The 60,948-nt window shown below is 30.8% G+C and overlaps 3 protein-coding genes across 5 annotated transcripts; 2 read left to right on the top strand and 1 right to left on the bottom strand.

The window, feature by feature from the left end:
• The first annotated feature begins 283 nt into the window (after positions 1–283).
• On the top strand, positions 284–15,948 carry LOC129920523 (cilia- and flagella-associated protein 251-like). The gene is made up of 3 exons (XM_056001817.1): positions 284–408; positions 5,678–5,773; positions 13,316–15,948. The coding sequence occupies exon 3, from the start codon at positions 13,702–13,704 to the stop codon at positions 15,946–15,948; it is 2,247 nt and encodes a 748-aa protein (XP_055857792.1). The 5' UTR covers positions 284–408; positions 5,678–5,773; positions 13,316–13,701.
• A 4,915-nt stretch (positions 15,949–20,863) lies between these two features.
• LOC129920612 (vacuolar protein sorting-associated protein 53 homolog) lies at positions 20,864–33,588 on the bottom strand. Its single transcript, XM_056002030.1, has 7 exons — positions 33,331–33,588; positions 32,746–33,252; positions 22,864–23,612; positions 22,460–22,632; positions 22,032–22,287; positions 21,881–21,959; positions 20,864–21,826 (listed from the first exon to the last, which is right to left on the bottom strand). The coding sequence occupies exons 1-7, from the start codon at positions 33,439–33,441 to the stop codon at positions 20,939–20,941; spliced, it is 2,763 nt and encodes a 920-aa protein (XP_055858005.1). The 5' UTR covers positions 33,442–33,588; the 3' UTR covers positions 20,864–20,938.
• Positions 33,589–39,270: 5,682 nt separating this feature from the next.
• On the top strand, positions 39,271–60,416 carry LOC129920486 (probable protein phosphatase DDB_G0282105). Of its 3 annotated transcripts, XM_056001720.1 has the most exons (10): positions 39,271–39,544; positions 45,308–46,467; positions 46,660–46,815; positions 55,595–55,704; positions 55,766–55,900; positions 55,964–56,753; positions 56,976–57,189; positions 57,262–58,416; positions 58,480–58,950; positions 59,974–60,402. In XM_056001720.1, exons 2-9 carry the CDS (start codon positions 45,885–45,887, stop codon positions 58,937–58,939), a joined length of 3,603 nt encoding a protein of 1,200 aa, XP_055857695.1. In that variant the 5' UTR covers positions 39,271–39,544; positions 45,308–45,884; the 3' UTR covers positions 58,940–58,950; positions 59,974–60,402. The 3 variants fall into 3 exon arrangements, with proteins under 3 accessions (XP_055857695.1, XP_055857696.1, XP_055857694.1); XM_056001719.1 differs by lacking the exons at positions 39,271–39,544; positions 45,308–46,467; positions 46,660–46,815 and having other exon boundaries at positions 53,224–55,704; positions 59,974–60,416; XM_056001721.1 differs by lacking the exons at positions 39,271–39,544; positions 45,308–46,467; positions 46,660–46,815; ... (2 more) ...; positions 58,480–58,950; positions 59,974–60,402 and adding an exon at positions 56,825–56,959 and having other exon boundaries at positions 51,724–55,704.
• Positions 60,417–60,948: the final 532 nt, after the last annotated feature.

Raw genomic sequence — 60,948 nt, 5'->3', positions numbered from 1 at the left:
TGTGAAAAGTCCTTAAGTCCACTAAGACCGTTATAAGAGTTCAAAGGTCACAATTGTTTTTATTTATTAAAAACAATAAAAAAAACACTCATCTCTCATTACTTTTGATAAAAGTCGATGTTTTTACATTATTTAAAATGAATACTCTTGGGACGAAGTAAAAGCCAAATTCCGTTTATTTTTTTTTTAAATTCGCCAGGTGGCAACCCACAATAAATTTTTCCACATCTTGTGAATCTCTATTTTAACAAATCAATTCCTTTTTAGCTTTCAGACGGTGAAGTTGTGTTTTTAAAATTTATAAAATTTGTGCAAAAATTACTAAAGTTTTTCATAATCTAAGAAGTAAGCAAAAACAAAAAAATTAGTAAAAAAAAAAATCAAAAATACAAAATAAAACAGAAATAGGTAAGTACCAAATTATTTAAAGACGTTTTTTATTGGTGCCTATACTTTTTTTCTTAGCTAACATTGTATTCTTTAAAGAACATAAAACGACTAAGATTATTCATTATATAATCCTTTACTGTTAAAGAGTAAAAAATGTATAAATTTTACCAATAAAACAAGGCTTCTATTTAAAATAGTTTAATAAAATAAGGTGGGGGAGATATTTTTATTAAGTAGGTATGTACCTACAGGTACACATCTTTTCGCGCTGTATACATACATTTGTGCGGCCATTTTTTTTTTCAAGCCTTCGCATATACATACATATTTCAAAAATAAAAAATTATAACTTCTTTCGCGTCTACATAAGTAAACCCAAGATAAAACTAAATAAAAATTATATTAGCTGTAAAGTGATACCTACATTTTACATTTAAAAGAAGATAGTAAATTTATCATTTGTTCTTTCATAGGAAAATTCAAATTTATAAGACATTTCAAATTTCTTATTGAAGTCAATAATTTCAGTTGAACTATTAAATGTTGTTTTTTTGTTACAATTTCGTCATTATAAAGAATGATAATAGTTACCAATTCATAACACCCGAGAGCAAAGATCTGAGTTCTGTTTTCTCTGCGCGAAAACGAAAATCAAACAGAGCTATTGTTGTTGACAACCGATGTCAACACAACAGGAACATTGAATAAGAAGTACAGGAAGGGGTGTTTATCCAAATAAGTGAATCCGCTTTTTATTAGTGTGAGTTGTACAGATGCACAAGTATTGGTAAAGGGTCGGAGTGCAGATATATTGTTCACTCAAGGGGGCGCCAACAGAAATGTAACTGGTCTCGTGAGAGACTTCCGTATAAGTGCTATTTTTCATCATAATTATACAGGGTGTCTCACAGTCACCGCCCCAAATGAAAACCATGGATTCCTGAGGTCATTTTAAGTCGTAAAACTTAAGTGGCAATTTTCTCGTTTTTGTCCCGTTTTCGAGTTATGACGGTTTTTATAATTTTTGATCTCTTTTCCTTTAACTGACCTTCTCTTTGCCAAAGTACGTCTCCAATCAAGAATTTATTACAATTTTAGTTTGTCGCATAACTTTTTTCTTCTGCGGATAACCGTTTCTCCGCAATTTTACATCAAACACAATTTTCTTCGTTTTTTAAGTTGTATTTTATACTTTTATATCATTTAAGTAAAAAAAACACGTAAATAAGCATTAATTTTTTGCACATATTATTAAAGCCCAGTTTATTTTCTTAAAAAAAATAAGTTTTTTTTCATAAAAAAGACTACTGAAAGTAATTAAAATAAAAATAAACAAATTGAGTGAATTAAAAAAAAAATAATTTTTAAATAGAAAATTAACTTAAATGAATTATAACTTTTTCTGAAATTTATCTATTTGCTCTTTTCTTAACCACAATAGCTCAGAAAATATTTTTAGTTCATTTAAATTAATTTTGTATCTAAAAATTATTATTATTTTTTTTAATTCACTCAGTTTGTTCATTTTTTTTAATTACTTTCAGTAGTCTTTTTATGAAAAAAAAACTTATTTTTTTTTTAAGAAAATAAACTGGGCTTTAATAATATGTGCAAAAAATTAAATTTTTCGAATCAGACGTAGTTTGGCAAAGATAAGGCCAGTTAAAGGAAAAGAGATCAAAAATCATAAAAAACCGTCATAACTCGAAAACGGGACGAAAACGAAAAAATTGCCACTTAAGTTTTTAGGAATCCATGGTTTTCATTTGGGGCTGTGACTGTGAGACACCCTGTATACGAATTTTAAACTGTTTTTTTTTTTTTTTTTCAACTAAAAACAGACTAAGGGTATTCACGTAACGAGATAATTTTCTACTTTGCAGAAAAATAGAAAATTCCGCAAAAGGTTTAAATGAACACCCCATCAGAAAATAATTGCGTAAACAAGGGAAACAAACAGCTGTTTGTTAAACGTCAAATTGAACTTATAAAATTTGTTTAATTAAAAAATTTAAGTCAAGCTAATTTTGCAAATACTATGCAACAATAAAAAAAATGTAATTTGCTGAAATAAAATAATATTCTCTTTTCAATATTAACATATTTTATTTGTGGTTATCTGAATAATAAAACATAAATCGCGTTCAAAAAGATATTCCAGATACGGGGATCCCAGATAGCCTATATCCGATAGGTGATTGAACACACCCAAAGTTTATCAGATTTTATTTTCTACGGTTTCTGCTTCAAATTTGTGAGATAAAATTCTATGATTTGCGGAATATTTTTCCCATACAAATTTTGACAGCTCATTTCTACCGATAGAAAATTCTACGGTTTCTATGGGTTTTCCGCGTTTACGTGAATACCCCTACTGAAAATTGTTTTAAAATTATCAAGATTAGCTGAAACATTGGCGGTCAATGATTGCTTCGCCTTGTCATCACCAATAAGAGTGTGTTTGCCCCTGGAAAACTAGCTCGAAATTTGACAGATTATATATTATTTTTGACAGATTATATATTATTATTTTTTTTTTTTGAATTTTTTTGTGGCTTCACTCACCAACTCTATAGGTGTGATATATACACCAATTCCTGTACTTCTTATTCAATGAACAGGAATGGATATTTGAAGATAAAATTGCGGCATTTCACAAAGTGTCAGGGACACAACAACAGATTGAATATGGAAACAGGGTCCTGCTTACAGCTTTATCCCAATAAGAATGTTGAATGTTTTTTATAGCCTGTTTTCACTAGAGCCAAAATGAGATAATTTCACAAATTCATTTCGAATGTCAGAGTAGTATAGAAAAAAAAAAAAAATTAATTTCAAATTTGAACTGACTTAGCTAATTTGCGAAATTATCTCATCTACCTTTTACTTTACTACTCCACGCTTGCCGTTTTGGTAGAATCCTTGGTAGGTTTTTTTTGGCTTTGACTTGATTTGGTAGGTTTTTTTAAATGAGGCAATTTTCTTAAACCGAAATTATTTCCTATTGCACAAAATTATTTTATAGTTTTTTTTTTAATGACTATTCGTTATTTTCAAATCAGTCAATTACCTTCATTTATTTATTTTCGTTTATTTATTTATTTTCTTTCTTATAGAATTTAGAATCTGTTTTCTAAAAGTTGCAATTTCAATGCATTAGTTAGAAAAATAAAGAAATATAATGTCCTCTACTTTCAAAATGCATTACATTTAGATAACGTCGAAAATGGACCTTCGAAGGGTATGACAGCATCCCTTCAAGCAAACAGGTCCGACCTCGGTCCGAATCCGCTCCGCCTGAGGCGGAGCTGAGTCCGACTTCGGATCAGAAACTGGTCCGAAGGCGGCTCAAATTAGTATGGAAATTATAATCACCGCGAAGTCGATTGCATATGTATTGGTGTGGTGAAAATCTCCATTCCGAGAAAACGGAGCCGAAGGCGGACCTGAGCCGGAGCAGCGAAAACCTACCAGAAAGAGGAATAAGAAAGGGATGACATTTCGCATTTGCGACCAAAAAAAGAACAAGATTTATTTTTTTTTTCACTGAAACTGTTTTATTTTTTATTTTATTTTGGCAAACGAAATTTTCACAATAAATACAATATAAAATAAATACAATACATTTTTTTTCATTTTATTTCATTTGATGCTGCTGCTGTTGTTGGTGTTTTTTTAGATACCCAATTGCATGTTTCACCTTCTAGATTTTTCTTCATCATTAGAGATTACATCTACAACACAAGAAAAAACAACATTTTAACCCAAACACTTTGAGTGATATATAAAACATACCTTTTTTGTTTTCCATATTGTTTATAATTTAATAAAATTGTTTATAATTAATAAACTAACATTATACAAACAACGACACGAGACACGACGCGACCAAAGACTTCAACAAAAAATAACAAAATGACGCTTTTGCTGTTGTTGGCTATGTCTGTCTACTTTTTTTTTTCTTTTTCTCAGTTTTCACCACGATTCTCTTAGACTTTGTGTTCATACACAAAAAGTTGCAAGTGTGTGAGTGCAAGCCCGATTTTCGCGGTCTGAGGTCGGAGTTTCTTTGTTGAACTCAGTTTTCTTGCTTGAAGGGATCTAACTGATAAACTTCACTGTGGTAGGCCGTGTTTATTTAGGTGAATAAAAAATTTTCAGCTGTTTAAAATTTATTGGGCTCTGGGACCTGGTTAAATTTGAATTAAATTTTTTTTTGCAGATGGTTTTGTTTTGTTTTTTTTTTTTTTTTTATTAAAAAGGAGTATCATGGCAGAAAAAAGGCAGACAAAATTTTAAACAGTACATTTTTTTTTTGAAATATTTTTGTTCACCTCAATAGTGTCAAAAATTTTACACGGTGTTAACTATTTAACGACCTAAGGCCGTCTGTGAATTGAGTTAAATAGTTTACACCATGTAAAATTTTTGACACTATTGAGGTGAATAAAAAATTTTCAGCTGTTAAAAATTTATTGGGCTCTGGGACCTGGCTAAATTTGAATTAAATTTTTTTTGCAGATGGTTTTGTTTTTTTTTTTTTTATTAAGGCCGTGTGTGAATTGCGTTAAATAGTTAACACCGTGTAAAATTTTTGTCACTATTGGGGTGAATAAAAAATTTCAAATTGTTTAATATTTTTCTCTGCCTATTTTCTGCCTCTTTTCTGCCATGAAACTCCTTTTTAATAAAAAAAAAAACAAAACGAAACCGTCATCATTAACAGCTGAAAATTTTGTATTCACCTCAATAGTGTCAAAAATTTAACACGGATTTAACTATTTAACGCAATTCACACACGGCCTAAAAAGGAGTATCATGAAAGAAAAAAGGCAGACAAAAATTTTAAACAATACATTTTTTTTTTTTTAAATATTATTGTTCACCGCAATAGTGTCAAAAATTTTACACGGTGTTAATTATTTAACGCAATTCACACACGGCCTTAGACAAAACTCATTTAATTTAATTTCATTCAATCACTTCGCCTAAAACGTCATTTACTTAATACTTATTTACGTAGTACGTACTTATTTTTAGTTTTGAAATGTTGAAAGCAATGAAATTTTCTGAAGAGCATCCAAAAATCTTCGTTAAGTTTTTTTTTTGGATATCAAAAACTAGAATTTTACCTTTAGTTTTCTTCGTTTTACATCAGTAATAAATATCAAAATCATGTGCAATAAATAATGATACATACAAAATTCTAATAGATACGGTTGTTAGATTTTTATTTAGTTTTTTATCATGCTAAATTTTTTTTTAACTTATTTTTTCTTACTTACAGAAGAGATAGAGAGGAGAGGAATACACGAACTGTAAAAGTAGGCCATATCGCCAGACGCTCAACACATAATTTCTGGAATTTGGACCGCAGAGAAAGGTACGAAATAAAAACTTAATTTTCCACCATTTTTAAAATACAAAAGACACTAAAGTGTGTTCAGGTTTGAACACTTACAACCATATTATTCACTGGTTTAAAAATACATCTGGATGTAAAGAAATTTAAATCCAAAAAATAAATCCCCAAATCTATAATATTCACTACTTAAATCCTATCTTAAATCCAATTTTATTAAATCCAAATAAATTTAAACTGCTATCTGGAGGTCTGTTTAACTTTATAAATCCATGTTGTATTAAATTCATTTTCACAGTGTTCAGTTGTTTCGTCAAGTATTTTGAAAAGGAAAATTAAAGATAAATGGAAATTATAAAAATTTATTAAGCTATCACATAATTTATTTCGATTAAATAATATGATCGAAAAATTGGATTAAAAAATTAACTTTCATCGAATCTAAATCCAGAGGGAATAAAATATGGCCATAAACGTTCTTAACGCACTCTCAGATGATAATTTTGTCAACTCAATTTTTTGTTGCTATCTCTATGTGGCCGACATTTTTCTACATACAACATGTAAAAAGACAGTCTTTTAATCAGAGGACTAGACAGCGCTGATAATACTTCTTTAATTTTAGTTAAATTTTGACCACAAGCCGTTGGCACACGTAAATCCTTCAATACCCAATTGGGAAGTTCGAACATTTGTCCTTGTCTTCTCTTTCCTTTTACAGTTACCATTTTGACGTTTTAAACTCGGTGAAAATCAAAACAAACCAGCAAAAACAAACCAACTAAATAAAAACACAAAAAATATTGCATATTAATGTATTTTAAATTTAGTATTTATTTCGATTTTTAGACACTTGATTAAGTTTAAGTAGAAAGTAGTTACCATATAACACTTTAAATCGATTTGTATGAGTTTTTTTTTACAGACAAAAAATGCTTTGAAATTGCGCGCGTCCTTGAAAATTTGGTTTGTTTATGTTTTCATCCGGTTTACGAAACAATTTTTTTTATTTTTTTTTTTGTTCGTTTGATACTGACGGCTGAGCGAAATTCCGAATAAGAACTTGATATTTTTTATCGAGCTGTCAGTTGACAACGTCAACGTATGCCTGTTTTCACTTTAGCCCAGATTAGGTCAGTTCAAATTTCGAATAGATTTTTTTCTATACGATTTGACATTCGAAATGAGATAATTTACGAAATTATCTCATTTGGACTCTAGTGAAAACAGGCTATAAGTTGTGTGACGGATTCTATCCATTTGTTTCTTGTGATTTCTTATTATTTATTGGGGATTGTAGTAGTGCCGTAACAGTTGAACTGGGTTACTAATGCTGAAGAAACTTAGCACCGCTTTAACTTCCAAATATTAATAAAAATGCCATCCGTCTCAGAACATCAGATTTGTTAATCTTAAGACCTGCCATTTTAGCAATTTTCAGGCTATGTGGGATTGGCACACCCAAATGCTTATTATTTTTTCAAACCTGCCTGGATCGATTGCTCAAGGTTAGCCCAAGGTAGCCCAAAGTTTTTTTTCTTTAGCTCACCCTTTAGTTCTCAAATTATAACAGAATTATTTTTTTTTTTTTTTCATTTCAAAAATCACAAAAAAAAAATATTATTTTTTATTCAGTGTAAAAATTGTTAGTTTTTCAATGTGGTTCCTTTGCCCAACTTTAGCCCAGGATATCCCAACTTTTTTTTCCTTATTCCACTATTGTTTCAAAATATACATCAAAAAACTTTTTTCATATCAGAAACCTAAAAAATTGTCATTTTTTTCCTGTGGAAAAATCGTTCGTTTAAGTCGTGGTTTTTTTGCCAAGGTTCCCTTCAAGCAAGAAAACGGAGTTCAGAAAAGACACTCCGACCGAGAAAAGCGGGGTTACACTCACATACTTGCAACTTTTTGTGTAAGAACACAAAGTGGAAGGAGAAATCGTGGTGAAAAAACCAATACATATAAAATCGGCTCCGCGGTGATTATAATTTCCATACTAATTTGAGCCGACTTCGGACCCGTTTCTGAGCCGAAGTCGGACTCAGCTCCGCCCGAAGCGGAGCCGATTCGGGCCCAGGTCGGACTGGTTTGCTTGAAGGGTTAGCCCAGGATAGCCCAACTTTTAAAATGGAAACATTAGTTTTTATTCACCTTACGCATATGCCACAGTGACCTTTTTTAAATTTATAATTTAGAAAAACTAAATCCACTGGTGTGGGCATTACGTCTTATGTTATTTATTTGACTTAGAATTCTAACTTTATTCAATGTAGTTCATATAACAATCCTGTTAAAAAGCATAGGTTGACTTGTTTCATTTCACCTTAAAAACCACAAAATACAAATTTCAAATGTACAAAAAAAAAATTAAGATTTTTAAGAGGTTGGTAATTTGAAAAAAAGTTTTTTGTCATAATTTTTGAACGAAGGGTGGGCTAACGAAAAAAAGTGATGTCATTTGTTGTAATTACCATTGTTAATTGAAAAAAAAGTCTAAAAAGGACGAATGGTGCTTATATGGCAAACCAAAAAAATCAATGATTTGTACATTTCAAATTTGTATTTTGTGGTTTTTAAGGTGAAATGAAACAAATCAACCTAAGCTTTTAAATAGGATTGTTATATGGACTAAATTCAATAAAGTTAGAGTTCTAAGTCAAATAAATAACATTTGAGGCGTAATGCCTTTGTGAGGTGAATACACATAATTCTTCTATAATTTTTAAACTAAGAGTAGGATAGCGAAATAAAAGTTGGGCCAGTGTTGCCAAAAACTATGATTTATCATAGTTTTCATGAATTCTGAACTCAAATCATGAAATCATGATTTTTTTTTCTCAAATCATGATTTTTTAAAATTTTTTTTATATCCTAAGCAATTAACTTCGGAACATGCACATCTATTGCTCTTCCAGCTTTTTTCCATAGGAGCCTACGTTGTCTATGAAGATGATAAACCCCAGGGTTTGAACTACGGCATACGTTCGTTAACGTTTTGACTATTCTGCCGTGCTAAGCTAAAAGGGTGCATATCCATTTTTGTAGTTTTGAGATAAATGAATTTTAGTGTTTCTAGATTTCGCACCCTTAAATTAATTATTTTTCAAAATTTTAAAAAATGATATATTCTTTTAAAAAAATGTATTATTTTATGGCATTCATGATTTTATTATATGTTGTGTATTTTAAGAGAAAATGGACATACGCCCTTTTTGCTTAGTAAAACACATAAAATGTGCAATGCGCAAAGGGCGCATATCCACTTTTGTAGTTTTTAGTAAATTGAATTTTATTGTGTCTGGTTTTCGCACCTTTAAATTAAATATTTTAAAAAAATTTAAAAGACTATGGAAAAACCTGCGCCCTATTTTAATAAGTAAAACACATGAAGAGTGCAAATGTGCTCTTTTGGCTAAATGAAAAGATTCGGAAAAATTGCCATAATCTTGTAATTAACTTAAACCAATAAAATAAAAGATTTTTCATAACATTTCATAAGCAAAAATAGACATTAATTCATAATTAAAAAAATTAAATAACTTAAAAAAAGAAACAAACAAACATCAAAAATAATAATTCAACATGAAACATACTTAGTAATTTACTAAAAATGGTTTACCATTTTACTAAATAGTTTAAATTTTTTCGCTAATGTATCTCAGTCATTTTTCAAACAAAACGGAAAGTGTTTTCCAGATATTAAGCCGGTTTTCTGGTATTTTTTTGGATAAGATTTTTTTTCTGGTTAACGAGATACCTCGGGTGATTTGTTTCGCGACAGATATTTTGATCCCATTTTGTATGACATTTGCTTTCAGAAAACTTAATTCGGTATTACGCACATAATACTTGGGTTTTAGTACCAAGGGCATATTTTCTTTTTATGGGATGCTTCCAATTTTGACCGATTTTTTCTGCTTTAGTGTTACAGTCGCCAAATTTGTCATTAATCTGTTAAATCTCTTTTTTTTTTAAGCCAAGGAAAGCGTATTTTACTCAATTGCATTTCAGAATATTTATCACTTTCATTCGAGAAGTAAATATGTAATTTTAAATGGTTTAAGGAACTTGTCACTTCACTATCACTATCAATACTTGGCGAAACTCAGAAATTACACAATTGTAAAGTGTTTATTTACAAAATTGTCCCCTGAAACCTGTCGCATGTCTATGAAATAGGTACCTGATTGTAAAAAGAATCGGCCGATATAAATATTATTATATTTTATCGTTTATTTTACATATATTAAATCAAAAAAAAAGTATTCAAAGTTACTTTTGAAATAACAGATACTACTTTTTAAATGGTTTTTATATCCTTTTTTTGAAGATTGTTGAAGCCGTTTTTTTGATAATATTTTGCGAGTAGAAATTTTCAAAAAAATTTCAATAACGAATTAATCGACATATTTACAAAATTTGACCCCTTTTGAAAAATTTGATTTTCAAAAAAAAATTTAAATTAAAAAAAAAAAATCCGAAATTAATATTTTTGAAAATTTTTCTTAATTTTATCAAAGTTACTGATTTTAAGTAAAAAGGCGTAGCAAAAAAAGGACACATACGCAAAGAATTATGGCTTTTGTGCCTTTTTTGCTTAGTAAATGGTTCATACGCCCTTTTTGCTTAGTATCATGATAGAAAATGGATATGTGCCCTTTTTCATTTGCGGTTTTGGGCTATTTCAAGTTGGAAATACGATTTTTTTATCTCACCCAAAAATAAAGTGCTGCTTAACGTTTTAAAATATGCCACTAACTCATTTTTTGATTTTTGGCTCATGCGCCCTTTTTGCTTAGCGCGGCAGTATTGCTCTCTCTATTTAATCAGAAGAAAATGATAGAGACATAAAGCGTCAATACGTTAACGTACATATGCCGTAGTTCTACCCCAGGTTTTCTTAGAAGGGACAAAGTCACAGCTTATGAAAGATCTATTAATATGGCCCAATAGGTCGTATTTAGACCCCCGTTTATCATAGACTGGGGTAAATCCAATGTAATTTGAATAGGAAAAACTCCAGTCTTTCTTAGAACCAGCTTAGATGTTAAAAATAACACTTTTCAAAACTAAAATTAGAAATCGAAATTGTCAAAAATCACAATTGCTTTGACTTTAAAGTGGGAAAAATTATAAAATGTATTGGGTAATATTCATAGTTCTTTCATAAGCTGTTATTTTCTTGCTTCTAAGATAGACTGAGGTTTATCTTATTCATAGATAATTTAGACCCACTTCTATATCATTTTTCTTTGGAAAAGAGCTGCTGGCTAGTAACTTTAGACTCCAGACTAAGTTAGAATAGCTTTAAAAATATGACTTAATGACTATGAATATGGCCTATTATATTGTTCAGTACCAAGTACATTTACGTTAACATAAAAACTGAAAAGTACAAACTGAAAAAATATTTTTAAAATTCATTATTTTTTTCTCAAATCATGATTAAAAATCATGATTTTTTATTTTTTCATTCGGCAACACTGAGTTGGGCTAACCTTGGGCAAACAAACAACGGATTTAAACGAACGATTTTTCCACCGGAAAAAAAATCACAATTTTTTCGTTGTATCTTTTGAAAAAATAGTGGTATAGAGAAAAAAAAGTTGGGCTATCCTTGGCTAACTGTGGGAAAACGAACCACAGTGAAAAACTAACAATTACTATTACACTGAATTAAAAAAAATTATTTTTTGTGATTTTTTGAGGTGAAAAAAAAATGTATCGTTATAATTTTAGAACTAAGGGTGAGCTAACGAAGAAAAAAAAACCCTTGGGCTATCCTGGGCTAACCTTGGGCAACCGAACCAGGCAGGCTTAAAAAAAAATTAAGATTTGGGGGTGCCAATTTTCAAATGAATTTACAAAGTCACATTTTAAATAAGGGGCTATTTCGTAGGGTGTAATTTCACGCCAAGGTAAAAGGAACATGGTACACTGAGGGAAAAGCCACCATAAAACAACGTAAAATCAATGAAAACCACATTGATTTAACTATTATTCGGAATGATTTTGCGTTGAAGGTGAACATTTTAAAATCAACGTAGAAAAAAAGGTTGATTTTTGATGGTTTCGTTTCTTAAAGTCACATAAATCAAAGTAGTTCATCTTTCAAACAACGGCGTTTCAACTTCAATTTATTTTTTTCCTCAGTTTACGCATGTGCAAGTTGTCAAAAACGAGAATAATTGTCAGATGAAAGAATGTAAGATGGCTTCCTAAGTTTTAGACAGCTGCGTTATTGAAATTGTTTTTGTTCATTTTGGAAATTGTTGTTGCTTTTGACTTTGAAAATTCAAACGTAATAAGCTTACGACCCCATTTTGAAATTTTGCACAGATGCGCAAAAGGAAACAAAAATGAAAACCATTTGACCATTTCATCTGACAGTTCTCGATCTCGATACTGACTATCTGCGCATTGTATTACCTCCTATCCTTACCTATGCCATGCAGGGTTCCCAGGTTGAGGGGAAAATCACCATTATTGCCGATTTTCTTAGACGAAAGGGATAAAATAGGGGACGGGGATAAAAAAGGGGAAAAAATATATAAAAGGGGAAAAATTTACACTTACAAAAACGTTAGACACAATCTTTGAACACGCTAAGTGGATTTTTTAATTTGACAGCTCTACTAAAAACTAGGGTGCTTCCATTTTTTAATTCACTCCTCAAAATATTTCATTAAGGGAATCTGTACATTTTGGGTATATCAAACGAAATTTTCAGCCAGCAGCCGCGGCAGTAAAAAAAAATAAAAGTAAAAAAAAAACACTTATACATTTTTAAGACATCGTTGTTAAAAAAGCATGCCTTAATCGGCATAAATACTATATGATTTACAAAAAAACATAAAATATAGAAAATAATATCCATTTTTTATTAAATTAGCACTGTTTTTAGTTGGAAAATGAAATATGTATTTTGAGCTTCATTTTTGTTAATTTTTTTTTTATTTACTTATGTCCATTATAAAGTTTTTATTTTTATGAATAAATTAAATACAAAATTAATATGTTTAAAAAAAGATTTAAATAAAAAAATTTAAAAAAATAAATACTTGCATTTTTTCTGGAAAAAAGGGGAATTTTTTTACGAAAAAGGGGAAAAATAAACGTTTTGGTGTTAAGAAAAGATGATTTTTATTTTGAAAACCTGGGAACGCTGATGCCATGGGTTTGATATAGAAAAATGTTTATCAATTTTCTCAAAAACTAGAAGAGATAGAAATATTTTGGTTCTCTGTGTATGCTGTATGATAAATAAATTGATTGAGGCAGTTAACTTTCAGTTGATTTCGTATTGAAACCTGCAATCCATGAACAAAAATTGTTTTTTTTTTTTTAAGCCTTTATTTTTCTAAATTTTGACTTTGAAACCAATTATTTCAAAAACAATTTGTTCGAATAACTTAATTTAAAGATTTAAAAATATGCTTAAATTTGATATTTTCGAAACCGAATTTTGTAGGAGAATAAGAATATATTTTTTGTGTAGTATGTACCTATTTGATTTAATGTTTATACCTTAATAAGTTTTTTTTTTTTCAAATTTTTCAGAAGATTTAAAAATTACTTAAACAACCCGTACAATCACCAACAAACATTAAAATAAAATGGCAGACTCTGGAAGAAAAGGAACTAAAAGAAAAAATGATACTATGCCATATGATGATTTAGTTATAAATGAGATGTTTTTAAATAAAAAAACACGAAATATAATGTCAAATAATTCAGATATTGATTTATTTGACTTAAAAATAACGATCCCGGAATTCGGAATCATAAAAAAAGCACTAAAAAATGTCAAACGGGACCACCGCAGATAACTATTTCCAAATCTTTGCATTGAAAAAATAAACATTGAAAATGATAAAAATTCATCAGCCCATACAAAGTATAGATATGACTCAAAAGTATGGAACGGTATATTTGAAAAATGTCAAATGTCAGTACACCTTGGCACAGAGTTAAAGTCTGATGAAATTAAAAGGATTTCCCAAAAAAGACATGCATCAAACAGCAATGAACATAAATGTAAACGATCAAGAAATTGCACTAAAGATAAAATCAGAAAAAATAAAGTATTGCACAATTTTTTCAAGAAATACGAAGAGGAACTAATTTCTAAAATAACCTTACATCAAGCGTGTGTTCCGAAAAAAAAATTATACAAAATAAATCACGAATTAGTAATTGACGATATCTCATCAATAGACTTAAATGAAAATTCTGTCCAAAGCGTTTCATCGATTTCAAGTAAAAACGATAGATCAGACTTGAATATAATAGATGAAGAAATAATAATCATCGAGAGCGATGATGATTCTGACAGTGTTATATTTGTAGATGGGCCTGATAAAAATCAAAATCAAAAAATCGAAATCAACTCCCGTTCGAATACTGAGATATTGGAAGACATAGATCTGAGAGACTATTTCTCGGACATTAGCACCGAAGATGAAGATTTGGATATACCTGAAAAAATAATAACCGTTAGAAATGCGAAAGTGATTGAAAGCCATAACCAACCAGATTCGGGCAAAAATTCTCATACTAGATCGAAAAAGGTGGAAGATAAAGAAGTTAGGGTAAAGGTAGAGGCAAATGTTGAACAAGAATATGAGGAGGAGGAGGAGGAGGATGACCCTATACCCGAAATATTAATATGCGTTAAAAATGAAGGAATTTCAGATCAAGCAGAAGAAGCCAAGAATCGGGAGGGGGAGGGGGAGGGGGCTGCACAAGCAGAATCAAACGCTGTGCAGAATGAAGCAGAAAAAGCTAAGAATCGGGAGGAGGCTGCAAACGTTGAAAATCAAGATAATGAAAGCGCACAAGAGAAAGAAAAAGAAGATGAGGAAGAGGAGGAAGCGGAGGAAGCAATTTCAGTTCAAGCAGAAGAAGCCAAGAATCGGGAGGGGGAGGAGGCTGCACAAGCAGAATCAAACGCTGTGCAGAATGAAGCAGAAAAAGCTAAGAATCGGGAGGAGGCTGCAAACGTGGAAGATCAAGATAATGAAAGCGCACAAGAGAAAGAAAAAGAAGATGAGGAAGAGGAGGAAGCGGAGGAAGCAATTTCAGTTCAAGCAGAAGAAGCCAAGAATCGGGAGGGGGAGGAGGCTGCACAAGCAGAATCAAACGCTGTGCAGAATGAAGCAGAAAAAGCTAAGAATCGGGAGGAGGCTGCAAACGTGGAAGATCAAGATAATGAAAGCGCACAAGAGAAAGAAAAAGAAGATGAGGAAGAGGAGGAAGCAATTTCAGTTCAAGCAGAAGAAGCCAAGAATCGGGAGGGGGAGGAGGCTGCACAAGCAGAATCAAACGCTGTGCAGAATGAAGCAGAAAAAGCTAAGAATCGGGAGGAGGCTGCAAACGTGGAAGATCAAGATAATGAAAGCGCACAAGAGAAAGAAAAAGAAGATGAGGAAGAGGAGGAAGCGGAGGAAGCAATTTCAGTTCAAGCAGAAGAAGCCAAGAATCGGGAGGGGGAGGAGGCTGCACAAGCAGAATCAAACGCTGTGCAGAATGAAGCAGAAAAAGCTAAGAATCGGGAGGAGGCTGCAAACGTGGAAGATCAAGGTAATGAAAGCGCACAAGAGAAAGAAAAAGAAGATGAGGAAGAGGATGAAGAAGAGGAAGCAATTTCAGTTCAAGCAGAAGAAGCCAAGAATCGGGAGGAGGAGGAGGAGGCTGCACAAGCAGAATCAAACGCTGTGCAGAATGAAGCAGAAACAGCTAAGAATCGGGAGGAGGCTGCACAAGTTGCAGATCACGATAACGATGCAGAAGACGCGCAAGGAATAGTTGAGAGTTTAGACGACGACGAAGAAGACCAAGATGATGAAGACGAATACGATGCTGACGACGAAGAAGAAGAAGAAGCAAACGACAGAGAAACTATGTCGGTAGTAGCAGTACAAGAATATGAAGGTCAGCAACATCGTGGACAAAGTAGGCAAGTTTCACCGTATAATTATGAAACATTTGAAAATCAATTTCATGATTTTCAAGATGTCATGATTGGAGGAAGATCTAATGGAACCGATGGAACAATAAGAGTATTCGTTATCATTTATTCCCCAGCTCTAACAAGAGTTATTTATAGGGAGCAAACTATATTCGACCCCTCTTATTGGAACCATCGGACCCCATTCTATTGGCCTGGATATGGAAGTTATTACTTCTATTAAAAGCAAAGTTTAACGAATTTATCTTTTTTTGTTTACCGTAAATTGTCGCTATCTTAAGTGAGGCTGACTTCGGAAAACGTCGATAAATTTGTTAGACATGCAACTTTGTTCCACAGCTGTTTGCTACTGCCATTTAAACTGGACTGTCAGGACTTCTTCTTTGTATTAGCTAAGTCCGTCATCGAAAACATATATTCTTGCTTCATTCGATTAAGTATTGTTCATCTGCAACTGAGCTCTCATCAATTCACTTACTTCGTAACATATAAAACTGCTGTCTTTTTCGTGTTTATCCTTCAAAATATTCGACCATGCCTCTGTTCTCGATTCAAGCAGAAAATCTAGCACTGTAGTAATAACATCAAAGGACTTAACATGCTTCCCTGAAGAACACCAACTTTGATTGAAAACTCTTCTTCGTCGTCGTCGTCGTTGCGCGTCTTCTGCATCGTTATCGTGATCTACAACTTGTGCATCAATTCACTTACTTCGTAACATATAAAACTGCTGTCTTTTTCGTGTTTATCCTTCAAAATATTCGACCATGCCTCTTTTCTCGATTCAAGCAGAAAATCTAGCACTGTAGTAATAACATCAAAGGACTTAACATGCTTCCCTGAAGAACACCAACTTTGATTGAAAACTCTTCTTCGTCGTCGTCGTCGTTGGGCGTCTTCTGCATCGTTATCGTGATCTACAACTTGTGCAGCCTCCTCCCGATTCTTAGCTTTTCTCGATTCAAGCAGAAAATCTAGCACTGTAGTAATAACATCAATGGACTTAACATGCTTCCCTGAAGAACACCAACTTTGATTGAAAACTCTTCTTCGTCGTCGTCGTCGTTGCGCGTCTTCTGCATCGTTATTGTGATCTACAACTTGTGCAGCCTCCTCCCGATTCTTAGCTTTTCTCGATTCAAGCAGAAAATCTAGCACTGTAGTAATAACATCAAAGGACTTAACATGCTTCCCTGAAGAACACCAACTTTGATTGAAAACTCTTCTTCGTCGTCGTCGTCGTTGGGCGTCTTCTGCATCGTTATCGTGATCTACAACTTGTGCAGCCTCCTCCCGATTCTTAGCTTTTTCTGCTCGATGACAACAGCGAGACATCTTTGCTCTTTTTATATACATATTTACTAGAAATATTACAAGAATTAAGAAACAAAACAATTAGAAAATATAAACAAACTTTGAATTACGCCAAGAGTTTGATGAATTTTGTCGACTTCTTTTAAAGGCGTAATTTAAATACAATGTGGTTTCCAAACATACATATTATTGTCAATCTGTACAAAATAATATTAAATTTAAGCACAAAATGATGAAAATGATTTTGTTAAAAAATTAATAAATAAAATATTTAAAATACCACAGAATGGATCAAAAAGACAAAAAAAAAAAGCATAAAATATTTACATCCAAATATGCTCAGAACAACGTAAAAATTAATTTTTATGAAACAAAAACAAAATTTATAGAAAAAAAAATTAACTTTCGATTGGTTGTAAAAATATAAAAAAAATACTAAATATATTTGTGTACCTACCTTTATATGTACAACTAAAAAAATAAAGATAATAACTATTTATGTATTTTTTTTTTTTTAATATGCAAATTAGAACAAATATTTTCTAACAATATGTGTGTATATGTATTAGTATTAAGAACTAAATTGTGACCTTTAAACATATGTGTGATACTACTTCAAAAGTAAATTGAATCTAATTTTTTAAAATTGTGAAACGTTTAATATCATAGTTGTAATTTTCTATGTAAAAAAAAGCTTACACAAAACTAACGCAACATACGAACTGAACAAAAAAAAAAAATGATTTTATTTTATTTTTATGCCAGAAAACAAATGAAACTATAATCTGGTACTATCTATAGCATTTAAAGCCAAACGGCAGCAAAATAAATGTTGTAAATATTCTGTATATGTGTCATATATGTATGTGATAAATTAAAACCAATTAACAATAAAAAAAAATACTTAACAGCAAATGTTTCTATAAATAATTAACTGTTATAAATTATATAACGCATACTTTGTGAGTTTTTATTTAAAAATAAAATTTATATATTATTTATATATATTGAATATTTCTTATATGACTATGTGATATTTAATTTAAAATTTATTAATTCTTGGGTCAAAATTTTTGAAAGACTTTTTGTTTTAATTTAAACTATACATGAATACAATTTAATTAAGGACTGATTTTTAAAATATAATTCTTACTAAATTAAATATATTTCCGATGCATTTTTCGTATTTCGGTATATATAAGACTGTTAACTAACAAAACCTAAATTGATAATCTACATTATTTTAAAGTTTATTTAAATTGTTAAAATGATTGAAACAAGAAAAAAATCAATGGTTTCTTTTAATATCATCTACAACTGTGAGTAAAAAATAAATATATATATAAAACTAAAATAAAAATTGAAAAATGGATCAATGCTTTATAAGAACTTCGCTGTTTTTACTTTTTTTTTTTTTTTGTTTTCAAATTCGTCGGTTTCAACAGAAAAAATGAAAAACATTATAAACGAATTTACTTACTAATAAGATTAATGTTTATAGATAATAAAGCATAAATATAAAACACTGTTTTTGTCTATAAAAAAAAAAAAAAGAAATATTTTACTGAATATAAAATATGTATTTTGTCTAACTGTTTTGTAAATATTTATATTGAAGCAAAAAAAAAAAATAGATGTTTAATAAATGTTTACTATTTTTGTGTGAATACACTTTAACTACTTATATCTTTTAATTGTGGAAAAGTAATGTCTAGTCGGTAAGTTATTTCCTTGGGAATATTTCAAAACATTGGAACAAAAACACGATCGCCAAAAGTTTCCCTCTTAATTTGTTTGGTTAGCGTCAGTAAATTTTCAAGCGAAATTTAGTTCTTGGAGGGAGATTCACGATAGGGCCCATTGTGAATGTATTATTTAAAACCATTATTTGAAGGTAAGTTACGTCAAATGAGTTGTATAACAATGTTAGAAGCAGCTCTTTTCCATATAAAATCGGTTTAGAAGTCTTAACCACCTATGAATAATTACAAATATATTTGACATCACAAATTACTCATACGCCATCGGCACCGGCAGAAAGACAAACTTTATTAGGTATGTTCCATTGGAGTCGGTAGTTTACTCGTGAGTAGAAATTCAGTACAATAACTACAAAAAATCTCCTCGAGTAGAAGATCATATGTTAATTTTAGTATGTACTTGATCTACTCATGAGTAAACTTCAACCTGCAATGGAACGAGGATATTATAGGTTTGAGCATCAGCTAATCATTTTTTTTGAACCTTTAAAATTCCTTTTTGAACGAAGTTTCTAAAAAGGAATAAATGATATCCTTTGTTGGGATTTTATAAACATATTTACTTCTTATCATTGCATAATTACATCTAGTTTTCTAAATTCTTATAATCAATCAATGCAAAAAAATCAATAGCTTAACTCAATAAACCTAACAAACATAACTACAAAATCAAGAAACCATAATTATTGGCTATGAAAAAGACTTTTTTCTCGTTTTTGTTTCTATCTGCTCAACAATTTCACTTTGTACTGTACTCTTTCACTTTCAAAATTAACTGTATCCGGTCGGTGTCCGCACTGCCCCCTTATACCTGATACCTGAACCTCGAAAATGCCCTCGAAGGCTCCCATCCTTTTGCCTCTCGAAACCTTCTTTCCAGGAGGGGGCGCTTCATACTTCCGGTGGGTGCGTTCAGAAAATCTAAAGGCATGTTCACACTTATATTATTAAAGGTGCGGTTCAGATGTTTATCTTTACAGTTGTAGTAGACAGTGTGTTCAGATGTTTATCTTAAAAGTAGTTCATTAAAGCCTTTAGCACAATGACTTAAAAAGTGAAAAAGTTTAAAATTAACAAAAGAATTTTTTTTTGATTTTCATTGTTTTTGAAACCAAAAAAATAAGCTTTCTGCATCATTATTTTAAATTTTGCCATCGGAAAAACTATCACAAAATGCGTTTGAAAATTTTCACTTTTTGACTTGTTGCAAAGAGTGGCGGTTGTATACCTTAATTCGTTACAATATTTTCCTTTGGTTTGTTGGATTTTTTTTTTAATTCATTTACAAACCTAGGCACGCGACACTAGCGCAAATACAAACAGAAGGTGACACTCCACAACTTGAAGCGCCGTAGCAGCAAACGCAGCAAAAAAAACAAACGAAGGTAATGAAATAATACGAAAAGCATAATTTTGTCACCGGAGACCAATTGTAATTATTCAATGGTTATAGGGATGGCGGTTGTTAGCACAAAAACCGGTTTTTCTGTTTTTTCCTTTCGGTTAAACGGTTTTAAACTGGGCACAAAAAACCTGTTTTTGGAAACACCGGTTTTCGGTTTTTTTTGCTGACAGTAAAAAAAATAACCTAATTTTTCAACCAAAAAAAAAAAAGTTTACGAAGAAAATCTCTAAGTAAGTTTGATTTTGTTATAACAGTTCTTAACTCACTCTTAGTAGGAGTTATGAGGAATACCCGTCTTGGACGCGTTTCAGATGCGTTTTAGTTGCGTCCTGGACGCGTTTTGGACGGGTTTAGGACTTTTTTTGGTCGCGTTTTGGAAGCGTCATGGACACGGCATGGACGCGTCTCGAACGCGTATTGGATGCGTTTTGGACGCGTCTCAGACTTGTTTTTAACTCGTCTCAGACTTGTTTTGGACCCGTTTTGGAAGCATCTTGAACACGTTTTGGGCGTGTTTAGGACGCGTCTCGGACGTGTTTTAGACGCGTTTGAGACGTTTTCTTCTGTTTCATAGCAACAAAATATACTTACGCAATGATTGTTTTTTTTTCTTTTTTTTAATTAAAAAATAAATATTAATAAAATGAACATACTAAGACTTCTAAGATGTGTTATTTATTATAAACACAATCGTACAATACAAAATCAAATATATAAAACCCATCGTCGGACATTTAGGGTAATCGCTTCTTCAATAAACTTTCAAGCTTTCGAATTCTTCCCCGTTCTGCAGAAGTGGGTGTACTAATTGTTTGTACTGTTCCATGTGTATTTGCATCAGTGTTCTTTTCATTATTTGAACTACTACTGAATCCACTAAATAGAAAAGCCCGTTTATTCGGGGTTCCACTGTGCACACTCACAGAACTGCTACCACCTCCTACTGCTGTATGCTGAGCTCCACCAGCTAATTCTTCTTCAATTGGTTCAGATTTATTTCTATCGAGTGACACACTACTAACACCCTCACTTGCTCCAGTAGCACTTGTTATACCAGTAACAACAGTGGCAGAATTACTGATAGGTGGCGTTGCACGTTTGTACATTTCAATTAATTGCATTTGGTCCAATCTTTTTACAGATTTCATATCAAGGATTTTCTGATATTCCGCTATTGAGATATCTGGTAAGAGTTTTAAAACCTGAGCTGTAAATCCAGCAGCTGGTTGAATTTGTGTCATTACAATTTTGATTATCATTTCAGCACGACTCATATCTTTGACAACAACTTTTGTATAGCTTGTTGGTGCTTTGCGATTTACACTTGATCCAATGGATGGCAAATCAAGCAAAACTGTTTTCAAACTATGTGTATCGAGTAGTAATTGTTCACAACCCAAAATATTATTTGATCCATCGGAATTGGTTGGGCGACATTTATACAATGTATTGACAAATTTCGGAATGAAAGAACTCACAAATTTGTGTAAAAATTGTGTAAAATATTTACGAGATGTTGCCAAATTATCTCGAATAGTTGGAATGGATTGTTTGAAATGAGCAATAATAGTATTAATGAAGGGACTTTGATCACCAACATTACTGATATTTTGCCATTGCACCTAGAAAAAAAATGAGAATGAGATTGCAAATAAATTATGATTTTTTAAACATACTTTACTCATAACTGTCAATGATGTTTCACATCCATTTTCCAAATCTTGAACCAACAACTGTATACAATTCGAGATGGTACTTTAAAAAAAAAATTTCACAAAATACCATGAGTATAACAAATTCTTAGCAAGCAAAATTAAACTTACTCACCGATGGAATATATCCTTCTCCTCTGACATGTCAATCTTATTCACATAAGCAGGTGTTACTTTGTCTTTGAGTTTATCTTCGAGTTGTTGTACCGTTTCGAGACAATATTCAGCTGTTGTTAGAACACAACATATTCGAACCAAATCATTTTTAGTAAATCTCTGAGATTCACCCTCTTTTAGAAAATTATAAAATACCTGACCGGCAGCTGTTGAAAGATTCTGAAGGTCTTTTGTCAATAATGACATTGAATTTCCTGTGCAAAATTGATAATAATTATTAAATTTCATTAAGTTTAATTAACAAAAAAAAAAGACTAGTGATGAGAAATAAAACATGCAAAATTTTCTTTTAAACTTTTTAAGATTTTATATATTAGAGTATTATTTAGAAAAAAATTTTTTAACTTAAAAAAAAAAAAGACTCACCAATGGAATTTTGTACGTTCTGCATTTTTGGTGTGTTTGCTTCAAGAACCTTACTTGCATACTCCCGCAAGTATTTTTTAAATATCATCGCCAAATCGTACATTGGTTGGTCATTGCTGAGTTGTGTACATTGAACCATGCATTTTTTATAAAACACAAACAGATCCCCTGAGCTAGAAATGAAATTAAAAAAAAAAAAAAAAAACAATTAATACAACAATTTTTGTACTACATATTTTCTTGAAAATAAAAAAAAGAGTTCAAATAAGCGTCCATCAAAGCATTATCCATCAATCGCCATTTCTTTTTTGTATATCTCTGGCAGCATTTGGATACCAGATCTAAATACAACTAGATCCAACTTATTTGTACTCCTTTTGATTGAGCTAATAAAAAAACCAAACCTAGGAAAAACGGTAGTCTTGGATTCAGCAACTCTTAAAGGCTCCTTAGACATCTCAACAAAACGTTCCATTAATTCAGACAAATTTCTATCGATGCTGTTTATGTACACATTTAGATGAGCCTTAAAGCAAACCCCAATAATATCATGAAATATGCTTTGTTGTTGAACACTGCCACTAGTTGAGGCACTGGAAGTTGTTGAATTTGTCTCCACAACAGCAGTTAATGTTACACCAGTAAACCTTTTCGATAGCAATTGTTCGAAAGCTTGTGTTTTATTTATAGCAAATAACAAAAGCCTAACATCGATTTCATTCACACGTTTAGCCATTATCGAAGCGAGATCATCACGAGTCATATGACAAAACTGAACTGTAATTCGTTCAGAAACTTCCCAATCCAATGGAAATATCGAACCAAATTTCTGTTCGAAATCAAGCAAATGACGTTTAAGCCATGCATAGCGTTTATCAATTTTATCTAACCAAGCTATGTCTTGATTTTCATGAAATAAATGAGCATATTCTTCTAATTGTTGTTGAATAAACCATTTGAGGAGATCCTTTTTAACACGAGTATCTAAAACTGAGACAACTTTGCAAGCATCAGCCAATTGTGATAGGGGAAGACGTTGATGTCCACTTGATGTTGTCGAAGGCTTTTGGCTTGGTGAAAATGATTCTTTGAAATCTTCGGTAATTTGTTTAGCAAGCACAACTTGAATTTGTTCGACGCTTTGGGACAAGTTCTGGAATAAAATAAAAAAAATTCATACACATATATAAAACTCAAATTAAGAAAATTTCATTTCTTCAGGCCCGACAGATCCTGTTTAGTATGATTATAAAATGTGTGTACAGTTGAAAAATATGGAGCAGAAATTCACTTTATAAATACTTAATATTTTTTTTGAGTTGAATTCATTTAAAATTTTCTAATTCTGGTTTTGACTTTTACAATATTTTACAATATGGTGGCAGCAAACCGCCGAGCGATCGAAGGTCAAAAAAAGAGTGATATCACTTGAGAAATAGTTCAATTAATTTGGGAAAATTATTTTTTTTTTTGAAATACATTATGTATTTGATAAATATTCTGAAATGCAATTGAATGAAGAAAACTGTCCTTGGCTTGAAAAAAGATTTAACAGTAATTTTGCTGCATTAGAAAAATTTAATTTTAATGACAAATTTCGCGACTGTAAAAGTAGGTACAGCTGAAAAAAAATCGGTCATAATTTGAAGCATCCCATTAACAGAAATTATGTTCTTGATGCTAAAGCTCAAGTATGTGAGTAATACCGAATTAGATTTTCTGAAAGCTAATGTTATAAAATATGGGATCAAGTAGCCTGTCGCGAAACAAATACCCCGAGGTATTTCTTTAACAAAAAAAAAAACAGATCTTTTCCAGAAACTAAGAAAACTTTGACCAGAAAACCGGCTTAGTTTTTGGAAAACACTTCCCGAAAACCATATCGAAAATAGTTTGGAAAATGACTGAAATATGTAAGTTAGTATACATTTCCTATAATACATTTCATTTTTGCTTTTTTGTTTACTTGTTTTTTTTTTTTTTATTATAATAAACCTTATATTCGTTATGTTTCATGTTGAATTATTATTTTTGTTGTTTTTTTTTGTTTGTTTTTAAATAAGTTATTTTTTTTTTTAATATTAGTAAATGTCTGTTTTTGGTAATGAAATGTTAGCCGTGTTTTATTGGTAACTCAGTACTTAGTTTAGTAAAATTTTGCACGGGAAACAACAACAAATTATTGCTACGGATAAACAAAAGCTTTTTATTCGTTGGTTTAAAGAGACATTTTTTTTCTAAACTTATACATTTTTTACCCTTAAATAATAAGGATTATAATCAATTGTTGTTGTTAACAGCATAAAATGTTTACTCAGTAAAATACTGAGTACCAATAAGACACAGCTGTTACAAATTGTCTTTTAATTTATTGGTTTCAGTTAAATACAAAATTATTGGGAAATTTTTCAATCGCAGATTATTTCAACCATTTTGGTTTCTGTTTTATTTTGGTTACAAATTCAATGTGGAAATGTTGAAATATAAAGAAGAAATATGTATAAGAAAATATGTGTGACCAAAAGGGAAATGCTGTTAGTGCCAATGAATTTAATCAGTATATTTTACCTACTGTCATTTCTAGCTAAGTTCAACAGACACTAGAGTGACCGAAAGAAATCGATTTTCAAAATATTTTCATAAAATATTAAGCTTTTGCAGATTTTTAGATAGCCTAAATTTCAGCTCGATTGGTTAAGGCTAAATGGTGCCGACACTCGCTCAAAGTTTCAAAGATCTCTGAAACTATAACTCCTAGAGAAAAATGATATATTAGAGAAAGAAAGATAATTATATTTTCAATTCAAAAATACTTTGCAAGTTTTCTGTCTGTCCAGTCGTTTTCGAGATACTGAGACAAATGCGTTTTTCAAAAAAGCGGACGCCCCACAAGACCAAATAATACGCAAACTTTGATTTGTACTCAAGATAAACCCCTCTTCAATACTGCATTAATACTCAGCTGACGTAACAACTTTTTTTCGGATTTTTCCCCATTGACTGAACTATACTCTAATAGACACCCAAATTGAATTCGTTACTATGCGAAGCAATAGCGATTGATTTGTTACTATACGAACGAATCAATCGCGATTGACAGAGCTCTACGAGACTTACAGTGCTGCTAAAAACATTCCGGATTTTTTTTTGTCATTTTCATTAAATTAAATTTTATAACACAAAACTGAAACAAAATATTGTTTTAGTATTTTTAATAGGTCGTTCATATATCAGTTAAGCAATTTCAACAGAAAATAATGATCTTTAACACATACGAAAAAATTAAAAATTGAAAAATGAAGTAAAGCCAGAATTTCGGCTGTTAAAAACTAACCGGATTTTTTTAATGTTTATGTTCAAAGTTAATATTTTGTTCAGAAACCTTTGTTTTCGAAAACCAACGAGGCTTGGACTCGGCCAAATTAAATAAAATAGAACTAAGAATATGCTCCTAGTCATTTTTCAAAGCTCCAAGTACGTTAGTTGCTGAGGTCCGCTTTTTATTCTCTACCTGTCACTTAAAGATGGCCCACAAATTTTCAATCGCGTTTAAGTCGGATAATTGTTACGGCTATTCCAAGCCAGGAGTATTGTCTTCCCGGAACTACTGTTTTACGATCTTTTAAGAATTTTCAGCTTCATAACTTGCAGGGAGAGCCAATGTAAAGGCATTTCTTTCTCCTTTTATGAAGCCATTATCAACTACAACATCTCTCCATTCTGGAAATGATCCATAATTCCGTTGATTTGGTGTAATGGGGTAAAGTATGCAGCTAGAAAAACCCCAAACTATCAATGATCCTCTGCTTTGCTTCACGGTAGGGAGCATATTGTTTTGGTTTCAAACATGTCCATGTTTGAGCGCCTGGCTGCCATTTTACAATCGGAATACAACAAGTTAAAATTGCTTTTATCATTCAAAAACATATTCAGATGATTTATTGTAAAACAACCATGATGAAGTATTTTTATTTTAAAATTTAAAGTGTTTTTCAAGGAATGAATGAATGAGATTAAGACCAAATCTCTCAAAGCCTTCCTTACTGTACTTTATGTTGAAAGCAGATTAAACTCCTCACAAATCGTTTAAGAACTCGCAAACGGATCTTTTATCAAAGAACTCTTTATTCGCCTATCAGTTTTTAAGGATATTTTGTTATAGCATCCACGCAAGTGATCTGTTTCAACTGATTTTTCTCTTTTCTACTTTTTGACGATATCATACTCACTTGACGTTGCAATTTACAACATCCAAAAGGGATAACATTTTCTTTTATTTCAGTTTGAATGTGTTCTACGACTTAGTAACGAATTTAATGACTATAATGCGTTTTTTCCGTTATTCCATTAAATAATTTATACAATTCACAAAGCTAACAACTTTGTTTGTCACCACAAACAAAAATTTTACAGAAATGACCCTTAAAACCGTTAACTCAACACCGAGAATCGAAATCCTTGAAAAATCCGAAATCCTTCATTTTTCATTTTTTTAAAAATAATTTTTAAATGTTTTAAAGAACATTTTTTTATGTTCAAATTACTTAAATGATATATTAAGGATCTATAAAAAATATTTAAACAATATTTTGTTCCAGTGTTGTGTTATAAAATTTCATTTGATGAAAATGACAAGAAAATCCGGAATGTTTTTCACAGCACTGTAAATTGTGAGTGACTGCTAGGGTTGCCAACTTTTTTAACAAGGAATAGAGTATATTTGATATCAGAGACGAAAAAAAAAGAGTACATTTGAAAAATGAAGAGTACCATTTATTTCAAGTCCGGAAAATGTATTTTGTTGCTTCTTACAGTACATAACAATTTTTTGTTGTTTTTTAAAATATGTGTATCGTGTATGACTAAACGTTCAAATTCAAAATTCATATACATTAAGAGATCATTTTTGATCAATTTCAACGAAGCCCTATTTCTCTCCTCTCGCCATTTCATATTCAAGACCGAAAATACTCTCTCAGTGAATGCTAAAGTGGCAAGAACAGATAGAATATGGCTTACAATTTTTGCAGTTATCAATATAATTCATCGAAATAAAAATATATAAGAAAGTTAACTCAATTTTAAATACCTTGATATTTTACAAGAAAAAATCTAATATTTTGAGGTCTTAAACAAAACAAAGTAAAATAGAGAACAAAATTTGAATTAAAAAAAAAAATTAAAATTTTAGTAAAAAAATTAAATTATAAGTTTGACTAAACACAAAACAAATAGGTCGCACTAAAACAACGAAAAAAAATTAAAGTGTTTTGTACTCTCTAAATTACAATTGTTCAAATTTGGAAATTATAAGGTCGAATATTTTAAGCCTCGTTTTTTTCATTCAATTCTATCTTTAGAAATATGAAAATTATCCACCAATTTTTAAACGTTAAGATGTTTATGTTTATGTGGTGGTACACTCAGCCTTAAGTAAAAAAAAATATAGAGTACACATACGTGAAATAGAGTACAATACTCTTTTTTAGAGTACGGTTGGCAACCAGTGGCGTATCCAGAAAAAAATTTGGAGGGGGCTAGAAAATTTTCAAACATTTTTTAGAGGGGTACGAAAAATTTTTCTCTCTAATATATTCACCTTTGATCGAGAGTGCAGCTCTGTGCTGTGTGTACTGAAAGTGGTATAGTAGCATTTAACTGCTCTCGACGTCGACAGCTTCGTACTACTGTCTCCTGTTTTTTTTTTTTTTCAAAGTTCTTGTGTGACAAACACCATTTTCGATATAAAAGCCCATGTTCCGCAATTCGACCGAAAGTGAAATTGAAATCACTTTTAAATTTCACGTGAAATAAAATATCATATTCTTCATTTGGATCAATTTCAAAAACTTCGAAATTGCTTCGAACTGTCATAGCTGAAGGATCATCCTTTTTAATTTTGTTTCTGAAGTTAAATTATTACTGCTGGATGCCATTTTATCGGCAATTTTAAAGAAGAATTCAAAAGAAAAAATAAGGAGACACAAATAAGTTATGATAATATTTTGTCCAAAAATTATAGATTCATTGAAAAAGGCACCAAATTTACAAACCGAAATAATGGGAATTGAATTCGATCCGAAAATCTAAATGAGTGAAAAATGCAGAAAGTGAAAGTCTAGAAACTAATTTTCCATTAAATTATTTTAGATGTTTAATTCGAAATATATATTTTTTCGTAATATGTTGCTTTTTTAAATCCGAATTCGAAGTCCAAACTGGCATTTGCTGAAAGAAACCATTAGTTACATTATGATGATCACTAAGATTTTGAGATATCAAATATTCCTATTTCCAATAGCTTTGAGAAGTATATAATTTTTGAAAAAAAGTGTTTATTGAGATTGCATAAGATAACGTATTTACGTATTATACTAAAAAGTGATCTGAGGAATTTCGAATTGGACTTAAATCCGAAAAAAACCACCCAACCCCCAGCTACAGCTAAGGCTCTTACTCAAACAAACACAAATAGCCGTTTCAGAATTTGGAGGGGGCTCGAGCGGGTTGGGGTCGAAATTCTGTATGGGCCAAAATTCGGATTCCAAAATTCTGTATTCCAAAATTCTGTATTCCAAAATTCTGTATTTTAAAATTCTGTAAATTCAAAATTCTGTATTTTAAAATTCTGTAAATTCAAAATTCTGTATTCTAAAATTCTGTAAACACAAAATTCTGGATTTCAAAATTCTGTATTCCAAAATTCTGTACTCCAAAATTCTGTAAATGATAAAAGAAAAATTGTTTTGATAATGAAAAAATTGCGCACTTTTTTCATTATCAAAACAATTTTTCTTTTATCATTAACAGAATTTTGGAGTACAGATTTTTGATATTTTCTATGCAGAACCTTGAAGCAGTTTGCGTTCGACAGTTTAAGTTATGTTTAATGACGAAGAAAGAACAACTTACAAAAAAAAAAAACATGGAAAATGAAATATTTTTTAATGAAAAATCTCAGAATTTTTTTCGGAAAATAGGGTACTTAACTCAAATTAGTCATGCACTTAATAACTCCATTCGAATTTTGTCGAAAAAAATTGAATTTTTTGAGAAAAATGAAATTCAAGCCAGCAGAACATGAAAATCTCGAAAAACTTATCGGAAAATTTAGCGCTTAATTCAAATTATTCGAACATTCAATTTTTGAAAAAAAAAAATCAAGTTAGTAGAACATGAATTTGTATGGAAAATGAAAATATTTTTTTTCTCGGAAATTTTTTTTCGAAAATTGGGTATTTAACTCAAAGCACTTAATTATTCAAGATAATTAAAAAAAAAAATTTTTTTCGAAGATCACAAAAAAAAAATTATTTTTGTAAAAAAAAAATTTTTTTTGGAATTTTTGTTTGGTACCTAAATATTAATCCAAACCCGAATTTTTTACTAACAGTTTAAGGCATTTTCTGGTAATTGCTCTGCTAACTTTTAATCGAGTTAGCAGAACATTAAGTTTTTCCAAAAGTAGGGGAGCACTTGATATAATTTTGGGGTACTTGCTCTGCTTACTTAAGGGACATGTTTTAATGTAGAGATTTAGAATTACAGAATTTTTAAAAGCAGAATAATGGATTTGCAGAATTTTGAAAAACAGAATTTTGGATTTACAGAATTTTGAAATACAGAATAATAGAAAAGCAGAATAATGGAATACAGAATTATGTTCATACAGAATTTTTTCTTCAGATACAGAATTTTGGTCATACAGAAAGGACCCCGCACATTTTGTATGGGAAGTGGCCCTCGGTGAAATTGTCTGAAATTTTAGTATGTTGTTCTCTTGAAGCCCTTGATCAAAAGTCGATATCGGCAGAAAGTCGAAAAATGGACAGTTTTTAAAATAACGGGTTTTTTCCGAAAACTATCTCAAACCTTTTAAAAGGGATAGTAACTCTCTATATTGTGTTTTGCGCTATTTTTTAGTGGAATCCATAGGTTTTTAGAGTCGCTGAAGCCGAATCCGAAGTACATTTTGCCTCATCACGTCAGGTTTTGAAGATAACCTCAAAAAATGTCACAGCCCCAAAAAAAAATTTTTTTTAACTGGGAGTGCGACAGTGCTAAATATATGTTTTTGGGGTCGCTAAAACCAGATTCGAAGTCTATTTTGCCCTATCACATCAGGTTTTCGAGATAAAAGCAAAAAAGAAACAAACATCTTTTTTGAGGTTATCTCGAAATCCTAACGTGATAGGTCAAAAAAGACTTCGAATCTGGTTTCAGCGACCCGAAAAACATATAATAAACATAGTCGCACTCCCAGATCGAAATAAAATTTTTTGAGGCTCTTTAATGTCATTATCTTTCACTCTATTAAGGAGTACTCTAAATTTTTACTCCTTTTTCTGGAGTGAAAGAACATAATGAGAGTAATTTCTTCTTTTGTAATTGTGTGTGTGACAAGGCAAAAATGGATAATTTCCTTGAAAAAAATAGTGATAGCAGGCCTAGGGAAAAAAATTAATGAATTGGAAGAAAAAAATAGTATTAATAACATATGAAGCATCATAAGCGTTCGTTGATAAGTCTGCTTCTGCACGAGACGCAAGGCGCAGAAATTATATTCGAATTTGCTTTTGATTTTCGTTTCGGTACGTAGTGTTTTTTTGAACACGAAAATTTGACAGCTATTTCCTTTGGTTTTATTTTGTTCTTGTTTTCGTATGCCGACGAAATAAAATAAATCAGAACAGCAAAAAAAGAACAAGTTCAAAGAGAAACGTCAAAAAGAGTCACAAATTGTTTTACCATAGACTCACAGAGACTCGAATTTTATTTTTCCCTTGCTCTTATGTGTGTCTCGCGCTTTGCGTCTTCGTGTAGAAGCGGACTTAGTTTTACTTTTGGTATATTTTTCATTATACTTCTGATCGGTTTTTTTCAGCCTACTTGACACACACCCTTAGTTTGATAATTGTAAAGTAAAAATATCCCAGCATCGGAGAAAAAAATGGGATTTTTTTTGTTGATGAAGAACAGTGGCTGAAAAATTCTTTATTCGGATTTCAACGTCATTTTGGAAAAAGTGAAGAATTAAAGAAAATATAGAAGAAATATATCTGGCGGAATATAATACAATAAAAAATTATATTCATAATGGTTGTTTTTGTTAATAACAAAAGAGTTTGAAAGAAAAACTTTTCGAATTTTTCACTTTTCAAACAAATTTTTTAAATGTCAAACTTCAAACTCATTAGTTTAGGTGCTACGTAGTCGAGTTTCAACTAGCTTTTGGAATGCGAATTTGCACTACAAAGCTAGGTGACAGATGCAATAAAAAAAAAATTTGTTTTGAGTGGTTTAAATAGCTTTTTTTCTTTGAAATTCCTCAATTTCCTGATTTATATTCACATACAGCACAATTAATTTTATTTTATATGCTTTTTTCCACCAAATTTAAAATTCAAATAGAATTTGTTTCAATCAAACAGCTGACTGAGAAATGTCAGCTAGCTTTGAAGTCGAAAATTTTTACACTACGTTGGAGGGGAAATTTCAACTAATTTTTTAGCTCTTTTCAGCCAATCAGAACGAGTCGACTACGTAGCACCTAGGTTTGTGAATGCGCCCAATTTGACTAAAAATGTGGAGTTAATCCGTGGTACTCCGTAGTACTAAAATTACTCCGGAGTAATTTTTTTTTTACACTTTTGTTTCGTCAAAACCTTCAAAAATGCAAAAATAAGTACTAAAAGGGTACTCTCATTGGAGTGAAAGAAAACGACATAAGGTTATTTTGAAAACTTGACGTGATGGGGCAAAATGGACTTCGGATTCGGTTTCAGCGACCCCAAAAACCTATGGATTCCACTTAAAAATAGCGCAAAACACAATATAGAGAGTTACTATCCCTTTTAAAAGGTTTGAGATAGTCATCGGAAAAAACCCGTTATTTAAAAAACTGTCCATTTTTCGGCTTTCTGTCCATATCAACTTTTGATCAAGGGCTTCAAGAGAACAACATACTAAGATTTCAGACAATTTCACCGAGGGCCACTTCCCATACAAAATGTGCGGGGTCCTTTGGAACACAGAATAACGACTCGTTCCCGGCTCGAGCATCTGAGCTGCCTCTAAATCTATAAGATTTACGAACAAGTTTCAGTCAAGCATATATATTTACAATGAAATTAGGTAAAAAATAACATGATCTGGAAGGCTTGAGCCCCCTGGGCCCCCCCCCCCCCCTCAATTCGCCACTGTTGGCAACCTTAGTGACTGCTACCCATATTATCTATCCTTCGGGCCTGCTCATTAGAATTAGTGTGAATTAGAATTATATTTACCTTTATCTCTTGAATATTGCTATATTGTTGAAAATGCTGATTAACCTCGGATATTGCTTGCAATGGATTCAGTATTTCACCGTACAATCGTTTCTCAATCAATTTATTCAAACTATCAATTCCACCAACAAGCATATGCAAATGATTGAGTGTCGTTATGGCCGAAGTCAGATTTTTCTTCGCACAATCCAGCTGCTTAATGTCGCGAGTTATTTCCTTGACCATTTCCTCCGTTTTCTCAGCACGAGTCTTGACATCAATAATTTGTGTGTACAAACTATTGATGACCTTTTGTGCTTCATTCAAAGCAATTCGACCATCTTGGCCCGTATTTGTTTGGCCACGTACAACACTCCGTATGTTATCATCGATGACAGTGCATTCGAATTGCATTTTCGAAATTATATCATCGATTCCTGCTAGAGACTGTTCATTGGGAAACATTTGATTGATATAATCGACGGTATTAAAATTTGGTGAGTCCATTGGATCATCTGTTTTAAGGACCTGCATGCAGATGACAGGTTGAGTTTGAATATTAAAAAAAAAATATATATAGTAAAACTTAAGAAATTAATATCTCACCCGGTCAATTGCATTTTTTACTTCTTTCGTGATAATTATTTTGTTTGGCAAAGGTGAGAGCAATTTTCTATCGGGGGGTACGACAGATACGCACAATTCGTTTGTGGTCATTTAAAATGTTTGTTTCTTTTGTTTTATTTGTTGCTCTTATTTTATAATGTTTTTTTTTTTATTTATTTTTTTTTTATAAGAGAAATTTGATAAAAACAAGAATTTGTTAATTTTACAAGTTTGTCATCAAATCATACAAAAAACATATGTTTCCGTCATCAATTGAGCCCTTGAGCTATACATGTCAAATTCCAAATAGAAGAAGTTTACTTCTAATTGGAAGATATTGGAAAAAAAAAACAACAATGCGAAAATGTTGTTGTTGTTTATCGTGTAATTTTTTCTTGTTAGAAAGAGAGAAAAACGACAAAGACAAATACTGTTTATAAGCCTAATTTCGTGTTGAATTCTATAGAGGAGAAATATATCATTCCAATTTCCAAGAAAGAACATTTCCACTATTTTCCAGTGATGTGGAAATGTGGATAATGTACACTAAGAACCAAAAATATCAAAAGAGAATTTCACATTGAGTGGAATAGAAAAAAAAAAAAAAAAATAAAAAATAATAGGGGTAGCCATGGAAACGCGGAAAACCCATAGAAATAGTATAAACATTAGGTGTGTTTTTTATCACCACCGGTCTTAACTGGACAAAAAAAAACTCAGTCGGGCCTAAGCAATTTACATGTTAAATGCAACAACACTTTAGCCCCTTGGGTTTAGTTGTTTAGCCCGGAAAATTCTCTGGGCTTAACTTTTTCAACAGATTTAAATCTGTGCTACCAAATTACCTTCTTCGTAAATAATTGTTTAGAATTTGTTTAAAAACATCAAAACTGATGTTTGGAAAGACAATTATTATTTTAAATATTTATTTAATAGTTAGTTAAACTTTTTTGTCTTCAAAAAACACACAAGAAAACCCAAAAATTTATATTTTTTGTGTCAGCTGATTTCGGAACATTTAGTATGCAGTGCTGCCAATTTTTCTCGCTAAGCCCCGAGGCGTTTTTTTAACCAGTTAAGCCCGGTGGTAATAAAAAACACACCTATTAGAATTTTCTATCGGTAGAAATGAACTGTCAAAATTTGTATGGGAAATAAACCCTGCAAAACATAGAATTTTATCTCACAAATTTGAAGCAGAAGCCATGAAAAAAAAATGTGATAAATATTGGGTGAGGAGTTCAATCACCTATCGTATAGGTGACGTTTAAGCCATGGTACGCTCGCTGTTCGCGTTTAATTTTTGCCAAGATAAAATTCCCATACAAGTTATCGATAATTTGTGTGGGATCCATTTTAGCTCGGCTAAAACTTTTTGATAAATTGTATGGGAGCTAAAATTTAGCGCAAGCTGCGTACCAGGTTCTAACAAACAGCTGTTTGTTTTCCACGTTTACGCAAATTTTAGGTCTGATTGGGTACTGCTTAAAACAGAAATATTTCTACTTTTTTCGACATTTTTTAACCCAATATTCCTGTTTGGGTACTCTGGAACTGTGTAGATTTGTACATTATTTTTGACAAAAATTGAAATATTTCTGTTTTAAGGTATAACTACAAAGGCCATAATAACTTTGTGCAAAAAGTCAAAAAGTGAAAATTTTCAAACTCATTTTGTGGTAGTTTTTCCGACAAAAAAAAAAAAATAAGTAAAAAATAATGATGCAGAAAGCTTATTTTTTGGTTTAAAAATCAATTTTTGTAGTTTTGTAGTTTTCCACAAACAAATAGCACTAGAAAGAAAGAAAAAAACACTTTTGTAAATTTCCCACTTTTACACTTTTTAGGTCATTGTAGTTAAGGTTTAAACCACAGAAAAAAACAAACGCAGTGATGTCCACTGAAATATAACATGATCAGTATTCTATTCATACAAAAATGTTGAATGTTATAATCTGTTCATCTTATTTTTGTTTTGAGAAAAGTGAGATAAAATTTTACACTTTTCAGTACATCTTTTGTGGGAAGTTTTTTTTTAGACGTACAATCTGCCTCTATCTTTCGTTTGCATATAGCAAGATGAATTTGGCACTTAGAATTGCGCAGGTGCGCCTAATGTCATTTTCAATCGGGTTCACAAAAAGTGTTATACTTTGTAGGGAATACACTGCTATATGGCCTTGATCTGCGCATTTTATTGAGGAACACCCGACCTTTGTATATAAAATCTATAGTACTATCATGAAGTGAATTTTTTTAGTTTTTTCGCTGCCTGAGTGGTCGCGAGGGCGCTTAGATCGAATTCAATAATGGGAGTAAGGAGATGAGATATACTTTTCTGTTTGAAATTTGACATATTTTTTAGTTCTCGCTTTTTTGGTGGCGCTGTTTTTTTTCATGATAGTACTATAGATTTTATATACAAAGCACCCGACGTAAGCAAAATCATCGGCAACGACCTAATCAGTGTTTTTGTTTGCAGTCAAATTTAAGAATATTTGTTTACAAATATGTTGTACATACTTGAAATATATCAAAAATTACGTGATATTTCTAAAATGTAATAGTATTTTGTACTAGATTGGTCAGTTCCCCTTCATTTTTTGACACAACTATCATTTATTTAATCGATTATAAATACAAATTTAAGCAACTTTGCTCATAGGCGAAATAAATATTTGGGCAAGCTTAACTAAACAACCTTTGAGAGCCAATTTAAGCAAATCTAATAAATACGGCTGTATAGTTTTTATTTCATCCTCTCAAGTAGTCAGTAGTTTCACAAAATTAGAAAAAAAGCATCCTTTAAAGCACGAGGGCAACGCTGCAGACTGTCAACACACGCAAAAGAAAAGGAAGATATCTGAAAGAGAGCGACAACAAACGCCTTTTTAGGTATTTTGTCTCTGTCGTTTTTCTTTCTTGCTCATATAGGAAATATAACACAAGAAACAACAACAAAAACATTTTCGCATTGTTGTTGTTTTCATTTGGCTCAGAAAACCAAGTTGCAAGCGATTTTTAACTTCCACTCACATTCTGAGTACTTCAACGAAAAAAAAAATAATCTATTCTGAAAAAATCGCTGAATGTAAAAAGAATTGGGCTTTTAAGCCAGACGTCAGTTTCAAAAATGAAAAAAAAAAATTTTGACAGTTCAATTCTGAGGAAGATTTCAAGGCGCAATTTGATTTGATCGAATTTCGAATGTAAAAGAAAGTTGTGAAGTTTTGGAAAATCAAAACCCAAACACGATCGAATACTTAAAAAAAAAAATACTTTATATATGTTGTTTAACACGTCACAGCACGGAAAACTATTGATTTTATTATTTTTATAAGAGAAATTTACTCGACCGCCTTTTTCCAATGAAAATCGCATTTATTTTGTTTTCCTCAGAATTGCTTCGATTTGATTGGTTGGTTTTGTCTTGTTCTTCTTGAATGAACTGTCAAATTAGAAAGGAAAAAGACAAAGACAGATTGCTTAAAAGCCCAATCAAAATCAAAATAACTTACAGCTCTGTTCACTGACGCTGTGCTGGACTGTTCTAGGCAGAACAGTACAGCTTTTTGCTGTTCATTGAGGTTTTTTCTGTGCCGAACTGTTCTAGTTTGCTGTTCATTGACAAATCTAGAACAGTTTAGAACAGGATTTTCTGTTCTTGCTTTTGAGTCAGATCAGGTTAGAAGAGATTCGTGAGAAGTGTGTCAAAATCAAAGCTGTCATTTTTTGTTTTTGTTTTGCTTTAATTGTGCGAATATTTCTCGGGTGCTCGTAGTTTTTATAACTAATAAATAATTTTTAATTATATTTTTCACAGTAAAATTACAAAAAAAAAAAACGAGAAACAAAAAATTCATATAATTTACAATTTGTTTTTTTTTTTTTATTTTGACAAGTGACGTTTAAATGACTTTTCTAACTTGTTCTGACGTTTCTCACGAAACTGTGCTGTCCTGTCCTGTTCTAATCTAGAAAAATCGTCACTGAACATACTTTATATATGTATCTGGATGGGAGATTATAGGTCTGTTTGGGTTCTTTTTGGACAAAAATATGAAACCTGTCAAAATTTAAGGAGTGGGGATGAAATCCTCTCAGAGAAAGAAAAATTGTGTAAAAGTATCCAAACGCTTTTGGCACAAAATTTTCTGCTACTTTTTCTACAACAACAAAAATGTAAACAATAACACCAATTGAAAACAAAAATTAAGAAATGAAAAAAATATAAAAACATTTTGTTTTGTTTCACAAACACATTTTTTATTAATTTTTTTTTATAAATCATTTATAAAATTTAGCACTTAACCATTAAAATACAATAAATAAAAATAAAAACACAAAACATAGCCACATCGCCATGTTTTTACTTTGTTTTGTTTATTAAAAATGTAAACAGAAATTGAAAAACAAAACAAGAAATGAAAAATATTAAAAACACTTTGGGCCAGTTGTACAAATTGAGGGTTAACCCACGGATCAGCTGAACTCGAGTTAACTCTTGAACCAGGTTCAACTTTGAGTGGGTTGTACAGTTCTGGATCAAGTGAGAGTAAGCTGAACCGCAGATCAGGCTTATATAAAAGAAAATTTTAGTATATATATACCTAATGTCACTGTCAGTTGTCCTTATTTTATAAAGCAGAAGTTCGAGAAAATGTATCGTATTGTGATTTGGAATAAAATACACAAATGTATAGTAATATTTTAGTGAAATTAGTTTTTGGCCACTTCTAATGGCGGCTGGACTATTCATTTAATGTGCTGATGAGGAAGAGGAGCATTCTTGGAAGGTTGTTTTATTTTTTTTTTGTTATGTTTTTTTTTTTTTTTTTGTGAAGAATATTGTATCCATTTATAAAATAAATAAATAAATAAAGAAGTATTAAAAATTAATAAAAGTGGCTGTGTTATTATTATTTTATTTATTATTTAGATCAAAAACACATCCAAAACAAATAAAAAAAGCACCCCAATCATTTGGGAAAACCACATAATTTCCACGAGCTTTTACCTGAACTGTCAAAGAATTCAGATTAAAGTGAGAAAGCAACATTTTTTCCACTTTAAATCACCTGATCCATGGCTGAACCACTGCTAACCCACCAATATCGGTGGGTAACTTCTGATCGTGGTTCAGCTGTGGGTTAAGACCTGAACCTCGATTGTACAACACTGCAAATGAGTTGAACCGAGTTCAAACGTTAATCCGAGGATGAACCACGTTTGTACAACTGGCCCTTTGTATTGTTTTTGAAACTCTTTTTTTTTTTATTATTTTGTTCATAAAATATTTAATTTGTTTTGAGTACTATACCACTAAAATGAAATAAATAAAAAAAAAAAAAAACAAGAAAAAAGACACGTCGCCATGTTTGTAGTTTGTTTTGTTTATGTTATGCGACAAGAAAAAATAAAGAAAAACAGAGAAAGCACTACCTTTGACAGATTTCAGATTTTTGTCCGAAGAAATTTTCTGGGCAGAAATTAGCAAGAAGAGGAAATTTTTTTCTCTCTCGCGGCCATCTTTTTTTGTGAAAAAATGCACAAAAGTACCCAAACAGGAATTGGGTTAAAAATGTTGAAAAAAGTAGAAATATTTCTGTTTTAGGCAGTACCCAAACAGACCTTATGAAGAACAGCTGATTTGTAATCACAAACGTATCGTCAACTTAGCTATCCTTGGAACGAACATGAACGCACCCAATTGGAAGTGGAAAATTTCTACTGGAAAAAAAAAAAAAACACTTCCACAAAAGAGACAAATAATCATACGAAAAAAAAACAAATATCTCATTCTAACTGAAACAAATAGATATGAATTTTCAACAAAAAAAACAGAGACAACCATATACCATAATAGCAATCATACTCTGTCTCTTTTTGTTTAAACTATTCATCTACCCGTCGCCGTTGTCGCCTCCACCATCATCTTCATATTCATCATGTTGTGTGCTGGGCGAGTTAACACCGAATCGAGTCCGAGTGCCGAGTCGTCATTTAAACTAATTTTTGTTTGATAAAATAGTTTCTGGTCCAAAAAAAAAACGACAAAAAAAAAAAACGAACACAGTGCTGGTAATGGTAACAAGAGAATGAAGTTATTTTGCTAAAAAAAAAAATGCTTCCAAAACATCAACTAAATGTTTTTGTGTTGTGATAAAAAAATTAGTGGCTCAAATGCACTTTTGGCCGCTTTTCTATTGAAAATGTAAGTAAAACATAAAAAAAAACATTACGAATTTTAAGTTTGTGATCAAATTTTCATTCCAAATAGAGATTTCAGTCGGTTTGAAGGAGGATTCACAACATTCACAAGAGAGTGAAATTTTTAACTATTTTTTTTTCTTTCTTTTTTTTTATTACTGATTTTGAATACATTGTCAGGCCAAGCCAAAGCTAGGGAACCTTACGCAGGGAAATGCGCTTTTCGCTTGCATATTTATATTTATATATTTATTTTATTTTGTTTTCTTAGGATGTGTTTTCGTGTCTTGTTGTATTTCTTTTTTGTTTCTCATTAAAATTGAAAATTTCAATGCAAAAACATTAACCTACCTCAAATTACCCGAACTAGGGTACTTTTTTTTGTTTGATCTCATTTGTCTATAAACATTTTTATTTGTTGCATTTGATTAGGCTTTTGATTGATGATTTGCTGAACAAAAGGATTACCCACTAGCAAATCATTGGGAATCTTAGAATGCCTCCTGTAGGTTTTCTAGAATTATTTCCGTCCGATCGGAAAGACTTGCTATTGTATTGTAAGAAAGTTTAAGTAGGTACTTGTACTACAGGAAGTAGGTGTGTCTGTGGGTGGTTGCGCTGAGCTTGTTTACAAGCCAAATTTAGTGGCGAAAAGTTGGAACTCAGAACCCCACAGGAGGAGCGTTGGTGAGCGTTGTTGAGATTGAATGATGTTTTGAGTTGAAGCATAGTTTGGCATGACACTGAAAGAAAACATAGGGTAGAGTTGCTAGTAGCCGGCCCACAGTGGTTCCCAGATGGAAAAAACCCAAAAAAGTGAAACAATTTTTTCAATTTTTTTGATTTGGTTTTTTGATTAAAAATATATTTAAATACAGAATGCAATCAATTTTAATTTTTTGCATAGCCCGAGTATACTTAGCTCAAACTAGATTCTTTAAAATTTTGGAAATTTCGTTCTTTTTTTCTGCAACTTTTGACGAATTTTTTTTAAGAATAGAGCTTTAAAAAAAAAAACGTATGTAGTGTTGTTAATGGTATATTTGTCCTTAAGTCTACATTTACTGTTTGTTGAATTTGCTTTTGAATCAGAAAAAAAAGAATATTATATGAAGAAACCTCTAGAGCGAATAGTTTTTACCCTTTGTCGGCCAATAAAAAAAAAAGCTCCACGATGCTCCACGTTCGTTTTAGTATTAATTCAAAGCTTATGATATATACTATTTATGGTGTTAAAACAAATGACCCATATTGACCCATTCTCCTGTAAGAGCTTCTTGAGTGTAGCAATGCGTTTCACTCAAACAGCACTTGAAATTGGCTTCTGGTATTACCGTTTCTAATTTAAAGGCTTTTTTTTGTAAAATAAAGTGGTTTTCATTATAAGAGGTCTATGTAGCCATCACTGATAAACCAAAAAATAAAGAAAAATCAAAAATTTTCAAAAAAAGGGAAAATATCAGAAAACGGTATAAATTTAACTTTTTTTTCTTTGGTTTATCTAAAATTTAAACGGTATGTTTTAATAAAATGTTGAAATAAACTCAAACGAATTTAATTTTGCTCATAATCAACCATAGTTATAAAATAGCGGCACATTTTCTCAGAAACCGTAAAAAGGCCTATTTTGATAGCTTTTCTAAAATGATCTCAAATGTAAGAAAACATTTTTTTTTAACAAAGTAAACTTAATTTATTTGTAGAGAATTAAATGAAGTTTTCAAATGTATCCTTAAATTCTCTGTAAGGTGATCCGTTGTTGAGATATTGATAGCCAAAGTCAAAACTATGGTTTTTGGTTTGCAGTCTAAAAAAAATCGTAGAAGTTTAAAACAAAAAGAATTTTAAAGCCAAATAAATAGCCTTTCTAAAAATGATAATCATTTTTTCGCAAAAAATGTTCCCATTTTTTTTAGAGAAAAGTAAAAACAAAACAAATTTGGAAAATTTTGGTATTTGAATAATTCCAGATCTAGTTATTTTACCATTAGAAATAAAATATTTAGTTTTTAAATCCTAAAACTAGACGAATGTAGCTTTCACATGCTTTTTGTTTTGTCATGATACGATCATTTTTTACTGAGATACAGCCTATCGAAAATCACTAAAAAAAAATCACAATTTTTTGGGCTAGTAAGTAAGTAGTAAGGTGCTATACTAATTCTGAAACTTTTTAGTTATTTGCTTTCTCAAAACCTTCTTTGTATTCAGTTTTAATTAAGTTTTAAAAGTATAAGAGAAATTCACATCACAAAAAAAAAAACAAGAAAAGGAAACAAAAATAATGAATATACTCGTATTAATCAATACAACTTTTGAAAAAATGAGTAATTTTAAAGTACGACGCACAATTTTTAGATCACGATGAGAATTCGTTTTATTTAATTTATATAACAAATTTCAATCAAATCGGTCCACCCGTTCAGTTTTTATAGGTTTTTTCCACTTCCTCCATAGAAGGGAACCACTGTGCGGCCCACAGTGGTTCCTTTCTATGGAGTTAGTGGAAAAAACTTGTAAAACCTAAACGGGTGGACCGATTTTGTTGAAATGTGAGTAGAATAAAACAAGTTCTTCTTCATGATATAAAAATTAGGAGCCTTCGTTAAAAAATATTGATATTTAAAACTTTTATTAAAAAGTAGTGATTTGAAAAAAAAAAAAAGGTTTTTAGATCGGATTCAATCCCACGTGCTGATTTTTTTTTCACTTCAGATTCTTTGATGTAGTAAGCTTAGAACAAGCTTTTAACTACAATCAGAGGCTCATCATAAGTGCATGTTAGTGGTTAGTAGACAAAAAATACAACCTCCCACATGCACAATATAAAACAAAATAATTACGAACAAATTTACAAGTTATAAAATTGGGATCGGGTCAAAATTCTGGCTTCAAAATTCTGCTTTTCAAAATTCTGCTTTATCAGCGAAAATTCTGTTTTTCAAAATTCTGCTTTTTTTCTATTCTGTTTTTCAAAATTCTGCTTTTTAAAATTCTGCTTTTCAAAATTCTGCCAGCATTATATTTGAACAAAAAATATTCTGCTAATTCTGTTTTTTTTTTTTATAGCATATGCGCTGGCTAAAGAAAAATACACCTCATAAATGTAATTCAACATTGGTACTTCCTAAATTTTTTTATTTAAGTGTCGCAAATATTTTTTGAAATGCATATACTGACTTTCTTTCAAATAAAATATGTATACTAATTGGAACCGATGTTGTATATTCCTTTTCTTATTCAAATTTTTGAATATTCATCTTTATTTGATAAATTAATAAATTTTTAGTTATGTATTTTCGGAAATGTTTAATATTAAAAACCTTTTCTTAATATTTTCAAATTTATTCATTTATAAAACAAAAATTAATTCGCATTTAAAAAATGACAAATTATGTGTGTAAGTAATCAAATAAGCAGATAATTTTTCAAAAAGATGATTTTACAGAATTCTGCAAAAAATTAAAAATTTTTTTAAAAGCGCGCGCTTTTTAACATTTTCCAAACCCTTTTTTAATTTTTTGCAGAGTTTTGAAAAGCAGAATTATGAAAAGCAGAATTTTGAAAAACAGAATTTTGAAAAACAGAATTTTGAAAAGCAGTATTTTGAAAGCAGAATTTTGTTAAGCAGAATTTTGAAAGCAGAATTTTGACAAAAGAATTTTGACCCCGGCAGAATTTTGACCCCAACCCTGCCAAAAATTGTACCTGGGTGCCAATGATTGTACCTTTTGGGTAGCTTTTTTAAACATTTTTTTCTAAAAAAATTCAAGTCAGAAATTCTATAAACTTTAATTTGACATATAAAACATTTTCCTAACTCTTTAAATGCGAGAGTAATTCGCAATTAAAAGTGAAAAAAATGCTTAGGGGTGCCAACCATTGTACCCGTTACGCTACCTACTTTTTTTTTAAGTAGAAAAAAGTTATTTTGGAACATTGATAATAGAGATACGATGTTGTATCTAAATGTTATATTACTTTATAAATAAAAAAGTGATATTTTTAATCTAAATAATAAATTAAAAGAACAAAGAAATTTCTTTCTGTGTTGGTAAGGAGATAAGTTATACTATTTCACAATATTTTGTGATAAAATTATATGTTTCCTAAAGGTTAAACTCATATCTAATTGAATCTTCGACACATTTGCAACTTTTAAACGTTTTAGGTTTTTAAAAATGCTTATCTTGTTTCATGCATCCATATTTTAAATTTTTGTCAAAGATTCAATTTCTTGAATTATAACACCTGATCCGTTATAATTTTTCCTAAATTTTAAGACCTTTATCTTGGCTATACCATTAATAAACCTCCATTTATAAGCGTTTTAACAAACCATAATGTGTCCATTCTTGAGATTTTTTGTTTGATCAAAAATTGGTTTTGGAAGAAAAATGGTTTTCATTGAAATTAACAGAATTAAATACTTAATTCCAGTATTAATTTACTTGTCGATGAAGAAAACCCAGAAAAATAATTTTGTCTGCGTTAAACTGGCAAATACCCCTATGTGCATAGGTTAGTAGATTTGAAAAAATTATTCGCTCAAAAGGCAAAAGGTTATAGCAATTATAAAAATATACACTGCATGCCGGTCAATAGAATTGATTCACCTTGTTAACGGCAAAGAAGAGCTTCTTTATTTGAGTGGTTATATTTGAAAGTGGTATAAGTCCATGTAACAAAACCACTTAATTGACTTTCAAACTAACCGCATTTGGGCGAGCATAGTTATTCGCTAAAGTGGCCGAACTGGTTATAGGGTAAGCAGGAAGGAGCAAATTTGAAAAATTGAAAATTGAATAAAAAATAGAAAACAACAATAAGAACTATTAAAAAAATATACCAATAAAGGATATAATTTGATTATTATGGCATAGATACTTTTTTTTACATTTATCAAGTTTTAGTCATTTGAAAGTGGAATTAAGTGCAGAAATGTTCCTTTCCTGTTGGTCCATATATGAGTCATCATGCAACAAGGGAACAAATTCGTTTTTTTTTCTTGTTATCTTTACCCATTTTGGTTTACGTTTACGTGCGTCATGTTATAAATTTTATGTAAAATAGATTAAAAGGCTTTTTAATCTATTTATTCAGACTTTTACAGTTCCAGCGCGTAGTTTTAACATATAATTAATTTTATTTAAATTTTTTTTTTTTTCGTTTTCTGCTCACTATGCCAATTTAAGTTCAACCCTATCTCTTTTCTAAATTGGATCCATTAGATGTGCAAGTTACTCTACTGTATATTTTTACAAGAAAATCCGTTAAATTTTTATGTTTGATCAAAAAAATTGATCAAAAATTTTGAAAAGCATGAAAAAAGTGACTTATACCGCTTTCAATATTATAACGACTCATTTTATGGTTATCATTCGCTGAATTGAGAAATACGCATAAATCGACTCTGATTCCTAAATAAAATCTTATCCACTTATTTGAATTATAATACCTAATTGGTAAATTAATTATTTTTTAAAGTGGAAATTCACAGTTACTAATTTATAAAATTTTTACGATGCAGGCTTCTTCGTCCTCCAAAAGGGCGGATTGCCAACCAACAAATTTTATGTAGAGATTTTTAATTTTGTTTGGTAGCGTAGATCTTTCGATTTCGAACTTGTTCAATGAAATTTTGTTTTCTCGGACTTGCAACAAAGCAGCTTCCATGTTTTAAAGCTATAGTTTTTATAAGACTTCACAATTTTGTATATTTATTTATTTATTTAATTATTATTTTTTTTTTAAATTTTAATTCCAGCTGAGAAATCTTTTTCTGTCGTTATTGGTAGCTGCTCAATTAGGAAGAATAACAATGTTTGAGGCAATATGGAATCAATTATTTTTATGTGCACCAAAACCTCGTATTCCTAAACAATATCCTCATAAATGGATTACAGACATGTGAAACTCAACAAAACTCAAAACTACAAGGACATCCGACTGTTAGATATTTTAATTTTTGTATTATAACTGCCTCCAAACAGAAACAAACATAATTATACATACGAAAGAAATTACTGTTAATTAAACTATCTAATCAAGCACACTTGCGAATACAGCCTGTGCATAAAATACAAACTATACATAATATTATCGTGTCGAGTTTAGGACATTGTTTAAAATTTTTAATCGTAATTAGATAAGATCACATGGCACACGAATAGTTTTGTTTTATATCTAAATCGTATGAATTATGTTATTGTTTCAATATTTAAATTGGATTTAAACAAAAAAAAAATAAAAAAATAACAGAAAATATTACTAAAAAGAAAGATTCTTGTTGGAAGTCATAAATATCAGAAGAATAATTCCAACCAAAGTTGTAATAAGGTAATATGTCCGATGGTGAAACAGCACAGGAAACGAAAAAAACGGCTGAAAATGCCCCACCAGCAGTACCAACAACAACAACACCAACAACAACAACAACAACAACGACAGATCAAGATGTAGTACCTTTATCGTCTTCGTCACCACAACATGCGATAGCAACTACCACTTCTCATCATCATCAAAAATATCAACAACATTCACATCATCATCATTACCATCATCATAACAGACAACGTCAAGCGATTCATTATCATCAACACCATTCGCCAACACCAGTTTTAGTAAGATCGTCATCGGTTGGATCATCATACCATGAAGAGCCAATGACTGATTCCTATAAAGTTTTTTCAACAATTCCACCAGATCAAGCTGAATCCTCAGACCAGCATCGTGTTCGTCAAAATTACTATCATTATCCTAAAGCAAAACAACAACAACACCATCAGCAACTTCAATTACAAGATGCTGATCAAGATGTTCATGGTGCGAGTAGTTCGAGTAGTAGTAGTGACTATGTTGTGCAACGGATGTCTAGACCAGGGCCAAATTTATCACTCAAAGATGGAACTTATGTGACTTTTACCGGTAAGTTTGTGTTTTTTTTTTTTTTTTATATTAAATGATTATTGCAATTCGTTCATTCATTCTTTACTTAAAATTTAAAAAAATTCATATTCTCATACACTTTTATTTAAAACTTTTAAATTTCAATGTTTTTCGTCCCTCTTAAATATGAATTTCTTTCCTGATTCAGACAAAATTTTATTTTACTTACAGGTTGTTGTTTATTTACACCAGTGTCAAATACAACACGAAAACCAAGAAACTTGTACAGCCACAATTTAAAATCAGTGTTTTTTCTCACTCCTATTCTATGTGCGCATTGTGGAGATTACATATGGGGTACTGGTAATCAAGGTGTATCCTGCGAGGGTAAGTGCATTGTTTATTATTTTATCATTTTAAATAGGTTTGGATGTTCTTGTGTTGTTGCGTATCGAATAAACGAATAAACAAAACTATATTAATCAATAACCAAGCTAAAGGAGTAACAGAATTATTTATTTTGTTCACCTATGGAGTTTGTTCTCGTAGAATGTTAGAATAGTAAAACAAATACAGTCGATTCGCTCAAAGTCGAACTCCCTCGAAGTCGAATTTCCCTTTAACTCGAACTTTTTCACCAATTTCAATAAAAAAATTTGAAGAAGAAAGAATATATTAATCTTTCTAACTCGAATTTCCCTCTAACTCGAACCAATTTTTGTGTCCTATGAAACTTCGACTTACAGGGAGTCGACTGTACTTGAAAAAAAAAACTTTCCGCAAACATTCTGCATATGAAAATCTTTTTGTATGTGTGTTCCATAGTTTAATATATGTAGGTATCTTGCAAAACATCAAATTCAACTAATTTTTCTTATCCCTTTCCGCCAAATTATGGTAAACGCCAAATAAAATTATGATTTATGGACAACATAATACACAGTGAGCCTGAACAAGTTTAAGGTTGACCTAAAATGACGATAAAAACTACAAATGAGGCTTTGTTCCTGAAGGCCTCAGCATATATTATGATAATATCTTTATTATCTTTTTGTCAACTATTGCTCAAGACAACATTCACACCGACATCGTTTCCAAAAAGCCGCTTCCAAAAAGTAATAAACGTTTATCTGTACACTGAATTATCGTAGGCGCCATTTCGCTTACAACGGATTAAAAAAAACACACATACACAAAACGATTTTATAAAAAAACAAGCGTCGTTTCTGACAAATTCCGTTCCATAATTGAGGAGAGACTATTTAAAAGGTGATAAAAACAGTTTTCGTCATTTCTCAGAGATTCGAAAAAAAAAACTAAAACCATAATTGTGCCTTTTCATACGATTTTCAATGTTCACAAGTTTTCAGAGCCCGATTTTTGGAAAAAAAATTCTGTTTTTATTTAACTTGGGTTGTTTAAATAATGCGTTGGAGTGTGAAGAACAGGGCCCCTGTTCTCTAACTTTTATCACTGGCGAAACATTTTTTGTATGTCTATAAAATCCATTTTATCCCATGAAAAATAAAAGATATTTATTTCAAAATCATATTTTCTTAATTTTATTTAAACTCAAAAATGTTAAACGCCAGTGATAAAGTTAAAGAACAGTTTTTAAACAAAACAGACAAAAAGTGACGAAACTAGTAATCGAGATGTAAAATCCCGGACTTTCCCGGACAAATAAGGACACAAAAAAGAGTACAAATCTAGGACAAAAGGAATGCATAGTTTTATAAAAACAAAAAAAAGCGGAACAATCTTTTCAAAATTTAACTAAAAATCACATTTTTAACCCTTGTTCCCGTAGCATTCTTTTCTTATTTTTTTCACAAAAAAAAAAAAAAATAAAAGTAAAAATTTTAGCTAATATTACAAAAGTTGGAATGTACATAGTTACAGTAAAAAAAAATTTAAAATTCCATTAAAATCCAATTGCTCAAAATTTTAAACGATTAAGAGCCAATTTTTCAATCTTCTAATAAACAGTCAGTTAACTGTTCGACGAATAAAGTTATAAGGCTCATAAACAATCAGATAAAAACATTGAATTTTTCAATCAAGAATAATTTATTCTACAGAATAACAAAAAAAAAAAAAATTGTCAAATTCAAAAATATTTAAAATTAAACGTCATTTTTATTCATGATTGTTTTTGTTTTCTTGTGTTCCACTGTATTTTTTTCAAAATTCTTTCAAAACAGCTTTGACAACTGACACAGAACTCGATTCATTTTTTGAATAAGGAATGAATTAAGAGTAGCATACAAAAAGTGAGATTTTTAAAGGCTTCAAAAGAGTACAATCCCGGACAATTGATAGAAACTATCCCGGACGTCCCCCACACAGCCAAAAAAGAGTACATGTCCGGGAAAACCCGGACGCATGGCAACCCTACCTAGGATGCTAAATTAATTAATTTAATTTGAAAGCGAAATTACAGTAAATTTACTACTTTATTGCTCCTTCAGTGGTTTCAAAAAAGAAATACAATTATATCATTATAATTAAAATATTAATGAAGTTTTTCTTTAAACAATGCAAAAAGTTACTTAGTCCACTTTCATAATTATGGGCACATATATGTATACTAATTTGACGTTTAAAAAGTGAAAAAAAAAAAAATAAATAAAAAGTTATTCTAATGTGTGTAGATATTGAAAAGGAACGTTAAGTGATCTCAACAGTTTAAATTACTGACGATTTGGACGTCACTCATGAGTCACGACTGATTTTTGAAAATGGTTAAAACAAATTTGATAACTTAAAATACTCGAGCGCGTCATTTTCTACTGTGGGTTCAACTTTATGTCAGAGTCACCCTAAATGATAATATGACAATTATGTAAAGGGGTATTGCTTATCTGGCAATTTAAGCAAAAATTGTTTCTTCAGTTGTTTTTGCAACTTGAATATTTTGATATATTTTTCTTTGATTTTCATTGAAATATATTTCAGTACAATAAGCTTCATTTTACTACTCAGCGCTCTCAGCATCTAGTTTTAGCTACATACATCTCCTCCTGAAAACCGTCATATCATAATGTTTTTCGTATTATTGATAGTATTCATTTCAAATAAAAAAAAAAAAAAATACATAATCGCGCTGAAGTTATTTTTTTTTTTACAAAACTTTACAAACTATGAAATTTAGGATCATAATTTGTTTTTAATGAAAAGTCTATTCTTAAAAAAACTAAATAAGAGACAAAACCAAACATTTGTTCAATATTTCGAGAAAATATTTGAAAATATATTTACATGATATTGGTAACTCATGTTACCTGTGATTTATTGTTGCAAGAATAAACGAAATTTCATTAAAGTAATTTTAAAATCCAATATTATGTAACGAAGCTTGCTTAAATATTAATTTAATTTATCAATCACGAAGGAATATTGTCATTTTCATTATTAGATTCATCTTGTTTTCTGTGAATGCTTTTAGATTATTTATAATCCCTGAATTTAATTTCTTGTCATAGTACAGAATCTTTTCTTACAACTTGCATAAAGCTATTGCTATTGGACAAAAGTAAAAAAAGGCTGCATAATTTGTTCACATTTCGTGTCCTCTTTTTCATAGAATTACCCATTATTTCCAGCAATTTTTATCAAAAAAGTATTTGACAGAAAAAAGAATACTAGAAGGACAATTAAGTTTAAGGATGACAATCCACTGTCTCTTTTTTGTTAAAATATTAAAAAGAACAACAACACGAAAAAGAGTACTCTTCTTTATAAAAGAGGAGGGATGGTCACCGCATCCATCATTAAAATATTTTTATAAAATAAAACATTGGTGTTTTCTTTTAACTTCGATAGTTTTATATACATATGTATATAATTAAAAAATGAAGAATTTCATAAAAAATCCAGTCATCGACTTGGTTTTATTTGTTTACATTTACATTTCTTTCTTTAACTTTCACCATGACGAAAATTTTATTTTTAATTGATTTTTTTTATATTGACTTTGTAACGTTTAAGATTTTCGCGGTTGTAAGTTAACAAAGATGTCATTTTTAAGGTTTTCGGATTCTCTGTGATATATATTAAAATATTAATAATTTCAATGAAATTTGAAGTGAAAAATTTCTATATTTAACGCAGATAATCCGAAAATCTTAATACGTCGACTCCATCTAAGTCGACCTTCCTCTAAATCGAGCTCCCTTTAAGTCGAATATCACTCTAACTCAAACTTTTTGACCATTTTCAATGAAACATTTTGAAGAATAAATATGATTTTAATCCCTCTAACTCGAACCAATTTTGGTGTCTGAATATTCGACTAAGAGGAAGTCGACTGTATGTCATTGATAGCCTGGTCTTAGCATAGTGAAGTAGGGTACATTCACAATTAAAGATGAAAGTTTTCAAATCTCAATTGGAAAACTCTACAAATATCCCACCCGTGACGATATAACATTTTTGTTTTTAGAGCTTAAACTTATTGACATTAATTATAATTTATCATTATTACTTAATTTTTTTTTTTTCATCTACCTACAAATAGGTAATACAGCCGTGCATTTATAATTATTTTGTTTTTAAAACAAAAACAAAAAATGTATGACAGAAAATAATGAAGAAGAGACTCAAAATTTGAACGCTCGCATCCCATTTTGCTAGACTAGTTTTAAACAATAAATATTTAATTCAGCTCATGGAGATAAAAATCAACTCATAGAGTTTAGCTTTTCTTTGAATTTTTTTTTTTTTTTTTGAAAGATCAAAGTCAAATTTATTCAATCAAAGATTTATTGAAATTATTTCCATCTTGCCATAATAGTGTGTTTGTCAAGAATTCAAGCAATCACGACCGCCAGAAAGAACTATCAAGAAGTTATCTCGTACTGTTTTGTTGGTTGTGTTAACTCGTACTATCGGTTGTTACTAAAGCGGTTATAATACGCACACACCACAAAATGTACTAACAGTTTAGTTTTTTTTTTTTTTTTTTATTTTAATAATTTAAGTGTCCAAATGTATCTACAAGATACACAATACATAGTATCACAAAATAACACTAAAGAGTGAAAGAGTCAATAGGTTAGGCAGTGGTTTTAGATTAGTTTAGTTCTGCATTTGTTCGACTGACTGGTCGTGTGCACGCCGACGAAAAAGCAACAAAAAAATTAATTTTGTTTTACATATTCCCACACCCTATTTATATTTATTATTATTTTCATGATTTAATTTTGTTTAATTCTTTTAAAATTAAAACTCTTCCCTGCCATATATTAACATCAATACGAGGTTGAATCCGTAACGATAATTTTCTGGTCGCAAGAAAAGAAAAAAAAAAAAAAACCTCTACGATTTGCTTTGACTGCAACATCTTGTCTTGTCTTTGCTTTGATTTTTTTTTGGTTGAGTTGAATGTGTTCTTCTCTTACTTTCTGAATTCGAATCCGAAGTATACTATGTTCGTGTTGTGTTTTTGCCTCGTGTTGTTTTCTTTCTAAATGTATGTCGGCTTCAATATCTGCCTTTGCAGGAGCTGTCACCGACTACTGTCATCGACGTCGTTGTCGTCTACGGCGTCGTACATGTGCATAGTGTCTGTGGATACGTCTTACTCTGGAAAGAACAATTAAAAAAAAAAAAGAAAAAAAAAAAAAAAACTGCGCACAAAAGTCATTTTATATTATTTCTATTTTATTTTTATTTAACCACAATTTCTACCAACAAGTGCTTTTTATCGAAATGAAACAAAAATATTTCAACGTGCTCTAAAGAACTAATAATAGAATTATAAAAGCCAATTCCAAAGATAGATCAAACAAATTAAAAAGAACTAACAAAAAATTATATACATATGTATGACGTACGTACGTATTTATTATACTATTAAAGGTATATGCTTTGGTACAATGCCGAATGAACGAGTTTTTTTCTCTCGGTTAGTTAAAAGGTCCCATTCTTACACGCAGAATAAATACCCATTTGGCAAAGAAAACATGGTTATGGGAAGCGTAAAGGGATGATTTTTGATTTTTGTCTTAAAAAAAAAAAACATCCCCGAATTGGTTTGGAATATTTTGATGTTCTTCCTGCTTTCAAGTTTCAATTTCTTTCTGATGACAAACGATTTTGGAATTCGAAAATCGAATGTGCGAAGCAAGGGTGTGATGTAGGAGTTTAATGATTAAAATTGAATGGCTACCTCAAAGAAAAACATTTGAACACACCTCACAATCAATGTAGAAATTCTTTTGCTTGGGTACCTGAATTATTATATTTTATTGATATACCTACAAAAGATATTTAGGGTCAGCTATGGTTATATGCAACCATTGTTTTTTTTTTTTTTTGTATGCCGATTCTCTACTTAGTTTGTCTGGATGTTGATATAAATTTAGATTTTTTAAAAAATTATTTTCGAGAGAAAATTGTTTTCAATTAATTTCAATAACTTAAGCTTATCCTTTTGGTCAAGGTTTATTAAATGCCTTTATTTCAAAAATCTGTCATTGATTTTAAATATAAAATTTTTAGATTTAAACACGTTGTATATAAATACCGAATGTAGACAAAAGTTGTAGGGAAAATAGGTATCTACATTACACCTGTAATAAAAGTTAAGCTTACAGAAATGTGTTTTTCTCCGCCAGATCATATTAAAAAAACATGATCTTGAATTTTATTTATTGGGTCGTTTGAATATTAAAATATTACTGACATTGTCATATTTTTTTGCCAATTTTTTTTTTTTAAACAAAACCTCACTTTTGTTAGTATGTTCTTGATTAATAATATTTATTCTTTTGTATAATTTATTTTGAGTTGTGGTACAAATTCCATGTATACTTTTTTCTTTTAAATCAAGTATAATAATAATAAGGATATAGTTATTGATTTAAAATAAAAATTGCTTTGGTGCAAAACAACAAAAATTTAGATCTATGCCATTTTTGATGTAAAAATCTGCAATCTTTTGGGATCTTCTCAGGGAATCATCGTATTCAATATCTGCTTAGAACTAAATTGTTTGATAGTTTACTACAAATCTAATTACCTATAGTCGATACAAAGAAAAACAAACAAGCACGAAAGTAATGTATATATTATTCATTGTTACCGCTCTGAATATCAACAAAGTGTTAAAAACTACCTGCATTATTTTTAAATTATTGCCCTGAATTCTAAATGTTAAAATCGAAAAAAAAGAAATCGCCAAACAAATTCACGGAACAAAATAAAATCCAACAAGACTTTACTAATGATTTATTCTTACAAACGAATGCGTTGGAAAATGGCTTTTTTGTTTTAAATAAAGTCGAAGTTGAAGAAAATAAGCAAAATGAAGAAGAGAAGCCGAATGATGAAAACCAACAACAACAACACTATGCTAAACAAAAAATTCAAAAGAAGGAGATAGGATTGGCTGAATTGAACACTTTTCAAAATCAAGAAAATTGTTCGAAATCAAAACAACCAAACAAATCTTCTCAACAAGACGAAGACAAAAATCTTATTTATTATGGAACTTATGAAAAGCTTGCCGTCGGCGGTGACAACGTCGGAAATAGTGTGACACTTTTTCCGAGCGGTGAAATTATGGATAAAGGACCGGGGCCATCAACTTCGAGTTGTTGTTTTGATGAAAAAGTTCGTAGACGAAAAGAAATCAATTCGAACGAAAAAACGACATCGATTAGAACTGAATTGGAGAAAAAAACTACTAATATACCAAATGATCCTTCTTTAGAATCCGAATTCGAAGTCAAAGACATGCCCTGTAAAAGTGAATTTGGAAACTATTATCAATTGAAAAGTGTCAGCGAAGCAGATGCAAATATCATCAACAACAGTCTATTAGGTTATAGATCGCATAATCGTCCGCCACCGCAACAGCAGCATATTAAATTCTCCAAAAGTATATCATGTCAAACTGTTGATGAGGGCAACCATGATGGTTTCGCAAGCTCCTTAAACAATCAACTACAACAAAAACGAAAATCCGAAAAACCTATTTCACCAAAGAACAGTACTTCAAAACGAGTATTATTCAGCAGTTTGTTTCGAAATCCAAAAGAAATTGCAAATAGCGTTAAACAACGTTTAGCGGCAACAAATTCAAGTACAATTGGTTTTTGGCAAAATAATTCATTATCAAGTGAATGTGCTAATGAAAAAAATAAAATTATAGTTGAATCTTCCTGCTGTTCAGAGGATGACTCGAGCATAATAATATCATCAAATGAACTCAATCATGCCGAGGTAAAAATTAAGCCAGGAAATCGAATCGAAAGTATAACGATTTCACTAAATGAATCGCCCGCGACAGTTTCTGAAGATTCTTATTTTCATCAAACCATTAAGACGGCAACACAAAATTTAAACAAACAAAGTTCCAACAAACAAATACCTCCAACAACATACAACATCGCTACAAATGAAAGTGATAATGACGAAACGGTTGAAATTGAATATAATCTAGATAATTTGAAAAACTCATGTAAAAAAAATATTAAACAATCAAACAAACTTGCTCCTTTGATGTTACAAAATTCAAATAACAATGATGAAGAAGATAAAGTTCATCAAGAAGACACAAAGGCACAAAATAATTTTACATCAAATAACACAAATCTACCAGTTAAGACTGATGGTAAGAATTATATTTTACGACATGGCAATCGTTATCAATCAATACCGCCACCACCACCACAACATGAGGAAAAAATATGCCAAATTTCATCTCCATCGCATTCTAAAGCTTTAATTTATGATGATTCAGAACAAATTTTTGAACATGAAACGTTCCCACTGCTGGAGGATAGTGAAACTTCCCTTTGGTCTTGGCTAGACGGCAATGAAAATAAAAATACAAATAAGAAACCTTCTTACCATGGACTACCGTGTAACATCAAAACTGCTGATCTGAAATTAGTTGCGAATTTAGAACAGCTGAAATCTCTAAATAAATGCTATTCTTCTGATATAAGTTCTAATAACTCTCCATCGTCGTCATCGTATTCATTTGAAGATTTATCGATAGCTCAAAAGCATACGAAAAACATAGTTATTGATCGCAACAACACAAAACCTGACATCAGTCCTGATAAATTAGAATCAGTGCTTAATTATTGTACTTGCCATTTAAAATGTTGCTGTGATTGCTCTTTAACTGATTGTTGTTTATATTGCTCGGTAGATTGTCAGGCGTGTTTTCATGTACCCTGCTCACAGTACAGTTGTGCGCAACCGTGCCATGTACAGAGGCCATCATCCCAGAATCAGCCTAAACCTAGCCAACATGACACGGTAAGTTTTAGTTATTTGTCTTTGGTAATATAGTAATAATATACGTTTTTTTTTTGCTTAGCCTTATATACAGTGGACAAACACAAATGTGCTTGAATGGATGACGGCGGTAAATTTATATCCTTTAGCTGAAATATTTAAGGCCAACAATGTTATGGGATGTGATTTGCCTAATCTTGACGATGAAAAGCTTACGGTAAAAAAAAAATTAAACATGCACTTACTTTGAAATTTATATACTAATAAAATTGATTAACAGATTATGGGAATTAAAAACTGTAACCATCGCATTGCCATTCTTCAAAGCATTAGAGAATTAACCAGTGGGATTCTAATATCTGAGCAACCACACATTACTTTACCATCTGAAGCGGAAGAAGTAAGAGAAGCAGTACCTCTTCATCGTCAACATATTTTTATTGAATCTAGCTTCAATGCTCCAGAAATTTGTGATAAGTGTAATCGGTACCTTCGCGGTGTGATACATCAAGGTCTGCAGTGCGAGCTGTGTAATTTTATAATCCATAGAACATGCTTGGCTAACGGCTTAGCCGTTAATTGCCCAGCAATACGATCAATAACTTCTACAAATACTATAAGTGGTTATTATGGTCAACTAAACGCCTGTGATTCTGCTGATATGGCATATATTGCTGCCTCAAAAGAAGTTGTTGAAAAAGGTGCCTTAAGTAACCTTCTAAATACCAGTTATACGCTTCAAAATATTCCAATTTTTGGCATTGGCTTATGTCATCAATTTGATTCGGAGAAATTGAATGCTCCTGCTGTTCTTATAACTGCTACAAATGCCTTGGAATTGAAGGTTAAACATTTACACATTGATTTGTATAAGCTTTACAAGTCAACTTCGATTCCGGATGATTACAATAGTGATCTTATTGATATGCTCACAGCACCCAGAACAGATTTGAGTACCCTCGAAAGAATAGAACCTCAACAGTTAGTTGGTTTTATTAAAAAGTATTTGAGAGAGTTGAAAGATCCAATAATACCAATGGTTTGGTATGATAAATTCATCGCAGCTGCAAGTAAGTATTCTAATGCTTTTTGTTGGTTTTATGTTGAAATAACACTTAATTCTTTTTTTATGTTTTTTAAGTTGGTTACCACTAAATTAAGTTACAAGCAAAAATTTGATTCAAGACTCAAGCGAAGATTCAAGATTCGTCTTCTTTTCAAAATTTTTATTCAAAATTTAAATTTTTCAAACTAATTATTACTAAACAAAAAAAAACGAATTTATTTTAAAGAACTATACTCAGAAGATCCTACAGCAAGTATACAGCAGGTGGTTCATTATACTAAGCAGTTGGCTGCGCATCATGTGAAGACCTTAACATTTTTTATGGATCACCTTCGACGAATATCAGCAATTCAATTTGCAAATGGTCGTCGTGAGCCGCCTACGATAATGCTACAATCCTTCTCTTATATACTTATTCGTCCACCTTGGAGCAAAATTATGTAACACATGAAATAAAATTATAAACATAATTTAAAATAAATCTTCAAATCAATTTTTTTTTAAATTTTTAGTCAAGTTATTAATAACATCGAACATCACATCCGAATCATCGAAATACTTTTCCAAACATGGAAAGGTGAAGAAGAGGTTCCTCGATTCGATGAAGCTCCCGCTGTTCCACCAAGAAAAATATCTCAAGCTAGTTCTGTGAGTATGAGTAGTGGTCCTCCATCAAGGGTTCTTTCGTCAGGTTCTTGGAAGCCTTCGGTACCGGTTTCAATATCAGGACAAAGCTTGCATAGTTTTCAATCGTCTGGATTTTCGTCAGGTTATACATCGCCATCATTGACCTCAGAATCGATTCGGGGAAAAGCAGCACCACCATCTCAACAACAACCAATTGTCAAACCATCGTCGGTTGGAAAATCATCTATGCTCCATCCACGCGATCATCAAATGAAAGCAACGGATTCGCTTAAGGATGCCGAATGGTATTGGGGTAAAATAACTCGTGAAGAAGTTAAGCAACGTCTTTTTGGGGAGCCTGATGGTAGTTTCATGGTCCGTGATGCTCTTTCGAAAGATGGCGAATACACACTGACTCTAATCAAAGATGGAACTGAAAAACTAATTAAGATTGTTCATGATAATGGAAAGTATGGATTTGTGGATTGTAAATTTAATTCTGTCGTTGATTTGATTAATTACTATAAAACAAATTCCTTAATGTTATATAATAAAACGCTTGATATTACGCTTATGAAACCAATTGTTCGAAAAGTCGACGAAGAATCTACAAATGACGAAACTGGAAGTCGTGGAACGGATCTTCGTGTAGTTACCGAACATTTCTTGCAACTACATCATGCGTTGAACGCTCTGAAACAAAATTTGCAAACAAAAAAAGAAACTTTCGAGCGTGCTGAAAGTGAGTTAAGTGAAAAGAAATCGGCTTTGGAAGTTTTTGGAATTGCACGTCAAATGTTGCTGATGCAAATGAAGGTTATGCTGAATTCTATTATAAATGCCCGACCCCAAGATCAGGAAAGGCTCAAAGAGAATAAAATCACATTGCAAGATCATGTAAAATTTTTAAACGATGAAATTTCTAAACTTAATAAATATATAGAGGAGAAGAAAGAAGAATATAAGCATGTAGAACGTGAAATTAATGCGGCTAAACCAGAGATATCTTCTCTATCTTTCGAAAAAGATAAAATGCAAGAGTAAGTAGTATTACAAAAATTAAATTTTAACAAATACTAATTTATTTCCTTCTTTAATTATAGCCGCCTAATAAGCTTAGGCATTAAGGAAGAAGAAATAAAACAACTTATTGATATGGGTTATGATGATTGGAAGGAGAAATACGAAAGTGAATCCAAACTTCCGCACAACGATGAATCACTTTGGTTCCTAGAAGATTGCACCCGTCGTAGAGCTCAAGTACTTTTGGCTGATGCCCCAACAGGGACATTCCTTATACGACCCAGAAAAGCCATAGATAGCAATAATGGCAATTATGCCTTATCAATTGCTTGCAAGAAAAGTGTTCAACATTGCATTATATACGAAACTGAAAATGGCTTTGGGTTGGCGCTACCCTATAACATCTACGCAAGTTTGAAAAAGTTGGTTCTTCATTATGCTACGAATTCTCTGGAAGAACACAATGATACTCTAACTACCACGTTGAAATTTCCCGTTTTATATTGGTATCAACAACAGCATTTAACACCTCCTTCATGATTTGTTAACCTGTAAGTGTCTCATTTTTTTTTTTTGTTCAAATATATTTAAATGTAAATTGATTGAACTTTTAGGGCCAATTAAAGTGAAATAACATTATGTTTATAAATATTAATAATATTTAGAATGCTTGGGTTTTGTCTCTTCCAGTCGTAGCAATATGTATTCTCCAGCGCCATTCTGATATAGCATCCGAAAAATAGCACGATACAGCTCTACACTATTTACTCCGTCATAAGCGGCTGGGGTGTGGTGTGTATCGATGTTCAACTTTCGGATCTTCTCCAAGATTAAGCGCTGTATGAATATAATGAATATTAGACCTTGTAGAGTTAAAGTCGCACTAGTAATGTAAAATAAATTAATCAAAACCTGATGCAAAGACGTCCAACAATTTCGGCTGCTTTATTTAATTTTTAAACTTCGCAATAGCTTGACTTTATTTGAATCAAATGAAGGTTCCAGGGGAAAAAACAGCACAAGTCCATTCCAGCTCATTTCGAGAAAAATGCATTTAAAAAATTTGTTCTCCATACAATTTAGTACTAAAAGCACACAATTTATTTATTTTTTCAGCGAGGCTAAAATTTGTTTTATAAAAGTAAGGATGTCGTCAGATAGTAAATACTACAAGACCTCATCACTAGTTTTTTTTTTTTTTTTGACAAAAAGTGGACATGTGCCGTTTTTCCCCTGTACCCTTCAAATACTTGTCGCTCTAGATGATCATACAGGTTGGCATATGCTAGCGTGCTCGTGCGTCGGTGGAATGTTGGATTTCATCATCATTGATTAGTTGCTTAAAATACTTTCAGCTTTTTTACCCTCTCTTCTATCCAGGGTGTGTAGTTAATACTGTTGTGGTCAATTTAACTGTAACATCGTATCAAATAGGCGTATTAGGTTATACATATTTTTTTAGTACTGAAAGCCACCGTTAATGTTTAGGTCCAATAATAAAAGAAACACTCCTCAATCAATTTTTATCTATTATTCTTAAAATTATATTAATATACTTTTAAATCTCTTTACAGATATCTATGATCACTTTGATTTTAACGTCTTCTCAATTTTTGTGACCCTTACTTCAGTTGTTTTAATTTACAAAAATAAAGTTTACAACTAAAGTTTCCCACTATATTATTATATCTGCAAAATATTTTTGATAAGCTTGAATTGATTTTAAATAAAATGTCTTCTCAATTTTTGTTATGGTTCAGTTGAAAAATACTGAGGATGCTGAAACTTGGTATGTCTACAAAATATCTATGATTAGAATTAAGTTATATTATAAAACAAATGTCTTCTCAATTTTTGTGACCCTTCCTTCAGTTGTTGATTTAATAAATTTAAAATAAAAAAAAAAATTATAAATAATATCGCTGAAGTTGCCGACTTAAATAATATATCTATGATTAGTTTAATTTTTAATAAAATTTTTTGTCATTTTTTGTGAACGTTTCTTTCCAATTGATTTCATTTTAAGCAAATAAGTCTGAAACGTTCGCAAAATTTGATTTCATCAAATGTGTTTCTGTATATTATGTTTATTATAAAACGCATTGATAATAATTTGTTATAATATAAATATATAATTTTTTGAGATTATAGAGAAGAAATGTCTATGTTTCCTTAAAAAAAAAAAAAACAAAACAAAACAAACAAAAAAAAAAAAAAAAAAACAAAACAAATAAACAACAAAATGTGTTCTTAAAGATCTGATTTTTTGTTTGTAAGAATATAAACGACATTATATAGGTAATATAATCTTTATCATTGTTATCTAATTCTTACAAATTGTAAATTTTCAATTCATATTGAACATTTAAAATAAAAAAAAAAACATATGATGGTTAGGAAGTATATACAATACAAATATTTAAAAAAATATGTTTTTGTTTTTTTTTTTTTTTTATTTTATTTATTAAGAAAAAAGATGATACGAAAAAAATTGTAAGCTATTATTGACTAAGTGCTTTATATATATCTTTGATAAATCTTTGATTGAT

This window comes from Episyrphus balteatus, chromosome X, assembly GCF_945859705.1.
Source record: "Episyrphus balteatus chromosome X, idEpiBalt1.1, whole genome shotgun sequence".
In the NCBI taxonomy this organism is placed as follows: domain Eukaryota; kingdom Metazoa; phylum Arthropoda; class Insecta; order Diptera; family Syrphidae; genus Episyrphus; species Episyrphus balteatus.
The sequence above is the reverse complement of the archived record's forward strand: the minus strand, read 5'-3'. Positions and strand labels throughout refer to the sequence as shown.

What these genes read in the sequence shown, in the direction of transcription:
- LOC129920523 (XM_056001817.1), top strand. Translation starts at nt 13,702, where the DNA reads ATGTCAGTACACCTTGGCACAGAGTTAAAGTCTGATGAAATTAAAAGG.
- LOC129920612 (XM_056002030.1), bottom strand. Translation starts at nt 33,441, where the DNA reads ATGACCACAAACGAATTGTGCGTATCTGTCGTACCCCCCGATAGAAAA. An exon ending in TAAAAAATGCAATTGACCGG is followed by an intron (nt 33,253 to 33,330) that starts GTGAGATATTAA and finishes ATCTGCATGCAG; the next exon opens with GTCCTTAAAACAGATGATCC. An exon ending in CATTGACAGTTATGAGTAAA is followed by an intron (nt 21,827 to 21,880) that starts GTATGTTTAAAA and finishes TTTTTTTTCTAG; the next exon opens with GTGCAATGGCAAAATATCAG.
- LOC129920486 (XM_056001719.1), top strand. Translation starts at nt 53,584, where the DNA reads ATGTTAAAATCGAAAAAAAAGAAATCGCCAAACAAATTCACGGAACAA. An exon ending in AACCTAGCCAACATGACACG is followed by an intron (nt 55,705 to 55,765) that starts GTAAGTTTTAGT and finishes TTTTTTGCTTAG; the next exon opens with CCTTATATACAGTGGACAAA. An exon ending in TTGACGATGAAAAGCTTACG is followed by an intron (nt 55,901 to 55,963) that starts GTAAAAAAAAAA and finishes ATTGATTAACAG; the next exon opens with ATTATGGGAATTAAAAACTG.